The 72,089-nt window shown below is 40.3% G+C and overlaps 1 protein-coding gene across 1 annotated transcript; it reads left to right on the plus strand.

The window, feature by feature from the left end:
• The first annotated feature begins 26,185 nt into the window (after positions 1–26,185).
• LOC148014259 (uncharacterized) lies at positions 26,186–58,508 on the plus strand. The gene is made up of 6 exons (XM_087667340.1): positions 26,186–26,391; positions 26,520–26,546; positions 26,634–26,696; positions 57,691–57,769; positions 57,892–57,937; positions 58,020–58,508. The coding sequence occupies exons 1-6, from the start codon at positions 26,350–26,352 to the stop codon at positions 58,027–58,029; spliced, it is 267 nt and encodes an 88-aa protein (XP_087523466.1). The 5' UTR covers positions 26,186–26,349; the 3' UTR covers positions 58,030–58,508.
• Positions 58,509–72,089: the final 13,581 nt, after the last annotated feature.

Consider the following 72,089-nt stretch of genomic DNA (forward strand, 5'->3'; position numbering starts at 1 on the left):
CCCCAACATCCCATAGACATCCCTCTTTGGCCTCTTCTCCAACTTGTCTACTAGTCCTAGGGCCTTCTCCACAATTTTTGGACTAAGAGCAACTTCCACCTCTCTGGTGGTATCTCATTGCCTGATTATTAATGTGTTGCTATTCCTCTGGGCATCAAAGGTCCTCAGGAGCTTAGTGCATTTGTTGGGGTCAATGTCCTGCCTCACCTTCTCCAAGTACTTAGCAAGGCTATATTATTCTATTATTCATCTAATGATCTCTTTAGATGTCGCCAATCCCCCTGGACTGTGGGAGTTGCATTATTTTAGTTGGTTGTACGTGCATATCTCCATGGCTAAGCCACATCTTTTGTATTCCTCCTTTGAGAAAGGGAGCCTATTGGCTTTATCTTGTTGCCTTGCCATTTGGGTTCTTATCACCACACAACAGTCCACAATTAGTTCTCCTTAAAGGACATTTCTTGCATGGAAGGTAAATTGACTAGAAATATTAGTGTCTAATGATGAAGGATATAAACCACAAAATGAGAACTCCCATATTGATCAATCCATACACTTTTACACAAGAACTTCATGGAGCATATTTTACTAGGAGAAGAAAAAGCATTCATTCTCCCCTCCGCCTTGGAAAGGATAAAAATCCTTCCTAGAATTGTGGACATCAAAGTGTAAGGGCCTTCAGTGCATCCATGGTATGCCTTACTTTTTCAAAAGCTAGTCATAAAACTTTGGGTTATACACTAGTGTCACATGACAGTCCATATATTGTGGAAGAATACCCACCTGTGTGAGGTAAGTCAATACATCAATCAAGAGGTCACTTGAGTTGATTCAGCTTGCAATGTGGAGTTCCTCCTTGGTCAGGATTCTATCCAAGTATGGATGTAGCATGATATTGTTGTCTAATGGCCAATTTCTTATCATGGCTAACACCCTAAATGAATTTGGGGCTACATACATCAGAAGCCTTGATGGCACGTCATTGCTCCACATTCATCATGATCTCATAATCCTCACAGTATACCATTTGTGTAAGAAATTGAACTCAAACTCAAGTAATCATTGAAGTTCCTGTGGTGGCATGGGAATTTTGCTTTTCTTAAAGGATGTGATTAATCGTTGACTTAAGCATTTTCTTGCAAAAATTCATTGTCAATGATTTCATCCGCAATAATGGGGGCCTTATTGAAAATGAATTTGTATTCTTCCCAAGAACATGGCAAGGAACATACCTCATTTGCTATGGGTTCGTTCTAGTACCAAACAACATGAAGGTTGAGTCCAATCGTCGGATGCACATTACTAAGTCACCCCTTGTGTCCATAGCCATGATGGAAGCCACTTCAAGAATGGATCGACATTGCTACAATGGCTTAAGGCTTGCTAGTGGGTTCGGTTTAGTTGGACTGGACAAGTTGGATCATGGTATTTTCACCTTGGGATTTTCATTGGGTGTGGTAAGCTGGGTTTGAGAAGTTTGGAGTTTGATTTTGACACTTTATGGTCAGGTTTGGCAATGGTAATCACCTTAGAGTCATCAAGTAGGAGCTCATTTAGGAGGGATTACCTATGGACTCTTGGTTGAGCTTTGGGGTGATAGACCATTGGAGCACTCATGGATTGACCACCCTTCCTTTTGGTCTTTCTCCTCCCCTGTTTTGGTTGACATTTTTGAGCCTTGGTTTTTGGAGCATGAGATTGAGGATTATACATGGCACTTGAGCTTAGGCATAACTGCATCAAGGTGTTACCTTCATAGTAGCCTTGGGCTCGCAAAACAGGGCTTTTGGAACCTAGCATTGCCTAGTCACTTGTGAGCTATAGGAGTGCCAACTCCACCGTTTAGGCCTAGAGTTTGAGACATGGAAACTATGATTTTGAAGCTTTGGTCTATGGTTTGGAGCCCATTTGAACATTTGGTCCGTAGCTTTGGATGTTGTTTCTAGATGTTGGTGTGACTTTACTATGGGAGTATGTTGTGATGCACTACCCCCCTCCTTAGGGTTGATGCTAGGTTTAGTTTTACTACCGATGGCACTATAAGATTTTGGATGGTCGTGGTGCCCTTGCTAAAAGCCATTACTATTCTAACATTACCGATGGCAAGGTGGATGCATTACAAGTCATAGTTAACATTAGAATGAGCTTGTTTTTTAAACACATGCCCCAATAGTGATTTCTTACCAACACTTTGCTTATTAGGTAGCACATAAAAGATGATAGGTAGGCTCTCAATCTTGATAAAAGCCATTAATTTACATTTTCCCAAGAGTGGATAGGACTGCCCCCCAAACGGGCTAAGTTTTGCATTAGTTGTAATTGGGGTTGACCGGTGACAGGACCCATTACAGCAGTCCAATGTTCATACATTAACACATTTGAGTCAACTCACTCATCAATTAGCACATCAAGGGTGTATGCCTTTTGGATAGTCACAATTATTCACAGGTAGGCTAGTGCCACTACTTCCTCATCCTTCTCCTCTAGTTCTGTGATGGTTGCAACTCTCATATTCTTTGGTGGTCCTATCATCGAAGGTTCATGAAGTGGATGCAAAGGACGGTCGTACTTTTTTATGTGACTTTCGTTGAAAAATCCCATGTCCTCCCCCTCTAGGATTTCGAGTTCCACATTGCCTATTCATTGTATCCCAACTGAATACACTGTTTTAGGCCAGCATGTAAACTCACATATTCAGCTTCATTGTTGCTTTGTATCTCTTTACTCTCTTGACTTCCAGAAAAGACTTCTTGATTTTCAACATCCATAATGACAAAACCCAATCCTCCCTTTTTTAGCACTCTTCTACTGCCATCAAAAAACAAGGTAGCGTCTTTATCCTTCATCTCCTCATGAATTTGTGGATGCGGAATCAGCTTCCGTCTTATAAAAGTTGCACTTTCAACAGGTTCTTTATAAGTCAAGATATCAACTAAGCTAGCTCTTACAATATCCTCCTTCAAACATGTAAATTCAAATTCTTGCAAAGCCAACAGCCAGCTAGTAACTCTTGGAGCATTTTGAGCAGATCGCAAAACTTGTGGAAGCAATTGGGACCACTTCCTTCTTCCTCAATTTCCTTAACACCCCATTAAGAACAAGCTAGGTATCGAGTGAAAGAGAGAGGAAAAATAAACCCAACAAGTGCATTATGAGGTGGTGTGCATAATGTGATCATAGACAACTAAATTTTAAATGCACCTTAAATAACCAAGGAATATTGAGCATTGATTGTAGTCTAACAATAGATGTAGCCAAATGCAAGTTGGGAGCCAATCATGCACCTACTAAATCTTCTCTCTCCTCTCCCTTGCAAATAGGGTGGAAGTTAGAGAAGCTAGGATGTTAGTTGCCCCCCCCCCTTCTTTCCCTCTTTCCTTCAATGCATGGGTCTTGGATTCATCTAATACTAACAAGTGCACCCTCCTGATTGATGATTGGAAAAGTCTTGGTAATAAATTGTACCTAATGAATCGATGTGATTGCAACTACTCCTCTTCAACTGTGCAATAGCTCCTCTCCCTTCTTTGAAACTCTTTGCCTCTCTTTCTCTTGTTGTTGATGACTCTGCTTGCTCCTCTTGCAGTCTCTTCCCCATCTTGGTGGTGAATGGCAGCCCTTTGCTTGTAGTATCTCTTATATGGTGATGGTAGTGAAGGGTTGTGCTGGAGGCACAAAGTGGTAAGAAAAGAGAATAGAAAAAGGAAGTGTGACAAAAAAGAGAATAGAAAAGGGAAGTGCGATATGAAATATGGGAGATGGTTGTCGGTGGAATGAGAGGAAGATACAATGGTGGAGGGAGAAAAGAAAATTATGATGGTAATGGTGTATTGTAGGCAAGAAGAGGGTTGGGATGGGAGGAGGTTGTGATGACAACAATAGGGAAATAGTTATAAATTTGATAATTTCACCATGAATGAAATACCATAAATCTCATTGCCTTTAATGAAAAACGAAATCCATGCATTTGACTCAACCAACAAAACAATTCCTAGCTATTTGTATGCATTTCGAAGTTGGTACACATGTACACCTTCTATTCCGCAATGCAAAGTGTATAGGTGACTGTGGGGCCGGTGTGTCTTTGGTCCTATCAACAAACCCAAAATGTCACACTCTACAAGCTTGACATTTGTACTATTAGAGACATCCTTATCAATTCAAGGATCTTAAGTATATGACTACTTCTCACCTAGCCTATTCAGATGCCATACAGATCTACAATGAAATACAATGAGAGAATGTGCTTACCTATACTTACTATTGAGCAACCTTTGATATAGTCAAGGAATCCATAGCCACTACCCTGGTATTGAAACTCCCCAACTTTACCCAACCATTTGAGGTGATGGTTGATGCAAGTGGACTTGCAATTGAAGGAGTATTGGAATAAGAAGGAAGATTTGTGGCCTATACCTCATGGAAGCTAAAACTCTAAGAGTCCAATTATGCCACACATGATTTAGAGCCACCCATAGTGATCCATGCCTGGAATTTATGGAGCCATTATCTATTGAAAAGAGAGTTTGCTTTAGTGATGGATTACGAGAGTCTTGAGTGTATTCTCACCCAAATTGACCTAAACAAAGAAGGTAGATAGAAACATTGCAAGAGTTTGATTTTGAGATTAAGTATTGACCAAGAAAAGACAACATAATTGTTGACGCCTTGAGCAAAAAAGCATTCATTAGTAGTATTGTTGAGGTACTCCAAGACGGAAGCTCAAATAACAAATGAGCCAAGATAAAGTATTATCACTAAAGCAATGGGTGTCTTTATTGTCAAGGTCACCTTTGTAATTCAAATGACAATATGTTAAGGCCAAGATCTTATGGGAAGCACATGCTGGCCCAATTGCTAAACATTTGGGATATGCTAAGACTCTTACTACAATTCACAAGAGCCATCATTGGCCAAGATTGAACATTGGCATGTTGCATTATGCAATACAATGCCAAACGTGCCAATGAGTTGAGGCAAAAAGAATCGAGGTGCTTGAGGCTACAAATCTTGAACATTCCACATATGAAGGGGGAGTCTATAAATATGGATTTTGTGGTTGGATTGCCCACTATTGTTGGTCGATACAATTCTATCATTATAGTAGTGATAGAGACATTGTTCACCGCTTGATTTTGGTAAGACCAATTACAAATCTATTGATATTACCCTAGTCTTTAATGAGGAGATTTCATGGATATAGTCAACGATAGAGACTCCAAGTTCACCTCTCAAGGGGATCACTCATAAATATATAATCGTATCTGTGGATTCAAAAAAATGGATTTTTAAAACACCAATTTACACATTATTTACATACAAAAGGGTACCGTATAAAAGGATTATTTACAGATTGAATAGAAAATAAGTGTGTCTTATTTTGGAGAAATTCACAAAGAAGGGTATTTTTAAACAAGCCTTGCATGGGTTTTCGTATTGTGAATCCCCCCCCAAGGTTCACCTTGAAGTTCTAGACTTACTTGTTCCAAGACATTGAAACTTAATTGTGCTTTAGTATCACTTATCATCCACAAATTGATAGCCAAATTGAGAGTAAACCAAACCATTAAAGACATCCTAAGGTTGTTGAGATATCGAGCTCCACTCGTGATATGCCAGGGTGACCGTTGTGCATTTATGTCACCGACGTGTCAGTTGCAGATGCGGTTGGTACACCGCCCATGAATAATAGCTAGATGACAGCTATCCTTATCTACTCTAGTTCGTGGCTCAGTTAGTATGCCACTTTAGTTAGTTGAGTTTGGTTTGAGACCTATATATAGGGTTCCTCTATTTCTATGTACTAGAGTTCTTTTGGCTTACACAACTAAGAAGAGGAAAAACAGTTTTCAGCCTCTACCCTTGTGTGTATTCCCCCATTGTGCAAGCAAGAAAGCTACAAGTGAGACTCCTTCCTTCTCTCCCATAATCTTGACATGGTATCAGAGCCTTGTTCGTGGTAAGGAGCTTAAGAAAGCAAGCCAAGCTCGCGGTGTTCTGGTAAGAGAACCAGTGTTGCTTTCATTTTCTGTTTTGGGAGCAAGTCTCTGCAGGCAGCACAGCCGGAAAGTGCAGGAGTGCATTGTCTCAGGTTGAGACGCCCTTCGCGGTGAAGCAAGAGGGCAATATATGCTGCGGGAAAAGGATTTAGCCCTTGACGACCCTGTTTTTTTTATTTGAGGCCATTTCGGGGCCTGTTTTGGAGGCGGAAGTTTTTTGCACGCACTCAGAAAAAGGCCCAGTTTTATGCTGTGCAGCCACTATTCTACAGGTCGGTGAAAAGTTACTATAGAAATTGCATCGTATGCCTGTGCCCAGAGACATTGGGAGTTACAGAATCATCCCTGTTGCCTGTTGATGCAAAATCGTCACTAGGAAGTGACTGTGTGGTCAAATACCACTTTCGTCAGTTTTGCGGATTTGCCCTTGTGAGGCTGAAGTTGTGTTCTTTGCAGTGACAGAATTTTTTGCAGTGTTCTGTAATGGCGTCTGATTCTCTTTCACAGATTGTCACTGAAAAGCTTGACAAGAACAACTTCCAAGCATGGAAGTTTAGAATGACGAATTTCCTTATGGGAAAAGGATATTGGGAATTTGTTGCAGGAAATGAAGAAGAACCAGTTCTTCCTGATGTTCCCAATCAACAGCAAATGCAGGCATTTAAAGCATGGCATGAGAGAGCATATTCAGGACTCTATGATTGTGCATATTCAGGATACAAGTACGCCAAAGGAGGCATGGGATACTCTATCAAAAATGTATAGCACAAATACGCAAGCGAGGAAAATGCAGCTCAAGCAAGAGTTACACAATGTGCAAAGAGAAAATATGAGCATCAATGACTACCACATGAAGGTGAAGAAGATCGCAGATGCACTTGCTTCCATTGGGTCGCCAGTGGAAGATGATGATTTAGTTTCTGTGACCTTGAATGGTCTAGAAAAGGATTATGCACAGTTTCGGACATCCATTTCAGTTCGTGAAAGATTTCATGATTTTGAGGAGTTGATTGGTCTTCTAATTTCAGAGGAGCAGAGAAATGGTGGTGCATCTTCTTCAGGAGGAACTTCAAAAGAAGCTGTCTTCTACTCAAATACTGGAAGAGGTAGAGGCAGAGGTAGAGGAGGCCGATTTGGAGGCCATGGTAGAAATCAGAATATGCAGCAAACTCAAGAAAACCAGTCCTATGGAGGAAGACGTGGTAACTCTAGAGGCAGGGGGAGCCAAAGAGGTCGTGATGGATGGCAAAGAGGCCAAAATGCAAACAGTAATGTTGAATGCTACTACTGTGGTAAAATGGGTCATATGGCTAAAGACTGCTATAAAAAGCAGAATGACATCATGAATGGAAAACTGCAACAAGGGAATTATGCATCTCCTAGTAGACAGGGTGATGACAGAAATGAGCATTTGTTTATGGTGCAGCACATGAATAATTCTGTGACAAGTGCAAAAGAAAGCAATGATGTATGGTATGTTGACTCAAGTGCATCAAACCACATGACAGGTCATGCAGAATGGATGGAGGATGCAAGGAAAATGGAAAAACCAGGATTTGTGGAGACTGGTGATGATACTGCACATTCTATTGTGCAGATTGGAAAAATTCATTTGTCTATGCAAGATGGGAAAAAGAAATACCTGTCAGATGTATTTCATGTCCTGAATATCACCAAGAATCTAGTTTCTGTTGGTCAAATGGTTGAGCAGGGCTTGCAGGTCAGATTTAATCCTCATGGATGCTTTGTTGAGGATATGAAAAATAAAGGTCGCTTGATAGCAAAAGGAAAGAAGAAGGGCAGAATGTTTACGTTGGATGCAGACATGCCTGAATTGAGTGCAGCAATATTTGCACATGGGACCGGTGTAATTGCAGATATTGATATCTGGCATAAACGCATTGGTCATGTTAATGTACAGCGACTTAAATCAATGTAAGCCCAAAATATTGTTGAAGGATTGTCAAAATTCAAGGTTGCAGAAATGCATAAGGTATGTGAAGCCTGTCAGTTTGGAAAACAGGCAAGGAAACCATTTCCTAGACATGTTCAAGAGAGTAAGAAGCCATTGGAATTAATCCACTCTGATGTGTGGACTACTAAAGCTGCATCTCTTGGAGGCTGTCATTATTTTGTCAGTTTTATTGATGACTATAGCAGAAAAGTTTGGGTGTATTTTATGAAAAAGAAAAGTGAAGTTTTTGGGCATTTCAAAACTCTTAAAGCTATGGTTGAAAAAGAAACAGGCCTGCAAATAAAATGCCTAAGGTCAGATGGAGGGGGAGAGTACCTCTCAAATGAGTTTGCAAGGTTCTTGCAGGAGCATGGCATAAAGCAGCAATATTCATGCAGTCATACCCCACAACAAAATGGAGTTGCAGAAAGGAAAAACATGCATATTGGAGAGGTATCTCGTGCCATGCTCAACGAAAAAGACTTGCCAGATTTTTACTGGGCTGAAGCAGTTGCTACGCCAGTCTATATAATGAACAGGACTCCCACTGCACCAATACATGGGATGACTCCAGAGGAGAGGTATACTGGTAGGAAACCAGATATTTCTCATTTGAAAATTTTTGGTTGCATTGCCTATGTACATGTGCCAGATGAGTTGAGATCCAAGTTGGATACAAAAGCTGAGAAGTGCATCTTTATTGGTTACTCTCTGCAGCAAAAAGGGTATAGATGCTATAACCCTTCTACTCGTAAGTTTACAGTGAGCAGAGATGTTGTTTTTTATGAGATGAGTAGCTGGTATAAACCAGTAAATGTGATTGATGATGTAGATGCACAAAATGGTAATGCTGCACAAAATTCACAGCAGCAGTCACAAAATATTAGTAGACCTGGAGCGTCCTCTAGCAGTGGTTCACATTCTTCGCCATGGACATGCAGATTGAGATCAGGAGAATCTTCTCAAAGCAATGCAGATAGTGGTATTCAGGTATCACGAAAAGGAAAAGAGAAGGTAGATCAGCCCATGTTTGATGTGAATGCAGGTCACTCTTATGTGGATGGTGAATCTAGTGGCTCAGAACAGAGCATTGATGATGAGTTGGGTATTCCTTCTATTGTTACACCTGGAGTAAGGAATACCAGGGATGTTTTGAGAGTACCTAGGAGTGAACCTACTTTGCGCAGGTCTACGAGAGCTAGGTATCATATGGATAGGCTGAAATATGATGGATTTACAGCCATTCACTATGCATATATGGTCAAAGTGATACAGGAACCAGAACCCACTTCTTTTGAGCAAGCCGTGGAAAAAGAAAAATGGGAGAAAGCCATGGATGAAGAAATGGATGCCTTGGAAGCAAATGCTACATGGGAATTGGTACCTTTGCCTAAAGGTAAGAATGCAATTGGCTGTAAGTGGATTTATAAGATGAAGCACAATGCAGATGGTTCTGTGAACAGATACAAGGCAAGATTAGTAGTCAAGGGGTATGCACAAACATATGGCATTGACTATAAAGAAACATTCAGTCCAGTTGCAAGGATGGCAACCATAAGAGCAGTCATTGCTATGGCTGCATCAAAGGAATGGTCTTTACATCAGATGGATGTAAAGAATGCCTTCTTGCATGGTGATTTGCAAGAAGAGGTATATATGGAGCAGCCACCAGGTTATGTGCATGATGTTCATCCTGAGTTTGTTTGCAGGTTGAAGAAAGCATTGTATGGCTTGAAGCAAGCACCTAGAGCATGGTCTGACAAGATAGGACAGTATCTTGTCACTATTGGCTTTCAGATTTCCAAGGCAGATTTCTCGCTTTATGTAAGAAAAACACAGAAATGTATTATGCTACTTGTCATTTATGTTGATGATTTGATTATGACAGGTGACAGTGATGAAGATATCCTTCATGTGAAAATGCTATTGAAGCAGAAGTTTGAGATGAAGGATTTGGGAGAGCTGCGTTATTTCTTGGGCATTGAGGTGATTAGATCACCAAGTGGGATACAGCTCTTCCAGAGGCAGTATGGATTGGACATGCTGTCCAAATATGGGATGACAGGCTGCAAGCCTATTTCAGTTCCTTTGGAGCAGAATGTGAAGATGAGCGCAGATGTAGGTGAGCTTTTGGAAGACCCTACTATGTACAGATGCATAGCAGGAAGTTTGATTTATATGACTATTACCAGGCCAGATTTGAGCTATGCTGTTGGATTGGTAAGTCAGTTTATGCAAGTTCCAAGGAAACCGCATTTGGATGCGGCTAGACGCATACTCAGGTATGTGAAGTCCACATTGCAGTATGGACTATCTTATGAGACTGGGGTTCAGATACAGTTGCATGGATACACTGATGCTGATTGGGCTGGTAGTATTTCTGATAGACGATCTACCAGTGGATATGTGTTCTCTTTTGGGAGTGCTGCAATCACTTGGAGCAGCAAGAAACAGCCTACAGTTGCCTTGTCGAGCACAGAGGCTGAGTACAGGGGCGCAGCAATGGCTGCATGTGAGGTAGCTTGGTTGCATAAGCTACTTTATGATATGCATCAGCCTACAGATGGGCCAGTTGTCATTTATTGTGACAACATGAGCAGAATACACTTGGCAAATAACCCAGTCTATCATGCTAGAACAAAGCACATTGAGGTGCATTATCACTATGTGCGGGAGAGGGTTTTACTAGGTCTTATTGATCTAGTTTATGTCAGCACAGAGGATCAGGTAGCTGACATATTTACGAAGGCATTGGGCGCAGAGAAGCTGCGCAAGTTCAGAGACCTGCTTGGTGTGCAGGAATTGGGATTGAGCTCGAGGGGGAGTGTTGAGATATCGAGCTCCACTCGTGATATACCAGGGTGACCGTTGTGCATTTATGTCACCGACGTGTCAGTTGCAGATGCGGTTGGTACACCGCCCATGAATAATAGCTAGATGACAGCTATCCTTATCTACTCTAGTTCGTGGCTCAGTTAGTATGCCACTTTAGTTAGTTGAGTTTGGTTTGAGACCCATATATAGGGTTCCTCTATTTCTATGTACTAGAGTTCTTTTGGCTTACACAACTAAGAAGAGGAAAAACTGTTTTCAGCCTCCACCCTTGTGTGTATTCCCCCATTGTGCAAGCAAGAAAGCTACAAGTGAGACTCCTTCCTTCTCTCCCACAATCTTGACAAAGGTTATATTGTAGTATTGAGCTAAGATGGTATGTCAAACATCTACCTATTCTAGATTTTACTTATAATGTTGCATATCAACAAATCAAGATGCCTCCATTTCAAGCTTTGTATTGATACCATACACCTTTGAACTTTTTTAATTGTTAGGGATTAAAGACTACCTATGCCTAGCCACCTATATTTATATTGTACTTACCGCTCACACACTTGTACGCTATAAGTGATAGCTACCAATCATTATCACTTTATTCTTTATTCTATACTATGACAATAGAATAAAGAAAGCTAGGTCACACAGGGAAGGGCAAGAAGCGAGTTTTTTGAGTGAGTTTTTTTTTGCAACCCCTCTATTCTTATTCCACATAGTTCACTTATTCATGCCTTAGATGCACCTACCTCCACTTCCACTTCTACCACCACCATCACTACCGCCTCCGCCGCCACTAGCTCTACCACCATCACCAGTGCCATCATTACCTTCACCACCACCTTCACTCACTCACTCACACACACATACACACACACACACACACACACACTCTCTCTCTCTCTCTCTCTCTCTCTCTCTCTCTCTCTCTCTCTCTTGCAAGACAACTATTTGTGCAAGTACTCTAGGTTGATTTGACACAACTTATTTTACATTGGATTATAACATGTGTCACAACAAATAATTCGCTATTTACTTGTAAATAGTTATTCTCTCTCTCTCTCTCTCTCTCTCTCTCTCTCTCTCTCTCTCTCTCTCTCTCTCTCTCTCTCTATGAGGAAACTGCTACAACATTCAAGTGGACAAAGATTTGTTCTTCTCATTCACATAGGAGATAAAGATAATTTCAAACCATATGATGATATTGAGTCTCAGAAGTCATGCAAGTTAGCAGTATGGAGACTTCTCTACGGGCATAACTTGGTGTCCTTCTATAGAAGTATATTTGCAATGGTAACTTGTTGATGTGTTCTCTATATATAATAGAACTATGAATGGTAGGTTCATGTGTGGGTAATTGGAGAAGGGGATATTGCAAACTTTGCCAGGGAAATGCATAGATTAGGTGCACTTGAAGGAGGAGTAGCTCATATACAAGGATTACCAGATTGAGTAGCAACGGAATAAGGAGGTGTATCGGAGATGTCCTATCTTTCTTGACTACCTAAAGGCGATTTTCCCTCCAACGAGAAGGCATTATACAAAAAATTCACAAAGAAAAAAGGTGTAAGAGATATAAGGATCTAAATTCCAATAAGTAATTTCACATGTATTCTTTAGACTGTGTCACACTTTTTATGTCTTCTTCTAAAGAGAATATGGTTGATTGTAGGAAAGTGATACCTCAAGTGCATTTGTTCTCATAACTCATTCTTCAGTAAGGAGTCAATGCGAAGCCACAATTTCTAAAATGTTTTGATGATATTGATTGGTCACACTTTAGCCCTACAATGATACTATTTGTGGATGATAACATAAAGAAGATACAATGTAATCTACCTAACTCCTTTTCATATCCATTTACATTTCAAGAAAATCCTATGTATAGCATCCTCTTCAAACACATGCTTCCCTATTTGACTAAGGAAAATCCCTTCAATACTATCCTCTTGGAATACATGCTTCCATGTTTGATTGAACTAACATGTTTTCACAGGGGAGTCTAGGAGTTTGTTAGAGAATACCCATTTCACCCTCTAGCAATGGACAACTAGATTGATATTTAATATTTGCAATAAATATGTTTATTTGCTTTGTGCATAGTAGTTAAATAACTTGCAAATGCATTTGTGAATTTAGCATTTTTTTTGTAGTTTGTATATTTAAATATTTGATTATCGAAGTTTGGAGTTCAAAATGAAGAATTCTTGAACAGAATAACAGCTACAAGTAATGAAGCAATATGGAGCTATATTTTATGGAGATTGTGAAGAAATTGCTTGCAAGTGTCTATTGTAAACGAATGCATAACTTCAATTATGCCTAATCAAATGAGGAAGAGAGAGAGCAATGTGCAAGTATAAGTAGATGTGTCAGTAGTTTGCTCGTGCGTGCATAATTAAAGTACTAACACAGCCCAGGGGGCTTTAGGGATCGAAGAGTGCGCAAGAGGCAAAGGCTTCAACAGCAAAGAGAAACAATGTCGTCTTCCGAAAGTGGTTCTGGCACATTAGGAAGCAGTGTAGGAGGTGGTGCTACTGTACCAACTATTCAAACACTGAGGTTTCATCCACCAACCTTCAGAGAGACGGAAAGTTAGATGGTACAAACTACACCTTGTGGAAGTTCAAAATTACAACTATCCTTAATTCTTATGAGCTTTTGGAGACTGTGCAGGGGACTAACACAGAACCACAGCCTAGTACTTCAAATCAGGGATCACAGCAGTCACAGCCCTCGGCCGTGACAACACCCCTTGCAAAGCATGTCCTTAGCAGTTTGCCTGCGAATGAGGTGCCGCAAGTAGTATCCTTGACAACTCCAGCCCTTCCAAAGCACCTAAAGCCTAGGCTTGAGGAGAAACCTCTCAACGATGTGGCCAAGAAGATGGCGCATCAAACCACTCAACCTAGCAAGGCTATTTAGCAGACCACGACTATGTCCCATGAGGACACACTAGAGAAAGGAAATGCTAAGGCCCAACCAAGCACAACAACGGTTGACCTAGTCTAGGGTCCTGAGTCATTGAGAGATGCACCTCCACTAACCAAGAAAAAGAGGAGAAAACAACGAAAACAACAACAGTTGTAGATGGTTGTGGACCCTAAGAACATTGGGACGAAGAGCGCTGGAGAACTGACGAATAAAGCATCGAGCCCATCCACCAATGAACCCATTGACGCCTCCCCTACTAGCGGTAAAACCTTAGACACATCCGTGTGCTCTGAAAAATCAAAGCAGTCGTTACCATAAATGGCTGCTTGCAACACTCAATCCACTGACAATAGAACTTGCGTTGACCAGTTAAGAGTGGATATAACACTGTCACAATAGGGTGACAAACCTATACCAGTCACATCCAAGGAAAACCATGACGCAATAACGAAGCCTTAGGAGAAACATGGAAACCCCAAGAGCGTCAGACATCCTAGCATTGACCGATCCTGCTCATCTAGGCCTGAGCCCCCATCTACACTAAAACCCAGACAAACTCCTAGAACCTTGCATGAGATAGCAATCGAGCAAGCCCTCCTTGAACATAGAAGTGTCACCAAATGCTTGACTGAGTTGGACACCAAGCTCAAGGTGTTCGCACGCGTCTATGTCTTGGCAGACATGCGCGCATTCCCTAAAGAGTAGCTCGGAGAGTACTTGCCATTTCCCTTGTCTTGGGAAGAGCAAGAACATCTTGACGAGCACTATAACAGGCTCTTGTATGAACGCATGCGACTCATCTCGGGCAAGGAAGCCGACAAACTGCGCTTAACTGTCACATTCAATGATGCGCTCTGCCAACCAAATCTCTTAGAGATAGAGCAACTAAAGCGACTGTCAAAGGGCCAAAGTCAATTTGAATAGCGTTGATGTGAAAACCGCGTTGTAATGTCCAAAGTAGGAGCTCAGATCATGACAGTCTCTGAGGAGCGATTGGCCAAATGGCGGTCTCAAAGAGACCCCACCTATGTGGCACCAACCTCCCTCTGAGTGCTGATTGCTATTCGGGGTACGGACTTGGCTAAACCTAGCCAAGAAAACTCTCTGTTTGATAAGGTTCTCACTGAGGAGGAGTTACATGTTGCCAGTAGACTCGGGCAAGGTTCCATGCTACTCGATGTGGCAAAATATCTATCGGTATTGAGTAAGCTGCCACATGTGCTAGATGCGTGTGCCACGCTCTAGTACAATCCCGAGTTCTACAATTGGTTTCTATCCTCGTAAAGTGACATGGATTCGTAAACATGTATATATATAAATAATGATTTTTGTGTCACCCTGTATAGACACTATCAACACACACAAGTAATAATATTCAAGCGCAGACAGAAGAGTTGGGACCAATAGGCTAGAGTCGTCCAGTCCCCCTCTCACATGACCATTTCCACCTCCGGGCGAAGGGCATGCACCCCACATTGCCACCGAGGAAACCCTGACCAACATCTTTGATTATGTAAGCAGGGTGCAGTCCCTTTCTATACACCTTTCCCTTTCCGGTCCATCCTTTCAAGGATGAGCCCTGCCCCAAATCCATGACCACCAGTCGATGTAGCTCGGCATGAGCCAAGATCTGCTAATGGCGGGAGGCTAAGTCAACATCATCACGGGGGCCATTTCGCTACAACGAGCATAGTACGTTCCACCCCTCCTCGTCTAGTCATATGTGTTTCATAACCCACGGTGAAATCCCTCCTATGCGAATGATCTTATTCCGTATCAAGGCCTAACCCTTGGGTTGCATCTTGCAGGCCCCCCACAAGGAAAACATGGAGAACCATGGGCAGCTGGCTTGCAGAGATGCTCTTCACGGACGACGGGAACATGCAGCACATGCCCCTCTACCGATGCGCTATGTGCCCACTCTCAAAAGATATGCAAAGAGACGAGGACCTAAGCGACACCGCCCCAGACGAAGGCTGAAGAATCCTCGGACCAGGAAAGTCGAAGCTCAACGAAGCGCGCAAGACGTGGCAACTGTCACGATTGTGGGAGAGAAGGAAGGAGTCTCACTTATAGCTTTCTTGCTTGCACAATGGGGGAATACACACAAGGGTGGAGGCTAAAAATAGTTTTCCTCTTCTTAGTTGTGTAAGCCAAAAGAACTCAAGTACAAAAGAAATAAAAGAACCCTATATATGGGTTTCAAACCAAACTCAACTAACTAAGGTGGCATACTAACTGAGCCACGAACTAGAGTAGATAATGATAGCTGTCATCTAGCTATTATTCATGAGCAGTGTACCAACCACATCTCCAACTGACAAGTCGGTGACATAAATGCACAATGGTCACCCTGGCATATCACGAGTGGAGCTCGATATCTCAACAGCAATACCAGTTGCACAAACCCCCAACGTACGCTCAAGCACCAGATGCTCAAGGGCAGAACAGGCGGCTCGAGACAAGGAAGAGTTCAATGAATTATTTAAAGGCATTTTGGAAATGGTGGCGGCCCGGGACTACACCATTCATGTCCCGGCTGACATGTGCCCTGCCCAACCTCACGGGAGCCACACCAGCACCACCCCAATCACCTAACTAATCGGACTCACCCCGCCTAGTACAAATCGACTAAGCCCCTATGATGTACAAGTAGCTTGACAAGTTATCGGGACACAACTTTTTGTCTTTTGATGGGTAAAAGGGCAACTCCCCACTTGTACAACTTCTTCTGTCTATCGCTAATATATGCCACGTCTTTGACAAGCAATTGCATGGGCATTGCAATTAACATCATAGCATTTTGAAAAGTCATGTCTTAACATAACTGCATCTGTTGAATTACTTAATGAAATCAAGCATGTGCTCTCACGAAGTGACAAGTGGATGTAGGGTAACACAGGTCTTCCTGCAAACGTGTTCAACGCCTGGGTCACCGCAAAACCAGCAACCGTGCACGAACCGCAATAAAGCCACGCTGCTGAATGCGAACAATCACCCTTGCGAGTGCCCACATCGCACGAACCAACGCATAGTCATGGGCTACACTCTCTTCTTGGGCCAAGCTCTATAGTGAGCTCACGACGGATGTCACTGCAATCACACCGATATCGCAACAACGGCTCCCCTAACAATGAGGCTAGGGCAAAATCATCACGGTCATATCCATTTCCTGAGCCTCCGAGGCTTGACATGTCCCAACCCATTGAAAGGCTCATAGCCTCCATATTTTTTTTTTTAAACGAGAAGAAAATAAAAGAACGAAAAAATAAAAAAGCACCCACGATCACAACACCGTGCCTAGGGGTCCTCAAATTAGGTGCGTCCAGTGACCTTGGTCGGCTGGCTCCGTCCCTAGTCCCCTAGCCCCCTAGCATCACCCACAATAGTTCAGGGCACATCAAGGGCAGGACAGCCCTAGGGAGCTTGTCTCGCCTGTGGTTAGACCTGTCACCCTGAACCATTCACACAATTCCCTCTTACACTCTGCCTTAAAACCATGGCAATCAATTGGGGCATGCACCGCACGAATGGCCATGCACAGTACACCGTCCTCATCGCACCGGCCCCATGTCTACCACCTAAGGATAGTACACTATCCCTGGGTTCTATCCTGCTACGTCGTACAATCACAATGCATAAGATGTTGCACCCACCTTCATGCGTACTTCTTTCTGTCATAAACCACTTTGCTTCATCCACACAACATTATGAGAAACCAGGCCGCAGTCTTCTACCTACGTAATATCTAAGTATGCACGAGCACTCACATAATATCTGCACCAAAGTCTATACACAGTTTGGGTCCTCAAGTGTAGGACAGTACTCCAGGCTTGCTTAGAGTTCGACCTGTCTCCCAAACTAATCCAAATATGTATTGTGCACGCTACGAAGACTAGCACTACCCCTTAGGGAGAGACCACCTGAGAGGTTTTCCAATTGCAGGTATTAAAGACTCCAACGAAAGCGTCGTCAGCTCTACATCAACACTCAACCCTAAACTCTTGTCCTTTACTTCATCATGCAAACCACCAGTGAATCATCACGAGCAAGATCCACCATGAGCATCCCACGCACACCAAACCCCGCGCCAGCCATGAGTGGCCATTCCTAACAAAGAGTAGCCCTATCGCCACCTACAACAATCATATCACCAGCCAATCGGAACAGCACAATGCCACCAACGCCCTTCCTCCGCACCAACATAAGAACTTCTCCAAGGCAAACCACAACAACCCTTCCACCCACGTCTTCGGTGCAAGCTCTGCATGCTACCTTCGACGCAGAGTGCCATGGGACTCGCACTCGTCTAGGAGGGGGGTAATGTTAACCCCAACATGAAGAAAGCAAAAGGAAATAAAAAAGACGCAGGGCAAAGGCGGAAAAAAGGTAGCTCGACTGAAGAAAGAAGATGAGAAAAGGCCAAAAGCGCAAGGACAAACTTAAAAAGTCCAAGGCAACTGGAAAAGGGGAAAGATGCATTTTAAAATACCAAGGCGCACCCTGAAATCTTGTAAAAGAGTGCCAGGCGGTGGAAAATCCAGAAAGCTAAAATAGAAGACAAAGACAAAGGCCAAGGCAAAGAGAAACGAAAGACAAAGGTGCACAAGGAAAAGTGCAAGTCAAAACTTTTGTAAAAGAGCACAAGCGCATCATGGTTTAATTCAAGGAGCGCCGGGCTCTCACCCGTGCAAATTGTAAATGTAGATGGGCGGTGGAAAGAAAGCTAGGAAGATAGAAGGACAATGGGAAAAAGGGCCTAGGCTACGGCCGACCATGTAAAAAAGGGGAAAAGGGGATGACCGCCCAAAAGGGATTTAGGGTTTTGTATATAAAGTTGTTCTCTATCCTTAAGGAGGAGGAAGCATCCTCTTCAGATGATGAGGAAAAAGTTCACTAACTTGACATCACCCCACCGAAAAAGCCATTGCTGCATTAGGTGAAGCAACTCTATGACCAAAATAATCCTATGCCTGCATCTGTTGAGGAGAAGTGAGAGACGGCCCAAGGAGGTCTCAGAGAATAGAGGAGCAAAGAAGGGCATCTACTCACATAGTCAATATGGCCTTGATGGCTGAGATTATGAGAGAAGTAAAGGAGCCAACTGACTTAGAAGAAGCACTTGCAGATCCAGAATGGAAGGCAGCTATGCAAGCCGAGTATGACAACATAATGAAGAATGATACTTGGGAGCTAGTGGATAAGCCTGCAAAGCAGAAGGTTATTGGCACCAAGTGGATCTGGAAGCTAAAGTACAAGGCTGATGGTACCTTAGAAAAGTACAAAACCAGATTGGTTGCACAGGGATTTTCACAGGTTGAAGGGTTTGATTTTCAAGAGTCATAGCAAGGAAAAGACATCCATACAAGTATTTTGAATATATGTTTCTAGTGTACTTGAACAGAATTTTTAGATAGCAGAGCTTGTCCACCAAAATAGTCTAAATTTCCAATATTAAGTTCTAATGACTTATTGAGAACTTTGGATGGATCCAAATACATACAAGGATCTATTTTGAATGGTACAAGTCATCCAAGACCAAATCTATCAAAAAGCGATGTGTTTTATGACGAGAACCACTGTTTTTGGATATTCTAAGAAGATTTTTGCAATTTTGCCCGTGTTGACCAATAGAGTAAAGTTCTTCTGATCGTTTTTAGTCCCTAGATAACCATATTCGAAGTTCATATGACAAAATTATGACCGAAATAGGGTCACAACCAGACTCAAGACTTGCAGAAAACCAAAAACAAGGAAAGCAAAAAGCAAAGGCAAAGAAGGAAAAAGCAAGCTTTTGTGTATAAAAAGCAAACAAGGGATAAAGTTGTATGAATAGAAGGATGGATGAACAAGAAGGTCTAGCCAAATCAAATCAAAGCCTGAGTCTAAGAAACTGATTGCTAGAATGGCCGCTATTCGCACAATACTTGCAGTGGTCGCCCACAAGCAATGGCCAGTTTACCAAATGGATATTAAGTCAATGTTCTTAAATGGTGACCTCAAGGAGGAGGTGTACATGGCTCAACCACTAGGATTTGAGGCCCCCCATTTTGAGAACAAAGTGTGTAAGCTAAAGAAGGCATTGTATGGGCTGAAACAAGCCCCTAGAGCATGGTATCAGCAAATAGATAAGTTCTTTTTAAACTTAAACTTCAAAAGATGTGCGTTAGATGCTAACTTGTATGTTTACATAGATGGTAAAAAGTCTGCAGTGATTGTTCTATATGTGGACGGCCTTCTTATTACAGGTAACTATGAAGATATGAGCAACCAAAGTCGAAAGGCTTTGAGTTCTGAGTTTGAAATGACAAACTTGGGCTTGTTGCACTATTGTTTGGGGATTGAAGTCTAGCAAGAGCCAGGAAAGATCTTCATCTCTCTCAGAAGAAGTATGCATGGGAAATCCTGAAGGCATTTGGCATGACCGAGTGCAAGGAGATAGCTACACCTATGGAGGTTGTCTACTTGTGTAACATTAGACTAGATATCAGTTTTGATGTTGGTGTTTTGAGCATGTTCTCAAACAAACCTCATGAGAGTCATTGGAAAGCTAGGATACAGGTGCTCAAATTCTTGAAGGAAACTCTTAACTATGGTATCACATATAGTTTCAGAACTTCTCTTGTGGGGAACTATGACTCAAATTGGGCAGGAGAGAGTGATTCTACGAAGTCAATTTCTGGTTATTGTTTATCTTTGGGTTCGTGAATTTTCTCTTGGATTAGTAAGAAGCAACCAACAATGGCATTGTCTTCTACCGAAGCATAGTACAAGGTAGCTTGTTTTGCTGCACGTGAAGCAGTATGGTTGAGAAGGATCCTATGGCATATGGGAGTGTAGGATGAAGAACCAATGTGTTGAGATGTGACAATCAGAGTTGCATCGCCATTGCCAAAAATCCAGTGTTTCATGCCCGCACCATACATATAGAGATCCAATATCACTATATGCGTGATTTGATCGAGGATGGGATAGTGGAACTGGTCTACTATCCAATAGAGGAGAATGGAGCGGATATCTTCATCAAAGCACTTATGAAGGATCTACTTCAAGTTCATCTTCAGAGACTCAGCATTGGTGGGCCGAGGAGATAGTTCACCTGTGGGTGGACATTGGGGGGGGGGGGGGGGGGAGTGTTAGATATGCTCAATTCCCCACCCTCATAAGGTGCCACCAATGATCCATGGTGCTCGAAGTTGTACGGCCCCCATTATGAGAAGAAGCCATATGTGAGCCTGGATATTGGTTGAGTCCTGACTTGTATGTAAGATGAGGTCTATGTGACTGGATGGCAAAAAGGTGACCGTTGTGGGTCTAATCTTTGGGTTAGACATAGTAGTTAAGATGGTAGCACCTCGAGGCACATTGCATCAAGTTGCGGGGTAAGGGAGTTATCAGGGGGCCTAGCCAATAGTAAAGGAAATATTCACTAGCCAACTAGTGGAGGTGCACATGGAAGGTCAACAAACACATGTGCATATGGAAGGTCAACAAACACATGTGCACATGGAAGGTCAATAGACACAGGTGCATATGGAAGGTCATCCATCATGACCCCCTTCACAGGCTATAAAAGCTAAACCCCTTCACAACCATTGATCAACTATCTTTCTCCCAGTTAGAGTTGTTCTAGCTAGCCTTAAGCTCTTCACCTATCTTCTGTCTAGATCGCCATCTAAGCTTCACAGTGGAAGCGCATGGGTGGACAGAGCCATCTTTGTATCAGTTGTTTGGAGCTAAATAATTTTTTTAATTCTCCTCTTATCTGTTGTGTACTCTCTATCTCTTTCTCATATTTTGTTCACTGCGCCGTATAATTTTTACAAAAATTTCACATTTGGCTATGTCTTCATCTTTGTTAGAGGTGATGTTCTTGGGTATCTAGGGTGCAAAAATGCACTATATTGTCTACTATCGAGGTTAAATACATTACCACCACTGAGGCTTGCAAGGAGGCCTTATGGTCAGGCCATTTGGTTGTAGAACTTAGTATCATAAACATGACTCCTACATTGCATTCGGACTCTATGAATGCCATCCAGTTGGCACACAATCCAATCTTTCATGTGAAGACAAAGCGTATTGAGGTCAATTATCACTTTATAAGAGAGGTGGTTGAAAACAAGCATATAAAGCTTGTCAATATCTCCAGAGGTGATAATCTTGATGATGGGCAGAGGATGAGATGACGTCTATTCCTCATCCAATTGTGCTCATATGTACACATTATACATTCTTGCTCTCTTTTCTTACTCCAACCTCCATAGCCCTTGCTTCTTGCTTCTATTTTTGCTTTCATTCTTACTCATCCTTTCCACCTTTCATTGACCCCAATCTAAAGCTATGCTCAAAGATATGGGCCTATAGATTCAAGCCATTTGGTATGACATTAAGGCTGTCTAACACTGGTAGAAGTGTTACGAGGACCTCTAAAGGATCGTCCAAACCTTCAAGGAAGGTAACATGCTTTTTTCTAAGGTTGAGAGAGCTCATTGCCGCTGGGGAAATACAAGAAGCTTAGTCCAAGGTAGTATGGACCTTGTGAAGTCATCAAGGTGCTAGGAATATAATCCCACAAACTTGAACCAACACCCCACCTGAAGGTACATAATGTATTCTATGTGAGCCTACTTAAGATCTATGTATGCATATGATCCTGAGTATGTACTTAATGATGAGAAGATAGTGATGCGTAATTGAACATGCAACCTAAAAGGATCCAAGAACACCTTGTATAATGGAAGGACTATCGTGAGAAAGATGCCACTTGGGTTGACAATGTAACTTTTTTGAAAGGATTCTCAATTTCTCTTTAGAAGAGGATATATCAATTCCTTGATGGGAGGATGTAATATTCTGAGCATGCAGCTAATACTAATAATATAAAATGGATTTCAAACAAATAAATGAATGTGTGAAAGATATCAAATAAGTTATTCAAATAATGAAATGTAAATTATTGACATATTTACATATGCATGATTTGTTGAACGCAAGTAATACAATTTACATTGTATAATTAAAATATGAAAAACACTACACGTTTTAAGATGGGCTATTTAATGTTCAAAACAGAAAACAGTAATTGCATGGATGTGTTCTAAAAAATTTAGTCGCTCTACAATTTTATGTCATGTTAATCCAACTTTAAGAGTCACTAAGCCTAACCCACGAAACAAGGATGAAAAGTACTTTTAGTGCAATAATATATTGGGAGAAGAGAAAAGAAATTAGAAGTGGGGAAAAAAAAGAATTTGGCATCTTAGTGAATATAGAGGGGCAAAAAACAAATTGGCTTTTTGGGGAGAAGACATGCTCAACAAAGCTAAACAAGAATTAGAGCAATTATTTAAAACAAAAAAGAGAAAGAGGAAAAAGTATATCATACTCTCTCTTTTCCCTCTCTCCCAAACATCTATATGAGCCCTCCCCTTTGGGTAGAAAACCATGGATTCTAAACATTGTGAGAGTGGTCAAACCATCAAAGGTGCCTAACCTTGAGGACAATAGGATTCCAACTATGCAAAGCATTTGGATGGGGTGCCTTGTACTAGATGTAGTATCCCTTAAGATCTTAGGATATTGAAGTCTTCTTTTTGTTGGTATTGAATTCATACCTAGCAAAGATTTAATGTCACACCTCTTCTAAATTCTTTATACACCATCTCTTTCTTCCTAGCCACTTACTCTAGAGTCTAGTCCTTGAATTAACCTAAGCATTCTTCATCCATGTGTATGCTCCTTTGCCTCGACCTTGCTTCCATTGTTGCCACAAATGAGAGAAGATGTCAACAATGAGCTCAAGGAGACGAAGAGAAAAAGAAAGATTCACGAACCACATCTCTCACTCTCCCATGATCTCAACTCACACACTCTTGCTCTCATTCGACTCAACAAAGAGATGGGATGGAGAAGAAGGGGAAAGAGTGTATGGAGGTTCTCATAGCCATGTCCCTTACTCCGCACACACATGCATATACTCACACTTTCTTTCCTTCACTCTCACTCTTAAGACAATAGAGTAGTAAGAAGGAAAAGTTTGCATGCACATGAATAGCTTGTCTTTTGTACATGAACTTTAGGATTAGGGTTTCCCCATCCCCTTTGGGTATCCAACCCCTTTTTGTGGCCTCATGGCTAGACTTACCTCCAATTTCATGCACCTAGACCTCCATCTTGATCCAAAAATATTTGACTAATACATTTTGTGACCAGATGGTGCTATTTCATCAGACAGGAGGGAGCATGGCTCTCAATCCAATTGATATTCCATTTTCCAAAAATTATGAGCCTTTTTCTATTTGCAATAACAAACATCCTTGAATATGTTGAGAGAGTAATCTTAGAAGAGAAGAACCAATAGCTAATAGGGCCCCTTCTTATAGTAGGGAGTTCTAGTAGCTCTCAATGCCCTAGGCTCTAGAAAGTCATCGAGACATGATGGCATTACAATTGAATTTGTTAAGTAGTTTTGGGTTGATTTTGAGCCTTGGATATCAAGAATGATCAACCATCATTGGGAGCAAGGATATACCCCGCCGCCGCAACCCCCCCCCCCCCCGCCCCCTCCCCCCTCGTGGCCCCCAAGCTCCTCATGGTGGTTGAAAGGCATCATGACCCTAATTTCCAAATAGAATCTTTGCTCTAAGCTTTTCCATTGAAGGCCTATTGTGTTGATGAGCGTGGTTTATAGAGTTTTCATTACATTCATTGCAAATTGAATGTCACCTCTATTGCAAATATACATTAGTAAAATGCAATATGGCTTTATCAACAATATGTTCTCAATGCCATAAATCCATAATAGTGGCCCTTAGCTTCTCCTTCAACTTTTACAAATTAGCTCTAATCGGTGTAATGGAAGATGATTTCAGTAAATTGGGTTGGAAGGGCAAAGTGATAGGAAGAGGCCAAGCATACAGGTGCCTAGGATTCCCAATTGAGGCAAATATCAATGAGAGTTCCAGAATCAATTGGATTTTAGAGAAATTGAGGAACAAATTAGGTTATTGGAGTTCGACAAAATGGCCCATTCATGCAAAATCAAAAGTATTCTGACTTTTCATATACTTGCATTGTGTTCCTGCCTTCCACTAACAATGTGGAATGCAAGCACCTCTAAATAATGGAACTCTCTAATCAGGAAATTCTTGTGGGGAAAGCTAATAGAAATAAGTATCTCGCTCCAATTAGAATGGATGTCCTCAAAGAGGAGCAAGAGGCTAGGGGCCTCACCTTAGTAGACATTAGCACAAGGAAAGCATGATACTTAGTGCTCAACTCCTCGCCCATTGCTACTAGTTACAAGATACTCCTTGGGTACACATGCTCTTAGGGATCCTGGAAATAAAAAACAAGGGACTTTGCAACTCATGGAACCTCTTTGGAATTGACTTAATCAATTGTCAAGCAATAAGCGACTTTAAAGGCAAGATCTAATCATAGATATTGCTTACTCCTCGACAAAGCTCTTTGACATGGGAGAAGGAGCCAATGAAATGAAGGAGGAGAATGTCTTCTAGTCATGGTCTTTCCATCCACCCATAGCTAAAGTTATTGGCAAAAGAGGTATCTACATTAGCAAGCTAGGGAACTTTGAAGTTCACAATGAAGGCAATATGATGGGCTTTGAGGAAGTTAAGGCAAGCAAGAGACTATCTCAAGCCAATGAAATTGGATGGGAAGTGGTTTTGTACAATCTTTGAGGCTTTAGGTATGTGGATAGAAGCCAGTAGGAAGGGCCTAGATTACCTTTCTAGAATTGCAAGGGGAAGAGTGTAGTATCCACTCTCAAAACCAGTGTGGTAAGGAGTGTTTTCAAAAGTTAGGTAACTCATAGAAATCAGTTGGGGAGAGTTTGGGATGGCTTCATAGAGCAAAATAAATTAAACAAAGCCTTAATAAATAATTGGAACATTAGTCTTCCCTTGAAAGATAGAGTATTTCTTTGGCATACACTTTTAAGTGCGCTCCTTACATGAGGGAATTTGAGAAGAAGAGGCATTTGTGTGGTTTGTTGCAAATGTGGCGAAATTGAGTTATCGAGGCATTTTTTTTGGGACAGTTGCTTCTCAAACGTGTCTGGCTATGCTTCATCAATCACCATGGCATCATCAGAGGGGATTAGACCCTTAGAGAGGCATGCATTTTTGGGATCTAGGAGCCTTTTGGCTCATGCCAAGGATTACCATTTTAGGTACGTTGACTGTTTACACTTAAGGCAATATGGGAGGTCAGATGCAAAGCGCAGATGGCTGGATATCTCTTTCAAGAGTCAATGGTTTATTGTGCCACTAAATAGGTTAGGTAAGTCTGGGTCATTGGTTCTAAACTGCCAACTACACTACATGGTAAGTTTCATGATATGTGAACTATTCTGCTGATTTCACAAAGCCTTGGGATGCAAGGTGGTTGTAACTCAGATATTTTATCGATGAATTCCACTAGTTAACCTTCATTGCACGTGTCACTGTAGTATGCTATTTTGCACATCTAACGGAAGAAACAGTACCGTAGCGGGAGTTTACTTCTGCAAAATTTGTATGTGAAATATTATCCCGCGTCGAAGGCTTGTTTGACTGTTGCTGTGCAAACCCTAACGAAGGGCTCTCCCGGGGCGTCCCGTCAGCAGCCATGGCGACCACCAAAGTGCAGCGGATTATGACACAGCCTATAGTACGTTTGAGAGAGAGACAGACAGTTTGTGCGTGCGTGCGTGTTTCTCTTCGTTTTTCGCCGTCTCTTTGGCTGTATAGTAGCTGACATCTCCCTTCTTTTGCTTTTCGTGCTTTCTTGACCTGCAGAATCTTATATTTCGATTTCTTCAAAGTGTATGCGGGCGGACTCCATTCCCTTTTTTGTTTTTTTCCAGGATTTTCTTCACCATTTTGTTGATGTTTTGCTGTTTCTTCTTCTAGAAATCCCGTATCCAAATCTGGCTTTTCGAGCAGAAAGATCTGAGGATTGAAGGGCGCATCATTGTAAGATCTTAACTTGCACAGAAAATCCTAGTATCTGAAATTCTTGTATGCTAGGTTTAGAGTTGCGGAACCGTTCAGTCATATATACTTCCAGTCGAAAACTAGCGTCAGTGTATCTGGAAGGGAGATTTACGATGGCGATGATCTATGCAAGTTAGATTGGACATAGAGAAGTTCGTAGTGAAGTTTGCTTCTCTATTGATTAACTTCCAAGTTAGAGCAAATGCAAACAAGGCTTTATTTGGGGACTTCGATTGTCTAATGCCTAGTCTAGTGATAGTTTTTATCAAATGCACGGTTGAATGTGAAATTGGATTTAATTTAGATCTATTGTTTATTGCACTACCTTAAGAAGGAGGGATTAGTTAGTTAATAGTTGTAAGTATAGGTATACACGTCAGGAAGAAGGCTTGAAAATGGTTCTTTAGTGGTTACACATAAGTTGCCTAGAACGCTTTAGTCATGAAAACACATTCCATGTTTCAACAATCGTGAAACATGCTTTGTGGTGACACTCACGTCTCTTGTGCTTTGTTTCTATGTATTTGAAGATGTATGTGATTGTTTGTTGAACATGAGGTAAGTGAAGGATGAAGTGTTTCAATTGTGTAATGTGTTTTGCATTCACCTATTTGAACAAGCCTTTTTAAGCTAATAGAGATGCATCATACATTACATCTTAGTTAGTTCATTTAAGCAGTCCCAAAATTCAAATTGAAATACTAAAAAGAGTTTTTGTTTCTCATAAGCAAACTTCCGAAGTTTGGTTGGTTTCTCATCTAAAAATAGGTGGTGTACTTAGTCATTTGGTATCCTTGATCGTTTAGTTCAGCTTGTTTCACTAAATCTTCATGATCACATACTTGCTAGCTCCATTGTGTGTTTTCACTCCTTCCCAATTGTTGTTATGGCCATCCTCAAATTGTTGTTGGGAGGACTTTTTTGGGAGACCTAAAACTTGACTGGGAAACTAAAATAAACTTATATGCTTAGTCATGGCGAGAGTCATTCAGAATAGTTTTGTGCATCAATAGTTAGAGGATTTGGATGGTGTTAATAGTTTAGTCAGCTCATAAGTGAGTCTGGGCATGCGCAGTGTGCGATGGGTACATCAAGATATTTTGGGTATTTTTTATTGTCATCATTGTGGTGATTTGGGTCATTTATTGCTGGCTGACTACATACTAATGTTGGCCGATTTGTTTATTTCTTGATATTATTTTATATCTATGTATTCTAGCTCCCTTATCCTTAGAGAATATCATCATTACTTCTAGAATCCTAGTAGATGTCTTGTTTATTTCTTGGCATTATTTTATATCTTTTTATTCTAACTCCCTTCTTTTTAGAGAGTATCATCATTACTTGCAGATTCCTAGTGAAGGTCCTATTGGAGAGAGGGGGCTAGTGCCAATGCCAGTGACTCAGTGTTGTACATGATTGTTTTGTGTTTGATACATGGGTTCTATTTCTCGAGCACATCTTTGAGTTCTCCCTTTGTAGTGTTCTTTTGTTTTCTCTTTTCTCTTGTGTTGTGTAATCTATTACAATAGTCTTTTATGCTTCCATCGGTGTATCCACTTTTGACGTGGTCTCAAAAGTCCAAGTTCAGGCTTTGGGTGTTGGTTTTTGTTGTGGAAAGTCTGCTCTCATATCTATTAGCTTTTGATCAACTTTTTGTCTGCTACAGCCTCGGTGACTTGTTTCTATTGTGAATTTGCTTGATTTTTGTTTCTATAGTGTGTAATTTATGTCAATTGTATGCATTTTTGATCATTTGCATTATTTTAATATTGACAGTTGTATTTAATACCCTTTTTGTGTGCGTTTTAACTTGTAGCTATTTCGTTTTCACCGTTTAATGCTTGTGTAACCTAGGTGGTAGTGTTTTTAGCCTTTTGACAATGATTTGTGATTGCTTTATCCTTGATTATCTCAAATTTTGCTATCGATTTCTAATTAGCTTCCTACATTGCATGTGAACTTGATATCTGTGTAGTTTGTGTTGTGTTAGGTTGTGCTCCCTGTCTATTCTTTATGTTTTCTTCCTATTCTTTGTAGATGGCTCCTCCCTATTGTTCTACTAATGACAAGTTTCATGGCCTTGATTACTTAACACGGAGTGTTGTTAGGAAAGTATGGTTTGTGTAGAAGCAATTATGGTACGTAGTTTTTGGATCTATTGAGTATCCTCAACTTTCCACCCTTCTTGATGATTGGGACGAAGACAACCATGAGGAAGTTGTGCATGCATGGGATTTTGATGATGCTCGTGCATATTTTGCTATTCTCCCATGTATCTATGAAGAGATTCTATTGGCAATCACCTTCTACAAGACAACTTCAATGGTACGGGAAAAGCTTCAAATGTTGTACGAGGCTTCCTCGACTATGCGTGTTGTTACTCCCTACCCTATGGGTAGTTCCAATAGATGAAGTTCAAGCTGAAGAATACTATTGAGTCTTTTCTACTTTGTGTTACAGAGGTATAAGATCAGCTTTGGCACATGCAATTTGCCATTCTAGAGACTCATGTAGTTGGAATTGTACGCTGTAAGCTCCCTTTGGAGTTTGATGGATTCGCCAATGCTTTGCAAGTCCAAACATCATCGACATCAATGAGCTTTACACATATGCCCTTGGATGTTGCTTGAACACGAGGCATCATTGAGATTACAAGGGAGGCTTCCATCTCAGTATGATGGCTAAGATGAGGTATTTGCAGCTTTAGAGAGTGGTAACAAAAAGTAGAAGTTGAAGGTTTAGTGCTATCATTGTGGTAAGTGGGGATGTATGTGTAAGGATTATAAGAAATTAGCGGCTTTACAGAAGAAAAATGACAAAAAGAAAGAAAGATTCGTACTCTTTCGTAGAGTCATTCTCTGGTTTCCACTTTGACTCCGATTCCAATTCCAATTCTGACTTGGATCTTTTGGCTAAGGTGAAGCTCTAAAGGGTCCTCTTCATTAGATCGAGGGAATCGCTTGGCAGCCCCTCTTTCTATTGCTTTGTAGTGTATGTGATACGGTCATCCCCCATAACTCTCCAATACTAGAGAGAGAGTGTGAGAGGGTGATGAGGTGGGTTTGATGAGCCTCATCTTTACATATATATAGGTGAAAAGGATCCAGAGGGAGACTTTCCTTTTGGATCGGGTAGGTTTTGAAATCTTGGAGTTGGGATTGACATCTAGGTTTATGATTTGTTTCTTGGCATTATTATATGCCTATGTATTCTAGCTTCCTCCTCTTGAGTTAATATTATCATCACTTGTAGATTCTTAGTGAAGGTTTTCTTGGAGAGAGAGAGCCGGTGCCAGTGTCCACCCAGCCAATGTCATTTCTTGAGCACATATCTGAACTTGTCCTTGACTATGTTCTTTTGTTTTCTTTTGCTTTCTCTTTTCTCTTGTTGTGCAATCTATTATAACAATCTTCTATGCTTCCATCGTTGTACCCACTTTTGATAGATGGTTCATTTGAGATAAAGTTGGTTTCTTACGAGAGAACAAAGGATTGGGATGCTTCATTTGCGAGATAAAGTTGGTTGGAGTTAGGTTTATTGTAATAGGATTTGAGATCATTTGTTTTTCTAAGATATTGAAGGTACATTTTGGGGACTATCATAGTGCATGGGGGTTAAATATAGGTAGAGTAAGTCAAGGTATTTGTGTCTTGAGATAAAGATACATGCATGGCCAATCATATGAGACACCGAGGGGTGTGTATATGGTTACATGGAAACAAGGGCTTGAGAATATTAATCATAAAGATAATATTTTCTTTTGTTATGGTGAGATGTTTTTTGGGCCACCACCTTGACAAATGATGTCATGAATGGTAAGGAAGATTGTGTTTTTGTTGATGATGGGGTTGGATATGATATGTTTTTGTGTTGCTGCCAATGTAGATGATAATGGAGGTGATAGCACTATATTCGACAATACTGCCTTTTTGGGGAGGTGACAATCAAGTAAACCCCTATCGGAAGGCTGTAGAAGGTTAGTGAGGGACATGTGTTGGTGATACACAGAGATAACAAGAGGAGTGGAGGAGGTTGTTGTGTAAGGAGCTCCAGTTGATGGAACAATTATGACACATGGAGAGGTGGAGCTGAGTTGATGAGTTGAAGATGATAAAGGTCACAAGTTTGTTGTAAATAAAGAAGAGGAGGATTGATGAAGTGAAGAGGAGATGTTGCTGTTTGTGAAGTTGAACACTTGTGTTGATATGGAAGCACTATCATAGGTTAGTACATCCCATCTTTCAATGATGACAAGGGTGGATTGGTGAACCATTCTCTTGATACATTTGAAGCCTCCATCAAAAAGCAATCAACCTAGTGAATCTTTCCCTAGACTAGTGGAGACGTTGGAGGAGTTCAGCCAGCCAGTGAAAATTGGGTTCTATCTTGAGGCTGTTATATTGAGAGGGAGTTTGTTTATGTAATGCACATGATTGATTGCTTTTTGAAGGACATAGGGCTCTTAATTTTCATTGCCATAATACCCTCTATGGTGGACCTCTTTGAGAGGATATGTAGGACATACATCAACAAATTGAGTTGGATTGGACTTTATGTTGCTTGTGAGTGAATAGTTGCTGCTGATGATGGAGTCCTAATTAGAGGTGTGGTGTTGCTTGCCTCCCTTGAGTGTGTTTCTTGTGAGCTTTGATAGCTTGTGGATGATTGTGAGTAGGGAGAATTTAGGGGTTGACTCCCTCTTGCCGTTTGGGTTGTATTGACAAAGCTTGCTTGTATGCAAATGAATGTTAATGCCACTAATTTGCAAACCTTGGCTTGATAGTTGTATCTATGTGAATGAAGATTTTGAGTGTGGAGCCATCATGTCTAGTGAGAAGAGCATCTTTGTATTCACTATTCTCAATATCCTATCTATTCATCTCAAATATGTGCATGGTATTGTGGTGGTTGGTTGTGGAGTTCATAAAAAAATAGTGTACATGGTAGACATGTCTTTGTACATTATGTCTATGTGTTTTGGTTAGAAAGTTCGTGGTACTCTTATCGAGTCTTAGAGCTACAAGGTTGTCATTGTGTTTTGTATGGTTTGATGTATATATGACTATTGTCATTATTCTCTCTACTATTGGTATTGTGATGTCTATTTTGCTTGTGTAGCTTGTTGGATTTTCTGTTGTTTTAGCGTCACATCCTTTTTGTGCCCTCTATTGAAGATCTTTCTTACAAGCCTAAGAAGGAAAAGGATGGCCATGGAGTCCACGCTATGCTATGATATTGATTTGAAAGGGGGAAAAAAAGACTTTGAGGCTGCTTATGTTTGTGAAGATTTGAAAGAAAAAAAGTGGCTAAAGCTTTTTTGCAACAAAGTGTGAGGAGTGGCTAGAGAATGAATGGTAGAGTATATGGTCTAAGAAGTTGCGAAAAATCCTTGAGGGCCCTTTGACTATGAAGAGGTTAAGTTGGCTTTAATTTATAAATTTGCACAAATTGAAGGTGCTGGTATGGTTTGGAGGGAGTTGCTTTTTTAATGTGCAAAAAGAGAATCAAAGCATGAAACAATTTGCTCAAGATCTTGAGGCTTTGTGGCATCGGTGGGTTGAAGTATCGGGAGAAGAGAAACTTCTAGCCATATGTAAAAAAGATTAGTTTATAATCAACTTACAAGCTATGCTTTAAAAAAAAGGCTATGAGAAGAAATGAAAGATGACTCCACTAGTGCAACTAAATGTGGAGCAATTTCCTGAATCTTAAATTATTATTATGCACAAAAGGCAAATCTCATTCAAGAGGCCAATGTGCGAACCACCCATAAGGAGAACTTCTCATTGAAGGAAGGTATGGAGGTGGTTACCAATCAAGTAAAAAGTTTAACTCTACATATCATGGAGGATTTTAGGAGGAAAAATCCAAGGCCCTAGAAGGAATTGCGGAGACATTAAGGAATGTGAGAAGAGTAGAGGGTTTGCTATCATTGCAACAAGGTTGGCCATTTAAGTCTAGATTGTCTTTATTTTTCATGGAGAGGAGGTGACATGTTTACAATACCAAGAAATCCTCCTAATAGAAAAGACGACTATACAATTGAAATCAAAGAAATAAGTAGCAATAGGCCAAAGGAGGAGGATAAAGAGAAAATGCTTATGATCATGATTGCAACAGAGAAAGCTATAGTAGCTTTAGTGAAGTGGGAAGAAGAGAGGAAAAGGAACCAAGCCGAAGATCTAAGTGGGATCAAAAGATTGGAAAAGAGTTCAAAAATAAGAAGCAAAGGAAGCCTAGGAGGAAGTTTAAAGCAAGGGATTTGCCTTTGGGGGAAGAAAGAGTTATAATTTAAAAAGAGATTTGTTAACAAGCAAAAAAAGATGGATGTAACTTATGGATAGCTAATGGAGCTCTACTCAAAATTTTGAATAACTTAGAAGCATATTGTGAGCCCACGTATGCCTAATCCCAAGACTAGAGGTGCATGTATACAACATTGGAGATCTTCTAGATAAATGTTAAGTCATGGTTGAATTTTGTCCATGGATAGATCCATATAGTACGATCCATATAGTTCGATTGGACATGTACAATTTTGTATAGTTTTTGTCTCTTTTTTTTTCACGAGTTATTGAAGAAAAGTGGTTTTTTGCTTTCACCTTTTCCTCTTCATCCTCATCGATCTCTATCTCTACCTTAGTTACCACCTTCTCTTGTTCTACCTCTCTCTACCTCTACATCCTCTTCCTCTTGCATCTCATCTCCTACGTGCTACGTCCATTGATAGGTGTTCAGACAAGGAAAAAATCCTTCTCTAGCTAGAAGGTAAAAAGTGCCCGTGGGACAAGGGAGCATTTACACCAGAATGTAGGAGGAACACAATATGTGTAATAAACCCCCCTTGAGTGAATGATGTGAAATTATATAGAGAATAGGTAGATTAATCCCCAAATGGTATCAAGTCTAGAGCCTTGCAAAATGCTTCAAACTTCTCTCTAAAGAGAGCTTTCATAAACACATCTGCTAAGTTGTCTTGTCTAGGGACATAAACCAAGTCAATCTCCTCGCATGGGCCCTTTCTTTGACATAATCATAATGCATCTCAATGAGTTTTCCCAATTGACTTATTTGTGTCCCCTTAGGTTGATAGGATGATTTTCCTTGTGACTCCCTTTTCCACAAGTAGTGGTGTTCAAGCTTTGACTCAATTGATGAGTGGATAGGAGTCTTGAGCTAAAAATGCATTAGCTTCACTTAAACGGCTCCAAAATATGCTTAATCAAGGAAGAAACCTTGTTTATTTAAAAAGAAATGCATTCCTAGAAAGTATATGTATCCCATAAGCACATATCCACTTGGGAGGGCCCAAACTATTCTATAAATAGGTATGTTGTCCTCCGTTTAGCCTTAATCTCGTTCAGAAAGAATATTAAATGTTTGTAATAGACGAACAAGGAATACTATTTATCAAGAATGTTTGGTTAAGTTCCGAAGAAAGCTCAACATGGGAGCGAGTAAGTACTTTAAAGAAAAGGTTTCTCAATTTACAGTTAGACCTTCCAAGTATCGTTTTCGAGGATGAAACCGATTCTTAAGGGGAAGGAAATGTGACATTAAGATGTGACATTAATGTGACATTAAGGTAAATCAAGGGAAACATGCACGAGGATGACCGTCCGGGGTCTTGGGCGCCCGAACGGGGTTTAGGGAAGCCTAGAACCAGAGAGAGTCCAAGAATAGTAGGACTCACCAAGGTTTGACGGCTGACAATCGGATCACGATGGGTTTGGCCAGCAATAAACTAGGCAAGCTTGGGAGGTGAAGGAGGATCGCTCGTGCTCATTTATCCCGACTGTTTTTTGGTCTTCTTCAGAGTCGTCTGACATTACGGATCATTGTAGCTTAGGTATTTCCCCTAGTCTTTGAAGTGTGGATCAATTGGTGTCACAGTTTGTCTCCATGACATTACCTAATGGACCCTCTAGTCATTGTGTTGTGTCCCAGTCGACATTTAGATAAGGCTTACGTGTCCTAGTGTGTCCACCTCCATCAGTACCTTATGGAAACATTTATGTTTCAGTGCCTCTATATCAATCAATACTCATTGGACACTCATAGCCTATGTCTGTCTATCCACCTCTTTCTCCTCCTCCTTATTAGACACCGCCACCACCACCACCATCTTATTCTCCATATCCATCTTACCCCACATTTTTCTTCGTATTGATCAATACTCATTGGACACTCCTTGTCTATGTCTGCCTATCCACCTCTTTTCCCTCCTCTTTATCAGACATCTTCACCATCACTACCACCATCGCCATCTTATCCTCCATGTGACATTAATGTGACAGTAAAAGTGACATTTAATGTAACGTTAAGGTCACAAATATTGAATGTGACATTAAAGTGACATTTAATGTGACATTAGGGTAAATCTAGGGGAACACGCACGAGAAGGACCGTCCGGACTCTTGGGCGCCCGAATGGGGTTAAGGGGAGCCTAGAGAGTAAGAGAGTCCAAGAATAGTAGGACTCACCAAAAGTGGACGGCTGGCAGAGGAAACGGAGAGAGAGGTGCCAGCACTTATCTAGGCGTGGTTGGGAGGAGAAAGGAACACTCGTGCTCACAGAGGAGAACTATTCTTCTTCAGGCTTCATCGTTCTCTGTCTTTTCCTAAGTCATCTTTCATTGGTATCAGAGCCTATGGTTCAACGGACATGATCCGTCATCCGCCAAGTCGTCAGTCATCTGCCAGGTCGTCAGTCATTCGCAAGGTCGCGTGTCACCCGTCATAGTTTAGTACTGGCCGAAAAGAGACGCCGTGAAAGCGTGACGGGCCGTGAAGGAAAGTGAAAGGTGAGACGTGCCACGTCACGTAAATGTGACACGTTACGGGCAGAAGAAAGGCTGAGGCGGAACGACCAGGTGTGAGGCGAAACGTGATTCGATTGTGATCAACGAAAAAAAAAAACGTGAAAAAGGCGCCAAAAAAACGTGACACGACTGTTGTCACGATTGCTGAGCGTGAGGCGACTGCTATGGGACGGACAGAAAAACGTCATGGAACGGACGGAAAAACGTCATACACGACTGAAGTCAGGAAATTGAATTTCAAGCATGACTGCTTCACTGCTCTAGTTCGGGCGATAAAATTTTTTCCTTACTCTTCGGGTTTATTTCCAAACCAGCAACAACTGCCTGCCATTAAAATCAGAGAAGTACTTTACTTTGTATGCAAATTTCTTATCTTTGCTTTCCAATTCCAGTGTATTAATGGCAGAAAAAGGGAAAGAAAGGGTAATGGAAAGCTCTAGTTCTGGGGACCAACCTATGGTAGATCCCCATGAACCAGAAATACAAGAAGAACAATGGGAAGAATTTTTTGCTACGCGAGAGCAATTCGATGATCTTACTGCTCGTGTGCAAGCTCAGGGGGTTCAAATGGAATTTTTAACCTAAACACTCACTGAAATAAGATCTCAATTAACTTTATTGTTGAAAAGAGATAAAAATAAGATAGAAACCTCGGATGTCCCATCTTCATTGAAAGATTTAGATGTGACTATGCGAGATCCTAAGGAACCCCAACCTTACCATAAATTGAGGGATAATCCAGTTCTAAAGGATACGAAACCACCTCAATTTTACGGGGAGGAAAAAGATAGAAATAAAGACACAATCTTTAATTTCCTCCAAAAATGGGAAGATTTACATAAACTAAAAAATACCCCACCACATCTCCAAGCACTGGAGGCAAGTTTAACTTTGGGGCCCAAAGCATATAAGTGGTGGCGAACTTTAAAGGAGGCAAATAAAAGACCTGAAACTTGGGCTCAATTTGAATCCGTCTTTTTAAAAGAATTCATTCCTGAAAATGAAATGGAAAGAAATTGGGAAGATTGGGATTATGTCAGACAAAACGGACGACCCCTACTGACATATCTGGAGGAATATCGTGAGATAATCCTCAAATTGGAAGGAATAGATGAATTCCAAAAAACAAGAGGATTCATTAGGGGACTAGATAAAGCTTGTAAAAAGGAAGTAAAACGGAGTTTACCTAAGACGCTGGAAGAGGCAATTAAATTTGCATTAATTCATGAAGATAGTATGCGTCCAGGTACACTCACTAGTCTCACTGATACGGAGCCCAAGTCTAAGGAATTGGAAACCTCAAAATTTGTGGGCAAATTTAAAAGGAAAATGCCATTCTTTAAGGGTAAAAAACAACCTTTTGAAAAGAAACCATATATGAGGCCAAAGTTAAGTCCTGATGACTTTGATAAGGCCAAAAAAGAAAAGTTGTGTTTTAATTGCCTATCCCCTAACCATGCTGCTTGGAATTGCCCTCAAAAGAAAAAGGGGGAAGACAAAGGAAAGGATAAGGACAAGGGCAAGGGAAAAGAAAAACAAATCCATGTAGTGCAGACCTTAGAATTAAAGGGCCATGAAAAGTACAAATCTTTAGAGGTCTTGCACATGGATGTACAACATAAGTGTTGTATGTCAACTTCTATGTGCCAGCCTACTTTTGGGCCACATGATTTACTTAGAGTACATGGATTGATAGCTGGAAAGAGGGTTAGAGTCATGATTGATGACTCTGCCACACATAATTTTATAAATTATGCACTTGTCAAAAAATTGAAACTTCCCCAACAAAAGAGTGGGCATCAATATGTTGTTCGTATGATGCAAGGCCAAGATAATAAAATATGGGATATAATGGTATCCAATTTGGAAATTGAGATTCAAGGATATAAAGATAAACTCGATTTTCAAATTATGAACATGGAAAGAGCTGATATTGCTCTAGGGAGGGAGTGGCTACGGGGATTGGAACCATCCTTAAAACGTAGTTATCACCATAATACACTGGAATTTGAAAGGGATGGTAAGACTTTTGTCATTCAAGGTGAACATGAAGTATCTGATAATCCTTTGCTGTGTTCTACTAAAGTTCAGAAGCTGATAAAGAAGGAAGTTTGTGACGTATATATGTTATGGTCTCTTCCTGCACAGAACACTTTTACTTTCTGTAATATAAAGCAACAACTTTCTTATGTTTGTGAGTTGAATGTTAATAATGAATTAAGTAGTTTGTTAGATGATTTTAAAGATGTGTTTCCTTCTGATTTACCAAGTGGCCTTCCACCAGATAGGGGTGATATAAATCACCCAATTGATATAAATAAGGATATACACCTTATTTCTAAACCACCGTATAGGTTAAGCGAAACACAGCATCAAGAAGTTGAAAGACGAATTAAGGATTACCTGGATAAAGGGTTTATTCAACCCAGTAATTCACCTTGGGCTTCACCAATTTTATTGGTAAAGAAAAAAGACGGTTCTATGCGACTTTGTGTTGCCTATAGAGCACTAAATAAAATAACGGTGAAGAATAAATTTCCTATGCCCAGAATGGAAGATCTTTTTGATCAATTACAAGGGGCAAAATTCTTCACAAAGATAGATTTAAGATCAGGTTATCACCAAGTAAGAATTAAAGCACAAGATGTTTCCAAGACAACATTTCGTACTAGATACGGGCATTATGATTTTTTGGTGATGCCTTTTGGGCTCACTAATGCACCAGCTACCTTTATGAAGCTGATGAATAGTGTTTTACGGCCCTATCTAGGACATTTTGTAGTAGTCTTCTTGGATGATATCTTGATCTTTAGTAAATCAAGAGAAGAACATTTGGAACACTTACAATTAGTATTCCAACTGTTAAGAACACATTCCCTTTATGCAAAGAAAACTAAATGTGAATTCTTTGCACAAGAGGTCAAATATTTTGGTCATATTATATCGAAAGAGAGAATCAACATGGATCCAGAAAAAGTAAGGGCAATTATTGAATGGCCACCTCCAAGGAACCTGGAAGAGCTGCAGATCTTCCTAGGTTTATCTGGATTTTATCGTAGATTCATTTGAGATTATGCCAAAATAGCTGTTCCAATGACAGACCAACTTAAAGGGAAAGGAAAGAGTTTTACTTGGGGAACAGACCAAAATGAAAGTTTTCAAAAACTTAAGATAGCTATTGCTACAGCTCCAGTATTATTAATTGTGGATCCCAATAAACCATTTGTGGTTGAAGCTGATGCCAGTGATAAGGCGATAGGCGCGGTCTTATTACAAGAAGGTCGACCAGTTGCTTTTGAAAGCAAGAAATTAGACCGTGCAAAACAAAATTATTCTGTTTATGAGAGGGAGCTATATGCAATAGTACATGCAATGAAGAAATGGAGGCACTATCTGTACGGTGTCAAACTTTTGATTTTATCGGATCATGAAAGCATTAAGTGGCTTAATGATCAACCGGATTTACACGGGCGTAAAGCCAGATGGGCCGAACTCCTCCAAGAGTTCGACTATGAGATAAGATATAGAAAAGGAAAGTATAATACAGTAGCTGATGCACTCAGCAGAATGCCCATCATTAATGAATTGAGTTTTACTCAGTTCACTTCCAACTTGCTTGAATCTTTAAAAGGGAAATGCCAGGTTGATCCGACATATTGCAACATATGGGAAGCAGTAAAAAATAGGGATCCAAATGAAAGTGCTTCTACTGAGGAAGAAATATCTGAGGATGTTCAACAAGGAAATGGAGCATCAGGGGTTGCTCAAACCGGATTCAAGTGGAAGAATTTTACCATTGATAATGGTTATTTACTCTACAAGGGTAGGGTATGTGTCCCGAAAGATACAGAAATAAGGCGCCAGATACTCTTTGAGTGTCATGATACCCCTAGTGCGAGACATCGAGGAGTTAATAAGACTTATAGTCTTATTAAAAGGCAGTTCTATTGGCCTGGAATGAATAAGGACGTCCTTGACTATGTGGTCAAATGTAATAAATGCCAGGTTAATAAAGCTGAAAGATTAAAAATGGGAGGACTTCTTCATCCACTAGAGATTCCTTTGGGAAAATGGGAGAGTATCTCCATGGATTTTATTGTTGCTTTACCCAGAATACAGAGGGGGCACGACTCTGTGTGGGTGATTATGGATAGGTTAACCAAAATGGCTAGGTTCATTCCAACTTCAACTGATGTTAAAACACCAGAATTGGCTCGATTGTTCGTAGAGAACATATACCGATTGTATGGCCTTTCGGCAAATATAGTTTCTGATCGGGATAGGAAATTTGATAGTCAATTTTGGCGTGCGGTATTTAGAAAGTTGGATACTAAACTTAGCATGAGTACGGCGGATCACCCGCAAATTGATGGGCAAACTGAAAGGGTTAACCAAATCCTTGAAGATATGCTTAGGGCATATGTAAGTAAAAGGCAAACTAATTGGGAAGAGTATTTACTGATAGCAGAGTTTGCATATAATAGTGCCAAGCACTCTTTCACTGGATATAGTCCATTTATGTTAATGTATGGGTTTCAGCCCAGAGCTCCTTTTGTAGTAGGACTGCATAAGGAAAATTTTAAGGCAGCTAAAGATTTTTTGGAGGATATGAATAATATATTGAAATTTGCTCAAGAAAATATTAAAAAAGCTCAAAATCGAGCTAGAGCATATACAGATCCTCACCGAAGAGACATCTCCTTTGAAGAAGGAGAATTGGTCTATCTTAAGGTGCCTGAACAAACTAAAACTATGAAAAAGGGACAATGTCCAAAGCTTTCACCAAGATATTGTGGTCCTTTCATAATACTTAAAAAGGTGGGAGAATTGGCTTACAAGCTCCAACTACCTGCTGGTAGTAAAATACATCCAGTTTTTCATGCAAGTAAATTAAGGAAGAAGCTGGGTGATTTGGATAATCTAATCTTAAATGATGATATTGAGGAGCTATTCAATGACCAATCTAATCCACATGACCCAGAAAGAATATTAAACGTTCGTAATAGACGAACAAGGAATACTATTTACCAAGAATGTTTAGCTAAGTGGAAAGATTGTTCAGAAGAAAGCTCAACATGAGAGCGAGTAAGTACTTTAAAGAAAAGGTTTCCCGATTTACAGTTAGACCTTCCAAGTATCGTTTTCGAGGACGAAACCGATTCTTAAGGGGAAGGAAATGTGACATTAATGTGACATTAAAAGTGACATTTAATGTAACGTTAAGGTCACAAATATTGAATGTGACATTAAAGTGACATTTAATGTGACATTAAGGTAAATCTAGGGGAACACGCACGAGAATGACCGTTCGGGCTCTTGGGCGCCCGAACGGGGTTAAGGGGAGCCTAGAGAGTAAGAGAGTCCAAGAATAGTAGGACTCACCAAAAGTGGACGGTTGGCAGAGGAAACAGAGAGAGAGGTGCCAGCACTTATCTAGGCGTGGTTGGGAGGAGAAAGGAACACTCGTGCTCACAGAGGAGAACTATTCTTCTTCAGGCTTCATCGTTCTCTGTCTTTTCCTAAGTCATCTTTCACTCCACATCTATCTTATTTCACATTTTCGATACTTGATGGCTCTACCTCATTTTCCACTAAGCATGCGTTCATGACAAGACTTGTTTTAACAGGTTAAGCTTCACAACTTGATCAAACTTGATGAGACATGTCCTTGACTTATAGGATCTATGGGATCTTGTGTAGGGGTTGAAACCCCAACCTGATCTTGCACTTATTTCATACAAGGTCGTCCGCTCATGGAAGGCTAGGAATGTCTTCGTTATTATTGAGCTGATGCAAGGCTTATTGCTAGAGTTTTATTCTCAGCTTCAATATTTTGACTTAGTGTCAAAGTGATGGGTACACTTGATTGATTGCTATGCGGTTTGAGATAGAACATGTCAAATAAATCTTGACCATAAGCTTCAAAACTTCAAAATCTTTGACCAAGATGACTTGAAAATCAAGGTGATTGAGTATTGGCATCTCCCTGTCGAATTCTCCACTATAGGGACTTCTAAGTCCTTCGACGATTAGGTCACATTGTTTCTTAACAAGCTATCGCGTAAGTATTTCAATTTTGTACAAGTGGTTTCTTTGTCCAATTTACCTACATTTTGTGAATTTGAATGTCCGCTATTGCGTTATGCATGGTTATTCGATTAGTTTCATACGAATAATCTCTCAGAGAGAGACTCTTGTTGCTCATTGTCAAAAGAGGCAGCAAAAGAAAGGTAAACAGAACAAACTTCAAATCAAAATTAAAATCAAAATCAAAATCAAAATCAAGCAAGGAAATCACTAAGAAACTCCTAGTTTCAACTCAGACCCGGGTAGCAGAACGTACCCCAAGAAAAATATGTATTGTCAATATTGTCAAAAGGTTGGTCATTTTGACGAGAAGTGTCAATGAAAGGCAAGAGACACAACACCAAAACCCAAGTCATAGACCCGTCCCCTCTAATCCCTCTCTCTCCCTCCCCCTCCCCAATCGGGCAACAACCCCTCAAGAAAGGTACGGTGATGGCAAGGAGCAATAAAAAGATGAAATCCGCACTGCCACCAATCAACCATCTCAGTCGGCAATGCTCTCTACTATAAAGGGCTTGTTTGACTAGTTTGTAGAGGTTCACATTATCTACGTAGAGACATTCGATGCAAGTCTTGTCCACATCTGTGAGCTGCCTCTCAACAAGGTTATCGCAGAGGCCTACTCGTCATGATTGAGCATATCAGTACTTATTTGGATTATGGACAGTGGAGCTATATATCACATGGCTCCTATAGAGGATATCTTTTGTATCCAAGCCCTTCGAGCCGGGCGGGTCTGGTAGGAAACAACTTCTTTGTCAAAATCCAAGCTCAAGATTGTGTCGGTTTTGCCATTGATAAGGATTTGGATCTAGCTTCGTTGGACAATGTATACCCTTTTTCTCAGTTTGGGGTAAACTTTCTATTTGTTCAACAGCTTTGTTGGTTTCGGTGAGCAGTCTTCTTTACATCGACCACAGTCAAGGTCCTTGACTCTCAAAGTAGTTTAGTGATTGCTCATGGTGAGGCACAGCCTAATGGTCTATATCACACAATCCATTTTCTTACCGAGCCGGCCGTCAAGGGCTTCGTGTTTCATAGTTTCCAAGCATTAGCCACATCTCGGGAGCCTATATACAATGAGCGTCTTTGGCATTTCTGCCTAGGGTATCTTGGCTATGACTCTCTTTATGAGTTGTCTCGTTATGAGATGGTTGAGGGCCTTCCTTGCCTAGAGCTAGCTCGAGATGTTGGTAGAGTATGTTAGCTCGGGAAGCAGTAACGTATCCCATTTCCTCAGTAGTCTACATATAGAGCTGAGGGATCTCTTAGGTTGATTCACGTTGATCTTTGTGGACCCACATCCACTGTCGAGGCTTACTGTATTTTTTGATAGTGGATAATCATTCAAGATACATGTGGGTATACTTTTTAAAGTATAAGTTTGGTATTTTCACATATTTCTTTGCTTGGGTATTGTTGGTTCATAAGACGGGTCGTCATGTTGGTTGCATGAGAAGTGATAGCGGTGGTAAGTTCATCTTCCATGAGTTTTTCAAGTTTCTACAGTAGCATGGCATCTCTTGCCAGCTCACCTCTACCAACTCCCTCTCTCAGAATGAGGTTATAGAGAGTCGGAATTGGACAGTCATGAAAATGGCATGCATGCAACTTCTTTGGTTAATTTATACTAGGCTAGCTTTAGCTTACTCAATTTGTATTCTTAGTTCGTATTTCACAACACTTAGGATGTCACATTGGATTGCATGTCTTCGTCTGTTGCGTTATTCATGGTGCTTTTATTCTTATGGCCTCACTTATGGTTCTAGTTTATGTTTGTAGGGATACTTTGATTTTGATTGGGCAGGATATCGTGACACTTGACGTTCCCATGGTAGCTACCTCTTCACCTTGGGCATAACTTCCATTTCTAGGTCTAGTTGTAAGTAAGAGACGGTAGTGGCTTTCACGATTGAGGTTGATTATAGGGCTCTCTTCAATGGCACCATTGAGGCCATCTACTTAAGGAGCTTACTAGTGGTGCTTTCCTTCCCCTGTGATTCTCCCACGATTGTCTACTACGACAACCAAAGTGCCATTGCTCTTGATCATCATACCACAGACGCGGCATGTGGAAGTTCTCTTTTACTTTTTCAGAGAGCAGGTTAAGCTAGACACTATCCACCTAGAGTTTGCGCTTTTATCAGACAATTTTGCAAGCATTTTGACCAAAGTGGTCAATTGACCGGTTCTTCAGTACCTTTTACCTAGGATCAGCTTAAATACACCCTTTCCTATTGCTTCAGATTGACAGGGAGAGAGTACTTTTCTCTTGCTTTCCCTCCTAGTTTGAGAGGAGGCAACTATTTCTCTTGGTAGTGATAGTGACGATGCTTACGATTTTTACATTTGTTTATTGTTTTGTATTGTAATCATGGTACTTCCCTTTTGCTTTCCCTCCTAGTTTGAGAGGAGGCAACTATTTCTCTTGGTAGTGATAGTGGCGATGCTTACAATTTTTTCATTTGTTTATTGTTTTGTATTGTAATCATGGACATTGTAACTTCATCCGCATTGTCAAGATGACATGATTGTAAAAGAATACTTGAGCAAGTAAACAATTCCCTTGCGAGGGCACAGCCTAAGTGTCATTGTTGTATTGCTTTTTGCATGAGCATGATATTTTGCATCTCCCTTTGCATTACCTCATGCATTGGCATTCTGTTCATGTAAACATGCATCTGTGCGCATTTATTGCTTTTTAGTCTTTTGGAGTGGTTGACGTTGGATCCGCCATATTCGTGGCATTGCACATTGTTAAGAGGTAAGCATGTAAACTCTCCTTATACCAGAGGGGATAAGGGTAGCTAGGTGTAAATGAACTAGAGGACAGGGGAGCAAGGGAAAACCCCAATCCTAACTTCTCCAAAGGCTATACAAACTGCCTAAAGGTCACTCTCAGAGTAGAGGAGAGTGCATCAGTTGTACCTTGAATAACTTACTGAGCAAGATCTTTTTCTTATACTTGAGCTCTCTCTCTCCCTCTTGTGCACACACTGATGCTTCCACTCTGATTTTTCACATGGTATTAGAGTCAACTCTGATCCAATAAGCTTCCTTTAGCCATATCCTAACCTAAGTGTCCAAGAAGTTCGTTTGCCTTCTCAGTTACCTTCTTTTCCACCATTGCCAGCCTAACCCCCTAACCTTGGAGGCGTTGGTGTGTGCAAAGGAGGCAGCATTAGCTCCTGATTCCTTTTGGAGACTTCATCCTCAGCTTAGGGCGCTCCACCATGGTGCATCTCTCGCTGACATTGGGTGACGTGGAGGGCAGCATTGCAATAAGCGCAAAAATCAATGCATATCTGTAGGCGATATGTCCCAGAGCTTGGCATGACTTGTAGACGGTGCAATCCTCCCAGCTACCATGGGGCTTTGTTAGCTCCCTAGTGGGCCATCTCCACCTAACAGGGCTTGCACTAATTCCTCCCCTGTTGGCTGTTGTGAGCAAAATCCTAATTATGGGTTTTTGGTAGCCATAGCTAAAAAGCTTCAAGCTTTCTATTTTTTCACTTTCTTCAATTTGGAATCATTAATAGCGATTCTAATCATTGAAGTACATGCTCTGAAGTGTGTTCATGATTTATGAGTAGCTCCAATACTCAGGGGACATTATAAGTTCATTGAGAAGCGTGCTTTCAACATTGGTAATGAGTCAAGTGTCTCACCAAGCTTGACAAGGTAAATACCTAATCATATCAATCTTGAGATAAGTGCTTCTAAGCCTTGAAAGGCATTTAGTAACATTAGTGCTATTGCCTATGTCGAAACATGAATATTGATGTGATTGAAATCTCCTTGGACTCTTCACCAAGTGTCGAAGTCATTAATCGATCTTGCTCAACCAAATGTTCGTATACTAAACCACAAGGTGGGGAGGAGTCAGAAGTCCAGTCAAAGTCCACCTCATTGAAACCTAGAAAAATAGTGAAACGTAAATCAAGGGTTGTTCGAAGGACGAGACCGCCAAAATCTTACCTTGAGATATTACATATGTATAATTTCCAACCTTTTTCATCCTTAGAGCTTTAAAGTTGGTTATCATTTGTAGGGCTATCAATTTTGTTATTTGGTTCATACTTGGCCACCTGTAAAGGACTAGACACTGCCATTGTCTAAGGCAATAGGTAAGGCCTTCTTATAATGGCCATGGCCTATGCAGGTGTAAGGCCTTAAATCCGCAAGTTTAATGGAAAAGATTTTCATTCCTCGCAAGTTTTGGTAAAATATAAAATGATGGAACGAGGGACCAAAGTTATTGACCCATCAAATCCCCTTGATGTAGAAGACAATAAAAGAGCTCAGGCCATCATCTTGCTTCATTTGGATGATTATATTTACCAACTCTCTGTTGCCAAGGAGAAGTAGGATGAGCTTGAAATGCTCTGTGGCGCTACAAGGAAAAACTCCAAGATTTTTCTAAAGATTGAGTTTTTTTAGCTTGGACTATAAACAAGAAGAAGATCTAAGTAAGTTTATTTCACATATGAAGGGGCTCATGGCACAGCTGGCCTCCGTTGAAGCACCAATTCATGATGAAGATGCCATTGCTATTCTTCTAAAGTCTGTAAAGAAGGTCTTTTCAACCCTTGTTACTACCCTTACTAATATCTTGAACCCAACTTTGGCAAGTATCATCGAGTCATGTCTAGATGAAGAGAAGAGGAGCCATAACGAAGGCACTTTAGCTTTTACTTTCCGTGAGCAAGTGTCAGTCCATACAGCTTCTACAATGTGCTCCTTCTGTCGTAAAAAAGAGTATGTTGTAAGTAATTGTTGGAAGAAGTACCTCGAAAAATGAAGTACAATAAATGCAAAAAGATTGGGCATATCACCAGCAAGTATCCTAGTGTTCCAGAAGTACCTAAGGAATTGGAGGTCAATTTTACCTCCCAATCCACAGGTGATCGACTCTTTTGAGCTGTAAACTCTCTACCTATAACCATCCTTTGTAGCCTGATTTATAAAGGCATCTCATTGTGGATTAAGGGGGGGCATCCTATCATGCTTTATCCAATGCCACCTGGCATTGAGGGGTGGTGTTGAGAAGTAAGCATGTAAACTCTCCTTATACTGGAGGGAATAAGGGTAGCTAGGTGTAAATGAACTGGAGGACAGGGGAGCAAGGAAAAACCCTAACCCTAACTTTTTCAGAGGCTATGGTGTTATTTGTGTTTCTGTGTTAGAGTATTTCTTTACAAGGTCGTCATGTTTATGGCTATATGGCTTATCAATTCTTGACATGGATCATATCCAAGCATCCTTGGTAAAAGTAGACAAGTTTGTAAGCATGATTGGGAGGTGATCTTTTGCAAAAGAATGCAGGGCTTCTTGAAGATCTAAAAGCAAGGTTTCCACTAAGCTTGCACCTTGTTTGTACATGTTAAAATTTCACGGTTGATCCTATTCCAAATGCAGTGCTTGAGAGAACTAGTCCTCAGAAGAATGCATCAGGAGATGGGGACAATTATAGCTTCATGGTGAAAAGTGCGACTCATCCATCAGATGAGCATTGAGGCTTCATCTTTTGAATACACAATAGTAGATGCATTTTATGGACATGAAATAGTGTTGCCAGCAACAAGGAGGATAGCAGAGATTGGAGTCCAATAGGCACATTAGGTAAGCAATGGGTTGGACAGTTGCCTCCTCTTCTTTTCCTTTTCCTTTCCCTACCTCTACTTATATCTCTATATTCTTAATCTCTATCACCATGCCCAAGTCTCTTCTTGAAGCTTTTGCATTAGCCATGCTAACCACGAAACATGTTTTGTTGGTATTGAAATGCGAAATGGGTGAAACGCTTTAAATGTTTCACTAAACTGCAAAACACCTAGAAGGAAGAGGTATTATCCTTTATGATAGGAAAGGTTTGTGAAGAAAGTTTGACATGGCCATCCAAAAGCTTGTGGGAGAAGGAAGTGAAGAGATTGAGGATGGACATGACAGTGACTTGTCGAAGAATCAGAGAAGGGTGATAGTTCTATTGCTAATTATGATTGAGATATGAAAGAGTCCACTATTTTGTTTGAACAAGGAGCAAATGTGTTTGCTCAAGACATAATTGAAGGAGACGAGGATGAAAGAGTTAAGGAGATTGAGGAGTTTATGAAGATGATAATCCACCAAGTGACAGAAAGAGATTTTGAAAGAGAACATGTTAAATTTTGATATTGTAGTTGGGGAGAAGGCAATCCATAAGGATATGCGCAAGTGGTATCTAGACTTGTCCATTATGTTTATACAAAGAAATCAAGGGAAGTAAAGGAGAACCTTTACATGCGAAGATGAAGAAGAAACCAAACCAGTTGTTAAAGGTTGTGGCATTTGCTAGTTGAGTAGGGAAAAGTTTTGAAGAAAGAGGTTGATAAGTTGCTTCTAGCAAGTTTATAAGTCTTGTTGAATGTTCAAAATGGGTAAGTTGTAGAGTTATCTAAGCGAAGAAAATTGGAGGGTGGAGAATTTGCGTACACTTCATATCTCTAATTGCAAGCACTCCAAGAGATCATTATCCTTTGCAATTCATTGATAGGATTCTTGATGAGGTAGTAGGGCACAAAATATACAATCCTTGTGATGTTTATTTTTAGTTGACTATTCCACTTGAGGATTAGAAATAAATCTCACTTTCATTAGCCAATGATGATGCTTTTGTTATAGAGTGCTTTCTTTTGGATTCTCTTTCTAAAAGATTTTTGAAGTGGGTGATTGAATTGGGGGAGTTCCAATTCTCCTTTTCAATAGAAGAAACCACTATATCTACTTCAATAGATATATTCATTCACAAGAACACTTTATGAAGACTGAAAGAAAAGGAGATCTACAAGCCACCTCTTGACCTTGAAGATATTGAGAATGCTATGTACTCTTTTTTAATGGCTCTTACAAGAAAGCTCATGATCAAGTCCCAAGGGGTCTTGTCTTGTATGATCCATGCAGGAAGTTGGTAAGGAAACAAGATTCTATTTTAAAGGCACAATGTAACAATGAGATGGAGTATGCTATGTTGGAAATAGCTTTGCTCGTTATAACTACAATGAAAATAAGAAGAATCAAGGCGAAAAAAGATGCTTTGATTGTAGTAAAGCAGGTTTTAGGGGTTTGAAAGGTAACATATGTAAAATTGAAGCAATGGTGTAATAGGATGCAACATCTTTTGCATAGGGTTGAGGCTTAGGGTCTTGATGTAAAAAGTGGAATCAAATGTTGAGGCTCATGAGGCAACACAAGGGGTGATCTCATTTGTATTTGTGGTAGTTGCAATGAGACTTATATATCAAGGGTGGGAAATTCTAGCCTTGGAGTTGTTCTTGTAAAAAGAGAATATTCTTGAAGAGGCACAAAAGTCTAAAAAGTATGACTTCTTAAGGAGAGCCAGGAAGTATATATGATGATAAAAGATGACCTATTCATAAAAGGAGTTGGTTTGGTTCTAAGGAGAGTTCCTTGGAAAGAGGAGATCTACCAAATCCTTGAACAAAACCATGAAGGAACATGAGGTGGTTACTTTGCCTTTAAAAGCACTCTTTGAAAAATATTATGAGATGGATATGTGTGGCTAAGCTTGTGGAGAGATGTGAATCATTGTTATAAATCTTGTTTACAATGTTAGAAGATGGGAAAGAGAGTCTTAAAATATGAACTAAGGGACTCAATCTTAGCCCATCATGTGTTTGAGAAATGGGGGACTGTATGCTGTTAGACCCATGCCTACTACAAGAAGAAAGTATATGTTGAATGTTATGGATTATCTTTTTAGGTGGGCCAAAGCAAAGGCCACTATTGGAATTGTAAAGGACGCTCAAGCAAGGACAGCCCTTGGTTTGTATGTGAAGTTGAAAAGTATAAACTATTCTAGAATGGGAGACACCATTTATTTATGCGAGATGTTCAATTCTTTTTGGGATTCGCATATGAACCAAGGGGTGTCCTTGTTTTAGCGTCCATTACAAGAATCACGATAAAGGATGTTGGAAATTGCAACTATGAAGATATATTTTGCAAGTTTCGACTTCCTTCGAAAATACTCTTAGATAGAGGGCTAGGTTTTGAAGGAGATTTGGTGGATTATTTATGTGAGAAGTTTTTATCAATAAGCAATATAGTACTCTTTACTACCCACAACGAAACGAATTCAATGAAAGGTTCAATGGAGAGTTGATGCCCATGTTAATCAAGATGACTTTGGGAAATAAAAAGGCTTGGGATTTTGAATTGCTGAGTGCTTTGTGGGCTTATTGGATTGTAGTGAAAAGGGGAACTCAGTTCTCATTTTAATTGGTGCAAGGAAAGGTTGTGGCAGCTATAGAAGATGCAATTGAATTGGGAGTCAGCATTAAGGCATTATGACAAAGTGCAAGGAGAAAGAAATGCACAAATTAGTTGTGGGTTCAAGGACAAAGGGATAAGAGAAGGGGATTTGGTGGCAAGATATAAGTTTAAGTTGGATCACAAGTTTCAGTAGTATTTTCAAGGGAAGTAGGAAGGATCTTTTAGGGTTGTCAAAAAGTGTATTCTAATGTACTTATCAGTTGGCGGAATTAAACGGGGAATTGCATAAACATAGGGTAAATGGATTTCAACTGAAGAAATGTGAGTTAAGGATTCTAGCCATCATGTGAAGAGTTTGTGGGGGCCATTGGATCAAATCAAAATAACGAACTGTTGGGCTCGTTTGAGCTCTTTGGCCAATGAGCATGAATGCTCTAATAGATTGGGGGGTGGCTAACCTTTTTAAGAGACTCGAAAATGGACTAAGAGGACTAAAACTTACATGCATAGTCACAATGCGAGACAATCGGAATAATTGTGTTCCAATAGCAAGGAGGGTTTGGATGGTTTATTTGCGATGATAAAGTTCTTTTCTTAAGAGTGAACTTCAAATATTTTTTCCACAGATAGCATGGGTTTTCCTTAGAATTCCGGTTACCAAAGTAGGAGTTGAGGTCATGTGGTTTTGTCGTCCGAAGGCAGTGAAGATACATTTTGGATACTATCATAGTACATGCGGGTTAAATCTAGATAGAGAGTCAAGGTGTTTGCTTTCTGAGACGAAGATACATGCTATGATGATGTGGCCAATTGTACGAGGCATCAAGGGTATGCATATGGTTACATGGGAACAAGGACTTGAGATTATGCTTTTAAGCTTGAAAGCAATATTTGCTTTTGTTACGATGAGATGTTTTTGAGCCACCACTGTGACAAATAAGGACGCGAGGAAGTTGTTGTGCCATAGAAACAAGGGACGGAGGAAGGGAACGGGGTCGGGGATAGGGTCGGGGACGGGGGGTCGGCTAAAACCAGGGAACGGGGACAGAGGGGGAATGGTATATTAAAAAAATGCATTTTCACATATGAAACAATTTTCAGCTCATGACATTGCACTCTATTGTAATGAAATATATAAACAAGCACAGTTTGAGCTTTAAAAACATCATTTTTCATTGAGTTTTATTAGCATATCGCATAACGAACATGAGATGAGCAAATGACAAATACCAACTATATGGATAAACTTTAACAATCAATGTATTACAAAAGAGCATGCGTCCAAACTTCACTGTGACTTGTCATTGTTAATGTGACATGAAACCTTAAGAGTTTAAACTTCGGACTTCAAAGATAGGAACTAAAAACAAATGATCAAGGAGAAAAAGAGTCAACATTGAGTAGTAAAAGACGAAAGACTAAAGTAGCTTTATCATTCATGACATCATGTAGGCCCTAGGGCATAGGTAGTTTCCAGTTGGTTGCTAGGCTGTAATCAGCCATAAAGCAATATACAAAATGAAATTTAGCATTGAATTAGTCAAAATCTAAAGGAAATTATCATCTGCAACAAAATGAGCATCTACAAGCTGTGCCATGTGGCAATAGGTCATGACATCATATAGGCAACTGGCAGCTAGATACCAAGCTATAACCAGCTATAAACCTGGAACAACATACAAAATGAACTCTAGCAAGGAATAAGGCTAAATCTAGAAGGAATCATCATCATCTCCAGCAAAATGCGCATTTGCAACTCTTGAAGTGCTAGCCTCATGATCATGGGTGCCATGCATACTCTCCATAAAACAAGTATGCTCCTCTTGCTCCATCTTTCACTGGGTAAATGGATCAGCCTGTGATGTAACGCTTCTGCAAAGCATTTTCAAGTTGACACTAACAAAGACCAAATCATTTGCTTTTTCTACTCCAAGGCGATTCCTCTTCTTTAAAGCAATATGATTATAGGTGCTTCATAATTGCTCCAAGCAAGAGGAGCTCATTGCTTGACTTAAGATATGAACATCCAACTTTTGCAACTCTGGCCCATCCGATCCAAAATCCTCCCACCACAACCTTGCATCGGTCATGTAGAGTATCCGCACAACCATAAGAGTTTTTTGCTCTCCTATAGAGAGCAAGCCAATCTCTAATTTTGTGCCTAGTATCAACATCAGACACCATGTGCTCAAGAATTTGCCTCCAATGGAGATTGACCTCAGCATCATTTTCTTGATCCTTACCTTGAAACTCAGGGTCCGAAACAAATGCAGTTGAATGTAGAGGTGAGCTATAGACATTCCACCTCTTAATACACAAATCATGTATCTCCTCATATTGCTCAGCATCAGGTTCTAAATCTTTTAACTTTTCAATCATCCTATCCATTGCCTCGTACACTTTGCCAATACATGGCTGCATATCATCAACGAGTCTCAACAACTGTACAATAGGCACAACCATTGCATCAAATTTTTTTACATTATCCCAAAATTCATTGCTCTTTGTATTTTCTTTGCATGTTATACCCACAGGATTGACTGCCAATGAAGAAGTACTAAACTCATCACTGACAAATAATTGTCTCACTGCACCCATGCATTCTCTGAGGCGTCTCAACATCAAAAAGTTGTAGGCAAACCGTGTGTCTCAATACTTCAACGTCTTTTTTGACCTTTTTGTAAACTCATAGCGAAGCTATTGGTGATTTAAAATAAAAGTAACCATTTGATTTGCATCATGTATCACAGGATGGAACCATGATATCTCACCAATATCTTTCAAAAGTTATTCAAGCAATGTGCCATGCAATAAGAAAATGTGATATGCCTATACACTCCCTGAACAATGACACATGCTGCCCTATTTGTGGGCTCACCATCAACTACAAAACTAACCACCAAATGTGGGCTAACAATCTCAATGGTAGAGATCCACTCTGTTGCAAGCTGATCTGTGGACTTTCTAGTCCTTGAAGCATCATGGGATGACATAAAATACATCTCCCCTCAAGAATAAGCTACAATGCCATGGATAGACCTCTTTCTCATGTCACTCCACCCATCAACGAGAAGTGTGATACCATTTTTCTCCCAATCTCTCTTTATGTTTGTTGCAGCTTGCTTTACGACATGCTTTTCCTTATTGAGCGAGGTAGTGCGTAAAGTCTCAAAAGAGGGGGGCACATAGTTAGGCCTATACTCTCCAACCTTCTTCAACATGGCTCTAAAGTACTCCGACCTAGGGATATAAAATAATAAACACAATAATTATCGTGATGATATGATATATTAAGTTATAAGTTTATATTATATAAGTTACAACCAAGTTATAAATTTAAACATTATATTATTTAAGGGAAAAAATGTAAATATAAAGATTCGACCATATCAATTTGTTAAGACGGCTGTATGAAATGCAATATGGTCGTGGTAGAAGAAACGAGCCATTGCAAAATCTGTCACCTCTTTTTTGATTGGGTCCCAACTTCCCTCGAGAGTAGTCTGGCATGTGATGGTCGAGAACAAATGCACTGATGGTGAATATGGACTCAATCCAGCGACCCCATGTGGTGTGGATGCCACACTCGCTACTGTAGATGAAGCTCTAGGCCTATCAGTTGCTATTGTTGCCGTTGCCGCAAATGTAGCTGGATCGACCACCACTCATGCACGCCTCAATGCAAATAGAGCCTCTTGTCTAGCCACACGATCTAGAAGCTCCCTTCTCTTCTCCGGCGTGACATTGGGACAAAATTGCACTTCCAATCTTGGCTCATGCAATAAATGGGCCCTTACTTTATTTGCGCCACTCGTATGCTGGTATGGACACAACTTGCATGACCAAGGGCGTGATCCGCCTCCACTTGATAGGCATTCAACATTTACCTCAACCTAGCATGACCATGTTTCGGAGCGTCTACCTCTCCCTCCGACCCGACGAGCCGGTTGTGAAGAAGCCATGGTGGTTGCTTAGTTGCTCACAGCGGGACTCAGGTGCCTGATGTAGGAAGGCTAGGAGCCCAAGCTGCAAGGAGCAAGAAGGAAGAGAAGAAGAAGATGATGATGATGATAATGAAGAAGAGGAGGAGGAGACAAGAGAGAAAGAAGAAGAAGAAGAAGAAGAAGAAGAAGAAGGGCTGTGGGCCGGGCTGCAGGGTGAGCATTAAGCGGGCTGTAGGGAGGGCAGTAAGGCGGGCTGTGGGGGGGGTAGGAGTTGGAAGCTGGAGCAGGTGTCCGAGGAGCTGCAAGTCAGGCGAGAGATGCGCGAGGCGACCTGGCAGAAGTTGCACGAGAGGAAAGACAGCCCAAAAGAGGGGGACAGTGACTGTCCATCTCCCGACAGTCCCGTCCTCGACAGGCAACACGTTCCTGGGACGGCCGGCTGTCCCCTTGTGATGCTTTTGAACAGGGACGTCTCCCGTTCCGCCTCCACATCCCACACAGGCGTCTCGTCTCGGGACGGCGTTCTGGCATCTTGGGGGCCCGGGACGGGCGTCCCCTGCTACTATGTGTTGTGCTTTTCTGGATATCATGGATGATAAGGAAGATCGTGCTTTTGTTGATGGTTTGTTGTATATGTAACTATTGCCATTATTCTCTCTACCATTGGTGTTGTGGTGTCTATTCTGCTTGAGTAGCTTGTTGGATCTTCTCTTGTTCGGGCATCACACTGCTTGTCCTACTGGAGGTTTCTATGGCTGCTTTTTGCTCCAGCTGCTGATGGCATCATTTCCTATTGTTCTTTGACCAGATTCAGTCTGTGTTTTGCCTGTCACCTGCGTGTGGTTACTGTTCTTTGCATTGGATAGCTTCCTTGACTTTCCTAGCTCTTGATTGGCTGTTCCGAGCTGCTGCCTTGCCCGTCCAGTCTTGGTAGATGGCTGTGGTTCACCCTGATTAGCTGCCCTGCTGCTATACAGCTCTTGGAGGTCATACTTTGCTCTGACACACTCCTGCAGGCTGCATTTTTTCCTGCTGTTCTCTTTCCTCAGCTCCCACTGCTGGTTGGAGCACATAGGATGTCTCTAGTGGTTGCAGCAGTTAGGATCTGTCTTTGGTGGATGTCACACTGCAACACCTCCCATAGCCAGCTCCCATCAAAGCCACTGGCTTCTGGACAGCTTTGCCTTTGAGCATGCCATACAACCACTTCATTTACTTTCAGTATTCATTCAGTCTTATCAGAGTTTCTTCTTCTCTATTTTGCATATTTGTGTTTTTGTCCGAGTTATTTTGGTTTAGTCAAGGTCATATATTGTGCGTTTTTCAACACAAACCCTATCATATCACCACGAGGCTCCCCATGTTTACTTACGCGGAAGTGTAGAGGCTTGTGTTTGAAAATGTTTCGCTTGTATTAAACACGTTTCACAATGATGCTCATCTCTCCTTTGTGTTTGGCTGTATTTTTTTTGCATTTGTATGTCCAAGTTTTTGTTTTGATGTTTGGATTCTACATCTTTAGATATAAAGTGGTGGGGCTTGTCTCAACATTGTTCCCATTGGGACAGGAGTATCAAGAGCATCTGTTCCCATTGGTTTGGTATCATAGTGGGACATTAACATGTTGTCTTAAAGGCCATGAGGAAGAAATCATAAACAATTTTTGTGACCATGTCTCTTTGACAGAAGGTACATAGGAAGATTCTAAAATTCAGTACACAAAATGATACATGGCTGATGAGGTCATTCCTAATGGAGTTTTGTACAATATTTTGTGATAAGAAGCAATAACTGTCCATGAATTTTGCTATCATGTAAAATTAAGAGTGAGTGTTGTAGGTGTGATAAAATGAATTCAATATTGAAATTTTGATATTTCGGTGGTAAGTGGACTATATTGATTTGAAAACTCGGGATGTTTGAGCAACCGTAAATCTTTTCACACTACAAGGTAAAAATAACATTGTGAGTATTAAATACATGTATCAACATAGCATGTGCAGTAAGTTTGACCAAAAAACTTGTTTTCAATTTTAATCCACTCACATTCTATGTTCACTTTATTTGCTCGAAATTCAATATGTTAGTGGTAAAGTGGAGTATATTGATTTAAAAACTCAGGGATGTTTGAGCAACTGTAAATCTCTTCACACTATTAAGTTAAAAATAACAATATGAGTTTAAAATACATGTATCAACATAGCATGCACAGTAAGTTTGACCAAAATAGTTGTTTTCATTTTTAATCTGCTCACATTCTTTGTTGAGAGTAAAGACCATGAGTATTTCTAGACCTCTAAGTGGTGGTATGAATAGCTTCAGTGCCTAAGGTTCCTGATCTTTAAATCAACATGGAATTTGAAAGAGCCACTAAGAATGGCATCCTCACTACAGACTTTATTTGCTCGAAATTTAATACATTAGTGGTAAGTGGACTATATTGATTTAGAAACTTCAATGTAAATCTCTTCACACTGTAAGGTAGAATTAACATTATGAGCATTAAACTCATTTATCAATATAGCATGCGCAGTGCGTTTTACCAAAATACTTGTTTTCATTTGCAATCTACTCGCATTCTATGTTGAGAGTACTAGATTAGTTTAGAAAGACCAGGAGTATTTGTAGACCTCTAAATGGTGGTATAAATAGCCTCAGTGCCTAAGATTCTCGATCATAAAATCACATGGAATTTGATGGAGCCACTTAGAATGTCATCCCCAGTACAGACACTTTATTTGCTTGAAACAGCATTTTGGACACTACCAAAATGCAGAAACTGAAAGATTTCGGAACAGCAGTTGGTTGTGTTTAGGGGAAGAGGCCCTAAACTTTTAACCCACATGCATTTCCGTTTTTTGGCCGATAGGTAATGTGTTTTAGTTTGTTAGCTTTCACTTCTAGCCTTTTATTACACGAGTTTGCAGCTTCTCTCCCTTCATTAAAGACGATACATGTGTCACAGAGATTTGCGTATCTATGAAGCTATGAAGGTATTGCTAACTCGACTCTTGTTAGCAGCCAATTGCTAAATAGGGAGTCTAATGTGTATGTTTGGCAATGTAAGCATCTAATTATTCTAAGGTTACTGTAGTAGCTTGCACTACAACTACACACACACACACTCTCTCTCTCTCCATGTCTCTCTCTCTCTCTCATATGCATATGTATGAGGAGTTTAAAGAGTTTTAACATGGTTTGGTTAGAACGATCATTAGTAAGTTCAGGTAATGTAATTCATTTGTTTTCATGGTATGCCTTTGACGAAGACAATTGTCTTACCCACAAAATAATTTCATTGAGAGAATTACAGTTAACTCATAATGCATTACACGTAATTTTTGAAGTAGATTTCTTAGAATGTTATCATGGCATTCCCTGAAACCCCCGATTTTCATGTGCAATAATGGGACATGCTCTATTGCTGTGCTTGAGTGAAAGGCTGGGTAGTGATGGTTTCAAGTCTGAACCCTGATGTTTATTGGCATACCTAAACGGTAGGGGCAAAAATAACGTGATAGATAGCCATGGAAAACATATTCAATGTACATAAGCAACTGCAGGGCTGAGACCAAGGAGGACTGGATGAAATTATTTACTCTGACTGCCTTCCCTAGGCCAGTGTCTCTTGGATGTAGCCAGTTTGGTTGGACTTTCTTGGACTTTCCACTATCTCTGCTGCTTATGGGATCTTGTGAACTGTTTTGCCACTTGTTTTATATGGTTTTCCTAGGTTTCTGCATCTACTTTCATTGGGTATCCTTGTGCTGGTCGTGGAGTTGATTTGGCATAAATTTATTTGGTGCTTGCTATTAATCATCATAGCTAACCTGTCATGTTTCTGAAGGGCTTTGATGAGTATATGAACCTTGTTCTGGATGATGCAGAGGAAGTCTCTGTGAAGAAGAAGACTCGAAAACCATTAGGTTTGTCCAGTTACTTTTTCTTCAAAAGGTCTAGTGGTTTGAAGGTTGCAATGGTTTGATTAAGTGGGAACTATGGTGCCACAACTGCCTTGAAGATCTCACTGTATATTTGGCTGCTGCAGGACGAATCTTATTGAAGGGAGACAACATCACTTTGATGATGAACACGTATGTTTGTACTTGTATATTTATACAGCTTTGAACAGTATTGGTTTTCATCAAAGCTAACATCCTCTTATTTTATTTGCAGTGGAAAGTGAGTGCATTTATACTGAAGGAGTGGATGTTTTTGCATGGAAGTGTCACAAAGGAACTGTGTGCAGGTAGCAGCCCATCAAAAGTATCACAGGAGTTTTCAAGAAGGTCGTGAGATTGATACATTTCTATGGCTCCCATCAGCCCCTGCTAGATTGATAGGCCTCAAAATTTAAAGAGGACTTTGCCGGGACATCAAGATGTTTGAAATCTTGTAGTACTAAATTCCTTCAGACCATGCTGAACAAATATAGCTCCATATGGGTAACCATGAAACTTGTCATGCAAGAGATGCTGTTTTTGTTGGAAGTTGCTTAGATTCTAGAACCACATGTACCATGTGGAAAACAGCCATAGATGGAATGGTCCACTGTTACAACAATATTGATGTTTGAAATCATTGTTTGTAGGTCAACAGAGGACTCCTTCCCATTGTTAAGGAAAATTTTGAAATCATTGTTTGTAGTGGTTTTGAATTCTATTACAGGAATATCCTTGCTGGTTATGGCTTTAATCATAGCCTCTGTTAGAAAATACATGATGAGTCTTTACTATCAAAAGTTTTTTAAGATATTGGGAAAGTCAATCCCTGTGGTGGAAGCCCACAAAGAGTGTCTTTCCTGTCATCTAAAAGAACCTTTAGTGGGAGATAAACTGTATTTTCTGTTCTAGGTGGGGTTTTTGTTCCATCCTATGAGCAATTCCAAGTAACTGAGATTCTCAAACTGTTGCCAATTGATAGAGAACATCCGTATGTTAAGTTTCAATCCTTTTTCTTTTTGGTCGGTTTTTTGGTGGGTGGCAGATTCAGAACTAGTCAGTGGAGTTGCACACATATCAGCTGCTTGATTGGCAATTTGGTTTGCTAGCTGCAATACCAGTCAGAGGGGCTAGTAGTAACATGCTTGTGTGTTGCGAATTTTGCTCCTTACTAATATTGCTGCATTCTATTTTTCCTTTGCAGTATGTGTCTTGTACCAATCAGAATGGTATTTAAAGTTGATTTGCAAATTCAGAAAATCATTCAATGGAGTTTTGCAGATATCAGCTTCTGCTCAGCAATTTGATTTGTGATGCTCCACCATTTATAGAGGCTAATATTTGCAATGCTTGTGCAGTGTTAATTTTGCTCCTTTCTAGTATTTGCCTCAGTTCTATTTTTCATGTCTGCAAAAAGGAGGTGCACAAGTTGCATCTGTTTAATCATTCAATTCAAGTGCCCACTTGTGGTGCAAGATGGATCATGTTTTGGTTGTTTTCTATGGTGTATCAATTTGAGCCTCACCCATGATACCTTGTTGAACCAAATGACCATAATTGTAGTGTTGATTCTCTTGCCAATGGTCAATTGTGATTCATGAATTTCAGTTTGTGCAAGTATCACCAGTCATTGTGAGTGCGGTTTTGTTGATCAATTTCTAACCGTGAGCCAATTTGTTCAAGTACGCAAGGCTGTTTTAAGAGAACTGCATTTATTAGCAATACTTTGTTATCGAGCCTTTCTTTAATTGCTTAATGAATCTCTTTTGCTTGGTGTATCTCAACGGGATGCTATTTTTGAGCTTCATGCTAACTGTGATTGTGGTCAATGCATGTGCTGATTTGTTGTGAATGAAGTGCTAATTGTGATTGTGGCCCTTGATTTACTTGACTTTGGTGAGGTTGGGAGCAACTTCCACCTACCTCACATTGGTATGTTGAGCTTCATGCTTACTATGATTGCGGTCAATGCAAGCACTCATTGTTTAAATTTCTACCTACCTTGTCACTCATATGTACACCTCATCTTTGCCACATTTTAATATAGGAACTTTAGACCAATCATTCTCTTCTCTCAATATCTTACATGCTAGAATGCTTTACGTAGTTGTGTTGGGGGATTAAAGGCAGCTTGTGCCTGGTTGCCTACATTTACTTTGTACTTATTGCTTGTACACTTGTACATTGTAGGTAGTTGTCACCCATCATTATCACTATATTTTTTATTTTTATCATGACCATAGAATAAGTGAAGGTAGGTTACATATTGTGACCTTTGGAGTTTCCACATATTGGCTTGCTCTCCCTTTTTACTCAAACTTCTATTGTTTTGCTTTTGCTTGTGTCCTCATTATTACTCGACCTTGTCACCTTTTAACTAGTATTAGAGCGAACACTTGAGGAGCTTCATCGACCTTCACTTTAGCTTGGGAAGAGAGCTTCATTCATAATTTTTATGGTAGCCACTCATTGAGGTACACATCAATCCCATTGTTCTTGGATCAGCTCCACACATTCTAGCTTTCACGATCTTTCCCAAGATTGTTTATCTTTCTTCCCTCTCTCGCTACACACACACAAGTGATCCTTGAGCTTCATAGCAGCTAGTAAAGACCCAAGAAACACCTTGTAATTTGTGGTGTAAATTTAGGGTTGTTTTTTGCTCCTATCTCAAAACATTGACTATTGTTATAGTATTGATCATGTTTTGATCTTCCACATGTATCTCTTTGGCATTGTCATCTTGGGCATATGTTTTTAAAATGAATGAATGTCTTGACTCGTTTGCAATATCTTGTGTCTTTGGACTTTCAAGTTTTGATTCATGTGATCATTGTTCATATGGTAGATAGACTTGTAACATGCCTAAAATGTTATGTACTAGGCGTGTGGGTGAGCCTTTGGTTCTAATTCATTATAATGTTTATGGTCCCATATCTTGTTAGTCCTTGGATGGTACAAAGTATTTCGTTACATTCGTTGATGACTATTTGTATAAAGTCTAAGCATATTCTATAAAGTAGAAGTTAGAAGTCTTGCTTACTTTTTAACTTTTTGTTGCAATGGTTGAGAACCAATCTGGGCATAGATTGAAATGTCTAAGATTTGACAATAGGGATGAATATGTCTCTGAAGCATACGAGTAATCTTGTGATGGAAGGTGTATTAAGTATTTGTCGACCGTCCCTTACACCCCATCTCAAAATGGTCTAGTAGGTTTATCACATACATTTTGGGTTGAGGCAATTATTGCTATTGTTCACTTAATTAATAGATTCCCATGCACTACTCTTGGTGGTAGAGTTGCAGAGGAGATGTGGTTTGGAAAACCTCCCCTCACATCCATCACTTATAAGTCTTTGGATGTGAGGAATTTTGCCATTTTCCAAAAGTAAATGCAACAAGCTAGATCTGAAGTTCGTTGAAAGCATCCTTTTTAGTTATAGTGATGTAGATGAGATAGACTATCGCCTTCGGGATTCACACGCTCAAAAGGTTATCGATAGCCATCTCATTATCTTTCACGAGGGTAAGATGCATAAGCAACTAGAGCTAGTGATTGAAGTGTGTATGGTGATCTTTTAGGAGGAGTCTTTTGTTATAGTATAACCAACTCTAGTTAGATAACTTGTAGCTTGCTGATGATGTAGTGGCCTAGGATTTGCCTATTGTATAGAATCATGATGTTGGGCAAAGAGGACAAGCTATACATTCCCCCTAGCTAGTTTTGTGATGCTTTACTAGAGCCTCACATCCTCCAGATTGTTATGAGCCCTCTATGCATTAGGTTATGGTGACAAATTCTAGTGAGCCCCTCACTTATCAGAACGTTATGTGTAGAGGTGATAATCTCTCCTTAGGAGAGGGACATGCTGTTTGAGTTTGATTCACTACATAAGAATTGTACATGGGATTTGGTTCTATTTTCCAATGGAGAATATCATTGCCTTGCAAGTGGATGTACAAGTTGAAGAGCATTGGTGGCCGCCTTAAGCTAGCATACAAGGTGCATTTGGTTGCTAAGGGTTTTAAATAAGAAAAAGAAGTTGATTTTGATGAGATATTCATCCGTGTGGTCGAGATGACAACCCTTTGCTTGGTTTTGGCCTTGTTTGCGTAAATGGATCTTGACTTGTATACTTGGTGGATCTTAAGACGACTTTCTTACATGGGGACCTACATGAGGATATTTATATACAATAGCCTAACTGCTTTGTGGAAAAGGGTAGTGAATATCTAGTGTGTAAGTTGAGGAAGAGTCTTATGGACTTAAGTAGGCATCATAAATTTGATGCCTTTATGTATTCACAAGGTTATTCCTACAATGGTATGGATTCGTGTCTTTACATAAAGGAGAACCATGATGGTAGCCTTATCATTTTGGTACTATATGTTGATGACATACTAATTGCTAGGAGTGTTCATGCTGAGTTGAATGCCTTGAAGACAACTCAGAAAGACATTTGAGATGGACATGCAACATGCCTCTTATATACTTGGTATACGGATTACGTAGAATCGATCTAAGGGATGACTTTACTTATCAAAATGAGTACATTCACGAAGTACTTAAGTGGTTCTATATGCAAGGTGGTAAGCCGATTGACATCGCTTTACCTTCTCATGTGAAGGTTAGTTATGTTGATCATCCTTAGTCAAATGATGAGATGGCCGATATGGCCAAGATCTTGTGTGCATATGCAATGGGTAGCTTGATGTATGCCATGATAGCTGCTAGACCTGACAGCGTCAGTAGTGGGAGTTGTGGCTTGTTATATGGCAACACTTGGTAGGCAACATTGGGATGCCATGAATGATAGCATGAGATACCTTAAGGGTATTGTTGACATGCCTTTCCTATGGTGGCCAAGACACTAGAGTCATGGGTTACATAGGCTTAGATTATGTAGGACATGCAGATAGTACAAAGTCCACCTCTGGTTGTATCTTCATCTTTGATGGAGATATTGTTTCTTGGATGTCTAGGGTGTAGAAATGCACTACCTTGCTCACTACCAAGGTTGAGTACGTTGCAACCAGTGAGGCTTACAACAAGACCCTATGGTTAGGCTATTTGGTTAGAAACCTTGGTATTATATATTTGACTCCTATATTTCTAGTGGAACGTTATGACTTTCTTAGAAAGATGATGGCCATAGGATAAGATGACTTATATTCCATATCTTGTTGCACTTTGTCACTTTGTTCTTGTTTTCCCTATACTTAGGCACATTTGCCTTTAAGTGGGAGGTTGCTAGGTTAAAGGCCACCTGTGCCTAGCCACCTACATTTATTTTGTACTTATTGCTTGCATTCTGTTACTTTATTCTTTATTCTTACTATGACAAAAGAATAAGTAAGGCAAGTCACACATGGTAACTGTTGGAATTCCCACATACCATGTTGCTCTCTCTTCTTGCTCCAATCTCCATAGCTCTTGCTTCCGCTTGTGCTCTCACTTTTGCCCACCAACCCTTCCACTGTCCAAGTTGAATGTAACATTGAAAACCCTTTCTAGAGCATGCAAAATGGTTGATTTGGGCATTGATAATGGTGACATGGTTGAGTTTGCTTCCCACAGGCATCCAATGTGGGAGAAAAATAAAAATATCTTTAAAAAGCATTCAAAACCAGGAGTTTAAAACCTTAACAAAAAAACATGCATGAATACAAAGGCTCATCCCATCTTATGCATTTGTCACACAAAATAAGCATCATCAGAGTTCTCTAAGCTTAAATGGAAGTATGACTCATTGAGCCTATTCTTAAAGAAATGGTATGCACATTAGGTTGAGATTGCATGTGTTGGCAATCACCTTATGTGTTGGGTTGAGATATTGGGTTGAGATTGCATGTGTTGGCTGTCACCTTATGTTGAATGCATCTCGCTAGTTACTTTGAATATTCACTCTTTCTTTTCAATATTATGACCTATCTTTTTGTACTTGCATACAAATCATTTAATTTGGATTCTTTGGAAAAACTAGAGTAATCCTAATTTTTACAACTGGTGGCTTCCTAAACCTTTAACCCACTAAATGTTGTACATGACTAACTTCGGCTAACATTGTGTACATATAGTAGTTAACCCTTTATATCTGGAGTTTTGCATGCATCAAAGCACCCTACCTTCCACCTATCACTCCTACAATGCTAGGAAGCCTTGAAAATTTTCTTTTGTAGGGGGGAAGGAATGTATAGTAAAATTTTTATAAGAGGTAAAAGTAACAAGTGTCCTCTCTCTTCTTTTTTTTTTATAAAAAATTTCCTTTTACTACTAGAAGTTCTCCAAATTGTAGGATCCCAAGTACTAGCTCTTATCAAAAGTCCCTAAAATGAGGAAAAATTTTTATTCATGGTGGACTAATAGAAATGATTCAATCTTCTACCATCCATGTGGGACCTTAATGACCTAAATTTCGATTGACAAACAAATTTAGGAAGATAATAGGAAACTACTATGACATGATAGGGAAGTTGGTGGAGCAATGTATGCAAAAGTAATTTATGGACCCCCCACATTAACACATATGTAGACCTCATTTGCAATTCCCATTCCAACAATGCTACTTGGGCTTCAAGTAAGCAAATAAGCATAAGGTTTACCAAGTTAAATAACACCTCAACTACTAGAACATGCTTTAAGAATTAAGGAAGGAGCTAGGAAGTATGACAAGACAAAGAAAGCCCTCACTTGCCTCGCAAAAAAGATGGGATTTTAAACCAAAAGTACCCCCAACATGGGTTGCTCTTTAGTGCCATTCCTAAGGAGGACTTAAGGGTTATTGAGAACAAGTTTTCCATTACATATTCCCTTATAACATACCCATTTCCTACACCACTAGGATTCTTAAGGGCTTAATGGAAGTTATCATGATAAAAGAGGGATAGTCAAACACAATTTGAATGATGTGGCTAGAAGTAGTTTGTGAATCAACTACTTCGGCTAACAAGGTTCTTTAGAAATCATCAAGAGAGGAACTCACTATTGGAGAGGTACAAGCAAGCATCATTCCTTATGGTAGTGTTCTCACTATAGTCATAAAAACAACCTTGGGTATTCCCAATGCTGCACCATTTGCCACATACATTCCATCTACACCTAGATATTCCAACACACCTAAGTGTAGTTTTCCTTCAAGAAATATGAAAGATAGCCCTCCAAAAAAATAAGGTGAAGGGGAATAAAGTAGCTTAAGGAAGAGAGAGAAGAGGATGAAGAGACATAGTCCTTTTCAAAGGAGACAAATTTGAAGAAAAGGAGGAAGAACAAGAAGAAGACATCAAAAAACATATTAGAGAAAAAAAAGTTATCTCCATGTTGCAATAGAAGAGTCAAAAATAGAAATGCAAGCCATGGAGGGTGTGTGTGCCAAAGAGCATGAGGACAGCCTTATTTCCATTTGTTTGTCCTATGCAAATGACATGTGCAAGAGAGAGGATTCCATAATGCAAAGGGTAGAAGGTGAGACAACAAGAACTCAATAAGCAAAAAGAGCAAGCAACGGGAAGGAAAAAATAGTGGAAGAACCTTCTAGGTCACATTACACAGTGAAATTTAGTAGCTTATGGTAGCAATAGAAGCTATACAATATGAAATGTTTGACCTAAAGAGAAGAGAATCCATAGAGGAAGCTACAATTACCTCTCAAGGAGGCCAACCCACTAAGTCAAACACTCACACTTGGGAACGCATCAGTAAATTGACTCACATAGCGGATAGCTTGTCCACACTAAAACACTTGTGTGAAGATCTCAAGAGGGACAAGGAACATATAGTTAAAGAGAGACAAGAGCTACAACTTAGATCAATGAAGCAAAAGAAAATCACCATGAATATATATAATGATCTACTTAGAAGCTTCAAGGCCTCTAGGCTCAATTAGAAGATAGAGATAAGGAAATTGAGGAAATGAAGAATAAGATACAAAGCATGGAGGCGATGCAAAAATAGAATGAAGAAGCTAGAGCCCTAGTTGTGGAGCTAACAACTCAAGTAGAACAAGAAATGGCAAAGTTAGCCACTCTAGCAAAAGAACTAAGAGAAACTTGTCAAATGCAAACACAATTCAAGATAACCTTTACAAGGTTATAAACCGTGATAGGCACCAAACCTCATAAGAGGAGTCATGAAAGTGGAGGAAGGAGCTAGGAGATCACACATGGAGATCCTTAAAAAGATGGCCACTGACTTAGCAAGTTCATTACACAAAGAGAGTCAATTCAAGGAACTCGTGGATGTATGCAAGCATGTAATCTCCTTGCAAGAAGAGATGTATCAAAATGCCATATTGATTGCTTCAATGCCTAACACTAAAAATGTGGAAGAATCAATGACTTTACTTGGCCTTTCCACCACCACCTTAATGAAGCATGATTTTGGTTAGGAATTCAAGACTCAAGGTTATGATTCCACCAAGGAAAGGTTCATGGATCACCTCCATCTCATGAGCTATAGTTATTTGGTAGTAAGAGAAATGGGACTTTGGTCATCTACACCTTTGCAACCACTTTGCTGAGCTCAATGATAACCAATTTCTAGTGGTAGAAGGTGAAACTATCCCTATGGAATAATCAGAGGTAATAGAAGGGGCTGAAATGAACCCATAGAGCATATAGTATGTAGTAGAAATAGTTCCTAAAGCTCAAAAGTGCTATGGTCAAATGACCATGGCTCTAGGAGCACAAATAAAAAAAGTGGCAAATCTTTTACTAGAGTTTCCATCACTTGAGGAAGGAGATGAAGATCTACAAGAGACTCTATGACGTTACCAACAAGTACGATAAAAATCTAAGATTGTAGTAGTGTTTGACTTCAATGTCTATTAGAATCCATGATTTAGATAACTTTTTCCATGAACATAGTACAAATTCTCATCAAGACATGGGCAAACATGGTGAATAAGTGGCTTGATCAATAGGATTCATATGCATTCAATGAAGTCTACAAACTACAGGGGAATAGAAAGATGTTCCTTGGAATGAAGCCTTGAGAAGCATGGAAAGTACACTCAAAATGGTAATATGTTATCCTAGAGGTAGATGACCATGTGCGATTCACATTTTGCTATTCATCACATACAAGTAAGTGAATATATTTGATTATCCATATCCAAGAAAGTAGAATCAAGAATATGATCCCCAACTTCATGAAAGGTAGTAACATTCCAAAAGGTTGCAACATTAGAGAAGGTCTATCTATTCCAGTCAAGGGAGATGAAGTCATATTTCACCTATAGATCCATCTTTCACTACTATATGCAATTACCTCTTACTGGTAGTGTTGTTACAATAGCCATTTGCTTCATATGAATATGGTCTGCCCCACCATTGTTTTCTATGTGAGTGCCAAGATTGATAGTGTTATAATGGCATGACTCCATCTTTGAACATGTCTTATTTCCTCACATTATTGCGTTGCTCTACTAGAGGACATGGTTAATAGTTGATTCACATGTTGTACACATCCATTCTATCTAGAGTCTTCAATCAAATTATGGGAATCACTGAAGGAGGATCTTCTCAGCAAGGCTTGTTATCTCAAACTTTGCAACCACCCCTAAACTATGACCATCACTCCAAAAAAAAAGTGTGAGAAAGAAAGAAAGTACAAAAAAGGAAGAGAGAAAATGCTCCACCTTAGAATAAGTGCATGCATATTCACTGCACCTAGGGGTCCTCAAGTTAGAGACATCTAGTTTCTTGTTGAGTGGTTTCATCTCTAGTCCCTAGCCTTTTCTTCCCCCCATTGGACAAACTTAGGGCACATCAAGGGAAGGACTTCCTAGGCTTGCTCAATCGACCTATCACCTTGAGGGTAGCACAACACTGCCAATTGCACACCAGCTTGGTCCTCAAGCATGGGACAACACTCTAGTCTTTCTTAGAGTGTGACCCATCTTCCAAATGCACCTATATGAGCATATTTTTCACTATAGGATTAAGATAGTCACACCCCCATGGAGAGCATGTTTGATTACAATTACACTTGAAGACTTAAGTTTACTATTCTTCAATATCAGCGGCGTTCATTCCCTTTATTTCCCCCATCTCCTCCATTATTATTCAATAACAATGCTCTCAATGTACCCTTCAATCCATTTCCCATGCTCATTAAATTTCCATCCAATAGAGAGGGACCCCAACACTCAAGTATACCAACAATCAATGACTACATTCTCTGTAACTTGTGTCGTTGCATATACCTTTAGCCACCATCGACAAAAGTACTAAAGTATCCTCATTAGCAACATCAACTAGCAATCCAAATGCATGACAACACTATTGTCCGCAACATTCCACACCTACAATGCAAGCTCTAGTCTGCTACCTTCAATGATGAGAGCTATGGGGCTAGCACTCATATAGGAGGAGGTATGTTAACCCTAACATGCAAAAAGCTATGAAGGAGACAAAGGAAAAGTAAAAGTTGAATGGAGAAGCCCAAGTGGAAGCACGAGCAAGAAAAGCAAGAGAGGTGTGAGCTATGGCGGAGAGAGAGAGAGAGAGAGAGAGAGAGAGAGAGAGAGAGAGAGAGAGAGAGAGAGAGAGAGAGAGAGAGAGAGAGAGAGAGAGAGAGAGAGAGAGAGAGAGAGAGAGAGAGAGACTCAAGATGTGGGAACTCCAACCGTTACAATGTGTGATCAGCCTTCCCTTTATTCAAATATCACTAAAAGAATAAAGAATGAAGTGACATGGGCACCTGTCGCATGTAGTGTGCAGATGTGGATACTATTAATGTAGTAATACACGACGACTAGGCATAAGCACCTTTATCCCCAACAACCTCCCACTTAAAAGGCAAATGTGCATATCAACATTCTAAGGAAGGCAAAACGCTTTGCCAAGAGACTTTTCATGAGAAAATCTATAGGATTTTGGTCAGTTGAGATCTTGACAAGGTCAATAGATTTGTCCTCAATGACCTCTCTGATAAAGTGGTACGGCACCTCAATGTGCTTCATCTTCGCATGGAAGACCAGCTCCTTGGCTAATTGGATAACACTCATAGAATTCGAATGTAGTGTAGGAACCATGTCAGTCATACTAAGGTCCGGCCTAACCAAAGAGCCTCCTTGCAAGCCTCAATGGTGGCTACAACATACTCAGCCTTTGTAGTAGAGAGGGTTGTGCATTTCTATGCCCTAGACATCCAAGAAACAACACCCCCATCAAAGCTAAACACATAGCCAGAGATAGATTTTCTACTCTCTTCATGTCTGACATAATGCGAGTTAGTGAAACCCATGACTCCTATATCCTGGCCACCATAACATATGCACATATCTATTATGCCCTTCAGGTACCTCATGATACCCTTGATGGCATTCCAATGCCGCCTACTAGGTGTAGCTATAAAAGCATGCCACAATTCCCATTACAAAAGCTGTGTCAAGATGAGTGGCTATCATGGCATACATCAAATTGCCACTGCAGATGCATGAGGGATCTTGGCCATCTCAACCTTCTGCTCATTAGATTGCGGACAATCGGCTTGGTTCACCTTCACATGAGAAGGCAAAGGACATCCAATAGGCTTAACGTCCTACATATGAAATCGCTCAAGGACCTTCTAGATATACTCCTTTTGTGACAAGTAAAGAAGCCCTTGAGAGCAATCATGGGTAATGCGCATCCGAAGAATATGTGAGGCCTATAAAAGCAGTCTTAACATCCATCTGATAAATGTCCAGATCTAACTAAGCAACCAATGCTAATATGAGACTTGGCCTTATAGGTAGGCTTGGGGCATCCAAAGGTGCTCTTCAACTTGTACACCCACTTGCATGGCAATGCACGCTTTCCACCAAGCAAAGGAACCAGCTCCCACGTATGATTTTTCTGTAAAGAGTCAAACTCTGACTGCATGGCCCTCTCCCAAGAGTAACTATCACCATGGTGCATGGTCTCATTAAGTGAGAGGCTCACTTGCATCTGTCACAATCACACAATCAATGGAGAGCTCAAACAGCTTGAGAGGACATCTCGCTCTAGCAGAGCCTCTCAAGGCATGCTGAGGAGCTTGCACATTTTGTCTAACATCATGGTCATGGGCTAGTGGAGCATAAGCTATACTACTGTAGGTTGTCTAACTAGTTGTATGGGAGTAGGAGGCTCCTCCTAAAAGATAACCCTACATATCTCGACTATCCACTGAGGTTGCTTATGCATCTTTTCCTCAGGGAAAACTACAGCATGGCTGCAAATGACTTTTTGAGTCTGTGGATCCCATAGGCGATAGCCCATCTCACCTACATCCCCATAACCAAGAAAGAGGCATTTCACAGACTCATGATTCAGCTTTGTGCACTTGTCCTTGGGTACATGGCAGAAAGCCTCACAACCAAAGACACGCAAATGATCATACGAGGGAGGTTTTCTAGACCACACCTCCTTTGCAACTTGAAAGATCAATTGATCAATTGTACGACAATAATCACTTGCTTAGTCCAAAACTGATGTGGTAAGCCTGCATGGCTAAGCATACTACAAACCCTTTTTTGTATTATCCTATTTATGCACTTAGCCATACCAATCTGGAATGGGGAATATGGGGCGGTCAACTGACGCTTAATACCCCTTTCATCACAAAACTGCTCAAAGGACTTAGAGACATACTCACCCCCATTATCTGACCGTAGGCATTTTAGCCTATACCAAGACTGGTTCTTTTTTTATGCAAGCCAACATTGAAAGGTAGCCAAAACATTAGATTTCAGCCTTACGAGATATGCCCAGACCTTATGTGAGTAATCATCAATGAATGTGATAAAGTATTTCACACCTCCTAATGACTGACAGGGCATAGGTCCATAAACATTAGAATGAACAAGAGCCAAAGGCTCACCCATGCGCAGAGTGCTAGACTTCTTATGCATACTACGTGTCTGCCTGCCATACAAATAATGATCACATGCCTCAAAACACTTATAGTCAAGGGGTGGAAGATATTTCAAATGAGTAAGCATTTTCATTCCCTTTAAGGAAATGTACGCAAGACGACGATGGCAAAGAGATACATGTGGAATTGTAGCCACAGACAAAACATGATCTACAAATCCAAATACAACCAAGGGATATAAAGTGCTAGACTTAGCACCATGTGTCAGAACAAGGTTCCTACGAGTGATCTTCCAAGAAGAATCCCCAAAGGAAATAAAGTAACCCTCATCATCTAGTGTGCCAGCAGGGATAAGACTCTTCGTGAGAGCCACTACATGTTGAACATTATGCAAAGTAAACATACTACCTAAACCAAAATGCAACTGAATATCACCAATACCAACGATCTCTAATGCCAAGTCATTCTCCAAATGGATAGATCTAGTCATATTGCAATAGGAGTGGAACCACTCTCTATGAGGGATCACATGAAAGGAAGCCCCTAAATCCATCAACCAATACTGAGTAAAACTAGGCAAGGCATCGAACAACTATGACTCATCCAAATAAGAAGCTGCAAGTATGTAATCATCATCAGAGTCAGGTTGCTGCAGTACATTGATCTCTTTGATCTTAACACTGGACTTCTAGCAAGGACAATAGTGTGATCATCAAACTTGTCATGTGCCTTCCCTTTGCCCTTTTTCTTGTGCTTGTCATTGCGTATTTTATGGCACTACAGCATGATATGTCCTGCTTTCCCACAATAATGGCATGTTAGATCAAACTTACATCCACAGGACTTTGAACGAGTCTTTTGTGAGTCTCTACCACCATGACGGTCATTCTTGCTCTTACAATCATGGCGACCCCGAATAGTCAAAGCATGAGAAGTACGAGAAGCATCCACATTCTTCATATTGATCTCCTCTGTTAGGAGTGCACCCTCTACATTAGAAAATTCCAGCCTATTCTCAAGAATATTTTCACACATGGCAGTTTGAAATGTGTCCCAAGACTCAGGCAGTGTGACCAACAGGAACAAAGGTGAAAGATTGTCCTTAAAGTCAATACCCTGAGATGACAATTGGCCAATGATAGCATGAAACTCGCTCAAATGCACCTTCCTTCATACGAAGGTCCTTAAGCTACTTTAGCCAATACATCTGAGAAGCAAGGCTCTGCTTATCATAGAGATTACAAATTTTATCCCAAAGTTTCGATGCAGACTGCCCATTTGTGACAACATTATAATAAACCTACTTGTTGAGGGACATGATAATTGTGGACCTGCACAGCTCATCTATGTCATCCCATACATCTTCATTGTGACCTTCATGCTTAATGCTTTTACATTTGATCGGCCTAATCTGAAATTTCTATACCAAAACCTACCAAATTTGGGTCTCCCAATAGCCATAAT

Source organism: Lygodium microphyllum, chromosome 25 (genome assembly GCF_053477565.2).
Source record: "Lygodium microphyllum isolate KBCC chromosome 25, Lygodium_microphyllum_v1.1.10, whole genome shotgun sequence".
Classification (NCBI taxonomy): domain Eukaryota; kingdom Viridiplantae; phylum Streptophyta; class Polypodiopsida; order Schizaeales; family Lygodiaceae; genus Lygodium; species Lygodium microphyllum.

Bases quoted from the DNA above. Each gene is read 5' to 3' on its own strand.
- LOC148014259 (XM_087667340.1), top strand. From the start codon at position 26,350: ATGGCGACCACCAAAGTGCAGCGGATTATGACACAGCCTATA. The intron at 26,547-26,633 runs GTATGCGGGCGG...TTCTTCTTCTAG, and splicing joins TATTTCGATTTCTTCAAAGT to AAATCCCGTATCCAAATCTG. The intron at 57,770-57,891 runs GTTTGTCCAGTT...TGGCTGCTGCAG, and splicing joins GAAGACTCGAAAACCATTAG to GACGAATCTTATTGAAGGGA.